A 72,089-nucleotide genomic window follows, 5' to 3' on the forward strand; every position below is an offset into this window, starting at 1 on the left:
ATTTCACAAACATAATGTTACACTAGGGAAGCCAAACACTAGAGAATATATAGTTGCATTCCATTTGAGTAATGTTCAAAATTCAGCAATATTAATGATATAATACTATAAGTCAGTACAGTGATTACTTTTGGGGGTGGGAGTGGGATAATACCCAGAAGAGGGCATGAGGTGGGCTTTTGGGGAAGATGGTCATGTTCCATTTCTTGACGTAGGTACTGGTTACACAGACATGGTAAATTTGCAAAAATATACCAAGCTACCCACTTACGTCCTATGCAGTTTTGTCCATGTTTTTAAAATTCAATTAAAGTAAAATAAAAATAGAAAGAAAGATAAATATTTCAGGAGTGATCAGATTTGTAAAATACTGCTTCAAGAAATGATATCAATTGCATTTGAATAAAAGTCCCCCAAAATTTTTCAGTTAGATAGGATGTCATCAGGGCAAAGATAATGTTACAGGCATGACTTCATATTTAAACTAGATAGTCTTAAGGAAGCCACCATTAAACGCACAGAGAGGTTTGATGTCAATAAATCTAAGAGGGAAAAAAAAGACTTCAGAAGTTTGTCTCAGGAAAAAATTTGGTTACAGTTACTGACACATGGAACTCAATGCAGACAAGTCGATTAGAAGTCTATTAAGTTATCGAGAAAAAAATATATTGAAAAACAAAACCATAAACCTCCTTAGAAGGAGCTACCTCAAGCCCAGCTCCTGGTTTCTGAATACCATCATCCACGGAAAGGAACTGAGTTTTTTGGAAAAATGATTCAGTTCAAGGTTGGGGGAGGAAAAATACCAGATGTGCATAAAACATTATCTGCCATGAACTCCTCCAGATTTAGCCAAAATGAATAGTAGCAAAGGAAGAACTCAGAGACTAGAGGCAGGTACTACTAAAATGGAAGGAAACAAAAGGGCCTCAAGGGACAAGAAACAGGACTCACTCTTGCATGTTTCTCATACTTCCTTTCCCAAATGGGAGGGGTTATCAGCCTGCTCCACCAGTATATATTAGTTGCATGTATTGAGCGTGAGAAGAGACATAGATCATGTTCTACTTTCTGTTCATAAATCACTGGATTAAGAGGAGGAACAAATTTTCACAGGCTTATTAGACTGATGGAAAGGACTATAAATCACCCACACAGTCTTGATATTAGATTAGACACAGTGACTATATAGAAAGTAGAAAATGGTCTGTAACAGAAACTGCTAGTTCAGATATTTGAGTGTTCCTTGATATTGTCCAGTCTCCCATTCACTTAGATAGAGATCATGGCCAATGGAATGAGGGTAAAATGATACAAGCCACTTCCAGATGTGCCCCATATTAGGCCACATCATCTCTTAGCTCTCTCCTACCTCACTGTGATTACACACAGGTCATGTCCTCTGGATAGACTAACTGTAAGATTGAAGCCGTCCACATATCTGGGTCATTGCTTGGAGGACAGCAATGAAGAGAAGTTCCAAACCAGCACTGGATTAAATGTAAATGAAAAATTAACGCTGTGATGTTAAACCAGTGTTGTGGGAACTAATGTGAATTACTGTGCTAACATTCATCTTGAAGTAAAACAAAGATGAATCATACAGACCCTGCACTCAAAGGTACTGTGTCCACTGGGAAACACAAGATACACACTATGGTAGTTTAAGGATGGCTAACAGCTCTTTGGTGTTTTTGCCATTGAGAGACAAAGAATCACTGCTGTGCCCTAAGTTTGTCTTTCACAAAATTGTGAGACATAAAATGACTGATTTTTTGAGACTTTATTTTTTTTGGAGCAAATAAACTTTCCCAGCACAATTAAGGGAACAGTATAAAGATTTCCCATATACTACCCCCTACCACACACATGCACAGTCTCCCCCATTATCAATACCCTCAACAGAGTGGTGCATTTGTCACAACTGTTGAACCAACATTGGCACATCATAATTAGCTAAAGTCCATAGTTTACCATAGGGTTCACACTTAGTGTTGTCATTCTGTAGAGATGGATAAATGTATAATAGCACGTATCCATCACTTTGATATTACCGTGTTTCCTCGAAAATAAGACCTGGCCGAACAATCAGCTCTAATGCATCTTTTGGAGCAAAAATTAATATAAGACTCAGTCTTATATTATGTCATGTTATATAAGACCAGGTCTTATATTATAGCAAAATAAGACCAGCTCTTATATTGAGTTTTGCTCCAAAAGATGCATTAAAGCTGATTGTCCAGCTAGGTCTTATTTTGGGGGAAACATGGTATACAGAGAATTTTTACTGCCCTGAAAATCTGTGCTCTGCCTGTTCACACTATGTTCCCACATCCGGGCAACCACTGATTGTGTGTAGTCTCCATGGTCTCACCCTTTATATATTATATAAAGAGAATCATAAAGTATGTAACCTTTTAAGATCAGCTCCTTTCACTTAGTAAAATTAATTTAAGTTTCCTCCATATCTTTCATGTTTTTTTGCTTTTTTTTTAGCACTGGAAAATATTCCATTGTCTGGATGTACCGCAGTTCATTTATGCATTGACCTACTGAAGGATCTTTGTTGCTTCCAACCTTCTCTCTAAAAAACTTATTTAAACACTTCTTGCATGGCAGGTCTACTGGCAACAAATTCCCTCATTTTTTGTTTGTCTGAGAAAGTCTATTCCTCCTTCAATTTTTCAGGGTGCAGAATTGTAGGTTGCTGGGGCTTTTCCCTCAACACTTGAAATATTTCACTCTACCCTCTTCTAATTTGCATAGATCCTTAGAAGTCAAATATAATTCTTATCTTTGTTCCTCTATAGATAATGTGTTGTTTTTGTGTGTGTTTTTTGTTTGTTTGTTTGTTTGTTTGTTTGCTTTTTTCTAATTCTGGCTTCTTTCAGTATATTTTTTATATTTGACTTTTTGTAATTTGAAAACTGTATGTCTTCTGTTTAGCTTTTTCCTTGTTGAAGTTTTAAGACATTAAACTCACCCTAAATTTGGGCTAACCTTCTTGACTTGCCTCAACAATAGAATGTGGAATGAGTGAGTTTAGATGCTGGTCTCTAGAAACCTTCTATTTCTCCTTAAGTCTTTTGGAAGCTTCATCTTTGAAGCCCTGGACAGCTATATATGAACTCCAACTTCCCGGAGGCCACCATGATATGAGGAAGCTCAAGCTGCCTTTCTCATGGAGAGACTATGTGGAGAAAGAGAAAGATGCTTGGCTAGTTCCTGGATTTTCTATGTCTAGCTCCTTGGCATTTGAGCCATCTCAGCTGAGTCATCAGGCACCATAGAAAAGAGAGAAGCCATCACTACTATGCCCTGACTAAATTCCTATTTCACAGAAAATGACCGAAGTTTTAAGAGAAAGCTTTGGGGTAGTCTTTTAGATAGCAACATATAATTGGAAAAGATGCATTAAATATTAATATTAATATAAATGTAGTATAAATATGTGTATGTGTATGTGTTACATATGCACATATGAGACAGAAAGCAAAATGCACTATAGATAGAAAGGGTCGTAAAAGTATAAATGCAGTGCTAGACAAATACAAAGAAAGAAGAAATTGCTGTTAGGGGAAGAAATATTCCTAGATTGTAAGTACCAAGGGAACAAGGGCTGAGTCCATCTGATTCATCACTGTAACTATCATATCTGCCACATGATAGATGCTTATGAATGCTGGTTAAATTAATAGAATAAACTAATTCCATGGCACTTTGGAAAAATCTTGAAGAGAAGGTTGGATTTGTTCACATAAAGAGCAATGGGAGCAGACAGCAGTTGAAAATTCTAGGCTAGCAAAACAGCATAATTGTCAGTACTGTATTTAGTAGGCATTGAAAAAGCATACAACTTCTTTTTTGATAAAATGTAGTATTATAAGAACTTTTGTTAGGAAGATGAATATAGCAGATGAATCTAGGACAGACTGGCAAATCACTTGCAAATATGACAAGTCAAGAAATAACTTTTTAAGCAGCAACATGAGAAACTTCCGTTATGAACACGAAGGGTGCTCAGCAACTGGTACCGGTGACGGAGGCCACATTCACAACCCCCTTCATTCAATACTGTAGAAATAGAAGAGCTCTGATAATATGTCACGTCCTTCCCAAACGCTCCACTCTAGAGTGCTGTGATAATTCCTAAGGACATACTTCACATGGCTACATTTTGACTGTCATTATGCAAACACTTCAAACATCACCGGAATGGGTAGGCATTCCCTCTGTGGACCACATGTGAGTAAAACTGGCAATCCAGTGTCTGAGTGGGACTTTCAGTAGCAACAACAATAAATCGAGCGCTTTCTTTGTGAGTGTGAGTATGCTGTAGATTTCAACAGGAGGAAGATGATGCTGCTGTCATCTCTGCTGTTCCGTATGCTATATTCAGCCACAGAAGTAATGAGGAGTGGAGCAATAATTAGAATCACTGGAGCGTCACCTTTCTCTTTCTGTAGCTTTGCCTCTGTGGCCAGACTAGCAAGAAAAGTCTGTTCTAAGGCTTCAGGCAGCCTATTTCCTCCCCACCCCCCCACCCAAGGTCATTATTTGCAACATCTATGTTTATCATTTAAACCACTTCATTTTTTTTTTAATAAATGAAATATATCAAGGAATTTTAATGTGTAAAACTAGGGTATACAATTTGAACCAGCCATAGTTTTCTAATTGTTAAAATGGTGCCAGAGACAGGCAGCCCAATTTGCATCAATGGAGATACCGTCACTGTGGGTTGATGACAGAAAAAGAGGTTGGCAATATCAGATTAAATATGGAAATCATATTTCATTTTCAGTCTATCAATATGAGTATGTGTTTTTCAAAAGCTAGATTCTGTAAAGCAGATACAAAATCTCTACTGACAATTTCAGGATATCCTTCAAAAATGAAGAAAAGCCTATGTAGAAGAGAAACCCACCCATTCCAGTGATTATGTATATTAAAATGAATATAACAATCATCAGACTAAGTCATTTTCACATAGAATCTTCCAGAATAATATATAGAATCAGTCACCCTCAATTTTAAAACTAGCCCCCCCACACACATACACAAACACTGAGACAAAAAGAAAAACAACCATATACGCCAAGGAAAAATATAAATAATGGATCATTGGTGTGGAGTACTTAGAAAGGATCACATTTTGTTTCTTTTCTCCAAATCAATTACTTGGTTACTGTTTTATTTTTGCAGTCTTGCTTTGGAATTTGTATTTTAGAGAGCCTATACTTCCGTACTTGACAGTCTGCAGCACGTAAATGACTTGGAGTTTATAAACTTCTGTGTGCATAATCTATTTTTATATCCAGAGCTGTTTTCTACACAGATACATAATATCCACATGGCCCCAGTCACAAATACCTGCACATATATAATACATGAAAAAATAAACTAAATTTTCTTCTCCTTTCATTCTTTCTTTTCTAAAAAACACAACTCCAGGAGCTTGACCTGTTATTTTATTTATCTCTTTCTCCCATCCTCTTTTGCGTCTCTGTTTTGTCATGGCTTTCCTTTTTAGTAGGACAAAAAAAAAAAAAAGAGAGAAGAGGAAGAAGAATATTGCACAACTGTCATAGAGGCACTTTTCATTGTTGTTTTGAAAAATCTTTTTTCCTGCAATGACAGCAGCACTTATTAATGTGTTCCTCCTCTTGGTCTCAATGGTTCTATTTCTTTTCCCTACGTCCCAATGGAAAACTGTAGGTGGTAAAAATTATGTCTTTCTTCCAGGTGTCTGTGCTCTTTTGGAAATTAACAAAAGTGTTGGGTTTTACCGTGTTTCCCCGAAAATGAGACCTAACCGGAAAATAAGCCCTAGCATGATTTTTTAGGATGACATCCCCTGAACATGAGCCCTAATGAGTCTTTTGGAGCAAAAATTAATATAAGACCTGGTCTTATTTTGGGGGAAACACTATATGCTGATCTGCCCTGTGCAAAAGGGGAAAGACATATCAGTTGAACCGAGTTTGCGCTGAAGAGCCAATAGATGTTGAAGCATCTTTCAAATTCTAGATCAGCAGTGAACCGCAGAAAAAGCTTTCTTTATAAAGAAGTCTCCTGTTTGGCCTAATTAGTCTGTGTTTCAAGAAGGAGCTGCGTCAAACCACTTGGTGAAAGTCATTAAGTTTAATGAGTTTCAATCCTGCGGTTGTGTCTGGGTTTCTAAAGTTTTCCAAGCCTCTACCAATTGTCTAGGAAGTGGTCTCTTTTGAATAATGCCCACTTAGTAAAGCTGGGCACAGAGCAATTCCTACCCCAGCTGTGAGCACTGCTCTACTCTGATTCTGATTGAAAAGTCACCATCCCCAAGGTCACGTTAATGGTGGACTTACTTTATTTTATATTTTTTGCTAAGTTTTGAAACAGTGAGCTTTGTTTCCTTGATGCCTATAACAAGGGTCTGTGTGGCAGATGGTATTTGTGAGGAGTGGCTATAGACTAGAGGGAGAAGAACAAAGAATTTGTATAAGCAGAAATTGGTTTAAGCCCAGTTCTGGCACTTACTAACTGTAAATATCTGTTAAATTATTAGTGGTTTTCAACTTTACTTCCTTTATCTATAAAGAAAACTAGCAATTTTTATATCCTGAGATTTTTGTGCAGATTAAATACTACAGTACGTGTAAAACACTGACTATAATACTGGCACATAGTAAACAGTATGTATTAGTTGCTATTATTATTTCCTCATAAATGTGACTGCCATGTACAGAATCCCTTAGAATATTAGAACATTAAAAAAAAACTACGATTGTATTGTCATAGGTTGGTATTTAATTATTGATAAAACTGAGAATGTGTAAAACTAAAGGACTAGAACAAGATCACACAGGTGGTGGATAAGTTAGACCCAAATCTCAGAGTTTCTGTTTTCTTCTTGTCTGTTGATCTGTGTGGAGAATTTAAACAAAACAATGCTATCTCATTGTTTTAAGTGTTATGCACAATGTTAAACCTAAGTCAGTCAATCAGTAAATATTCAGTATTAGATTGATTTATTGATGCAGTCACCATGGCAAAATGACTATTTACTAATCACTTTGTTACAATATTCAAATCCGTTAATTATTCGGAAGGTTAACGATAGTCCAAAGTCACAGAGCAAAGTAATGAAGGAGCCAATTCAGTAGTGTTTGATTATGAGCTCTGCCCTCCAATTTTGTCTCCACACAAATATCAGCAAGGTAAATAATGGAGATTGACTTTTAAGGATTTATTTGGGAGATAACTACTTAAACTAAACCAAACAACTGAATTGTCAATCAGTAACGCACTGATTCCTAAATAACATAATTGGTTAAACCACCTCATTAATTTTCTTCTCTTAATCTGTTGTGTGTGAATTAATATGGTCATACATGAGTGTGTGTATATCTGATGAAGTACACATGCCTTTTATCTCATTGACAGGGTTACATCAATATGAAATATTTTCTAATGTCTTCTAAGAATAAGAGAAATGATTTTACCTGACATGTCGGGAAATGGCATTGCTGATTGATGAACAATTATATGTAATCATAGTGTATTTTCGCTATGACTTTGCCCTTTCAATCTTTCCTATGAGCTCAAGAAACAGATATTAAGGAAAAAATGCCAAATTCTAGTATACTCTAAATTTCTCTTTCTTAACTGCCATATAAATACATCAATAGATAGCCAAACAAACTCTGGCTTTCTATGTTGTGATTGTATGTGTATTGAAAACAAGAAAATCTCTCATGTACTTTAAAAACTTGCTTCCCATATCAGTATGAAAATAAAAAATGTGCTGTCTCCACATGTGTAACTCTAGCGCTTATATGCTTTGTGCTATGCCACACTGCCTCTCATGATCTCGGGCAGAGCTGGGACAGAAAAATAGACCATGGGGCACTGGGTAAGTGAAAATACAGCTATGGGACTTCAAGTATCTGCATGCAATTTATAAACAGTATGGTAATCAGGTAACTGAAATACTGACCAGGTTCCCAGAGTAAGCCACTTCTATTCTCATTATTCAAAACCAAACTAACTGAACATCCCTTTCTGCACTTCTAAACATATGTTCTGGATGTTTCCAGAAAGGTTACAATTTTTAGTATAATTCAAAAATATCACAGAAAGAAAAAAGGGCCCAAGATCCCTATTTACCCTCATAATGGTCTAAACTGGGGACAGAGAATCTTCCAACTTATCAAAATCAACCTCTCAGCCTTCCACCTCCGACCCAACACCCACCACCTGCAAAAAAAAAAAAAAAAAAAAAAAAAAAGTCACAGTCTGGAAGTACATTTGAGAACTTTGTTGGAGAAAATGAAGACATTGTACATACATGGAGAATGGAAGCTTGCATTTCCATAGAATTACACTTATTCCATTTTTCTTGTTTCAGTAGAGGCAAAGTACTATATGCTCCTAATAAATACCTGCAAGTAATTTTTCCTTAAAACTTAACCATAATTCCTATTAACTGTGGAGTTATTAGTGTGGTGATGAACACCATGGATTTTGGAGTGAGCTGACACTCTTTCCAGATTCTTGCTCCATCACTGTGCTTGGTTTCCTCCTCTGTGTAGTACTGATAACAATGCCTCCTCCACTGGCATGTTTATTTCAATAACTCACTTACCAAATTACTTTTTATTATGTGCCAGGAAAAAAAATGAACAGACAAATGATCAGTTTCTGTCCATATAGAACTAGTCTAGTAATTTAGTACAAGGATTAAATTAATTTATATTCAGCATTTAATGTAATACCTGTCCCCTAGCAGGCTCTGATTAGTAATTACTAAAGTCATTTATTATGCTGCATGCCAATTTAGGTACCATACGCTCGACTTAGCTCTTCCTTTGCTATCTTTGTAATCCTCAAATTGAGCCTATATAACTGTTTCTATGGCTGTTTTACAGATTGGAAAACTGAAGTTCAGAGAAATTACTTCCCTAAAAGAGTCAGGTTTTGTTTAACACCATACAAGTATATAATGGAATTCATTTGACCTAAAAAGAAAGTACTAGCAACATGGGAAAACTAGATGAAATCCATATTTAGTTTCTCTTCAATAAATAAAATCTATTGCATTTATTTTCCTTATCTTCTCAATATTTAAGTGGACTTGTTTAACCTGTGATGGCTACCATTGTTTTACTCATAAATATATAATAATGATAATAATAAACACTAGCTGGTAATTTGATTAATCCTCATGAATACCTTATTATAAGACACAGTGAATAATCTGTATATTTTATGTGAATACTATGTATATGATTCACGAGGTCACTAGTGTCTTACCTGATGTACATGATTTAAAATGCAACAAAATGTGTAAACGTAAAACTGAAAATATTTGTATGCAATTTAAATATAACCATTAAACGAAATAGGATTTCCAAAGGAAAGCAGGCAATTCACAGGAAGATGAAAAAGAACAAACATGTGGTAAACAAATTCCTGTGGGGCCACCCAGAAACAATGGAACGCAGAGGGGAGTCCAACAAACAGGCTTTGCTAAAATTCTCATCCGCCAGACTTATTTCATATGTGCTAAGGTGAATATGCTAAGGTTCCCTTCCTAAAGCAAGTTTTCCTATATGAATTTCTTTAAGCAGGAAATGGGGACGGTCAAAGGTTCATATTGAGTCTTTGTTTCTTAAAAATAACCTGCTCAAAATCAATATCCCAAAAAGCATATTTTGGGGTTGCAAACTTTAGTCCCCCTCAATAAACATCCCAAGTGACATGAATCCTTAAATATAGCAAGACTTTTAAAGAGTGTGATTTTCAAGATGTAGTATGTTTTAGTGCCACTGTACTGGCAGGCTGTACCTAGCCAGTTAGCCAGAAAACCACTATCTTATAATAATATCAATCAAAATCACATATACATTTATTTTAATATGTTTCAATAATATAAACTAACAGAACACACTGTTGATTTCATGGATGTTATTGCTTAGACAATGTTAATTATTAGTCATATTTCAATTAAAAATAACACATTTAAATAGACACTTCATCTTCCTACCACCCAAACATGTCTTACTGCATCTGGTCCTGCATTTGGTTTTTCTTTGGGTTACTTCATGAAAAATGTCCCATTTGTTTTCAATGCCAACTCACTTCTTGTGCTCTGGGTCTCATTGAATTTAATTATATTTAATTATCTAAAAGATCAAACTTCTGAAATTATATCTACTGTTTCATCATTTGTCTCTCTACTTTTACCATCTAATCACAATACACACTTTATGGTTTCATAATCTGAAAAAACCAAAATCATCTTTTACTTAATTTAAGATTGCCAGATTTAGCAAATAACAATAGAGCAGTAAGTATGAGATATGCTAAATAAATAAAAGAAGTCCCATACTTATTCCCCAAAAAAGTGTTTATTGTTTATTTGAAATTCTAATATTACTTGGCATGCTCTATCTCCTAATATACCAACTCATATTAATAATGTGCAGTCTAAGCCCTGACAGATGAGTTTTCTCTTTTTTGTGATACTAGTGCTTTCCTTAAGCTTTGGTGGAGGAGGCATCCCTGTCAAGGACAGCCACCTCCAATAAACACAGTGCCAGCCATAGGACTCGATGAAGGGCCTGGCCGCCTACCCTCAAAGCCCCAGGCCCCATTGTTTTAGACATCTTGGATGATTTCTATAACTGACCACTGGGGCCACTTGTTTTTATTTCCTATTCCTGAGCTTTAAATTTCCGTTATGTTTTAAATTCACCAATAAAATGTGAGCCCAAGAAATCGTAGACCCCACCCTCAACCTCAATGAAAGTAGAACCCCAGGCCCACATGAACACTTGTTCTCCCTATCCCCCACTTCACTTGGTTCTTCCTTTCTGTGGCATGTAATTTCCAGGATTTGTAAGTAATGAACCTTTTTTTTTTTTTCCCCCAAAGTGTCCTAATGGTTATTGCTGAAAACCATCATACCGAAAACCACAAGGATTAGTCCACCCACAGCACTGGTTATCTATAGGCTGAGGCTGGCACACAACTTCTTGTAAAACCAAACAAGCAAACAAAAAAACAGGTATTTTATTGTTATCTCCATTCTTTCACCTCACCTTTTCTCTGCAAACCTCTCCAAACAGACCTCATTCTCAAACATTCCAATTAAACAACTTTTCTCAAGACCACCAATGATATGAATGTGGTCAAATTCAGTTGCCACCTTTCTGTTCACATTTTATTGATATGACATTTGTGCAGCATTCAAAACATGAGGTCACATTCTTCTCCATGACCCACTTTCTTGCCTAATTTTTATGAAGCCATACTCTTCAGTTTTTCATTTGTTTTACCCATTGTGGAGGAAGAAGGGGCCATATACTGAACCTGACAAGCTCAGGGGAAGCCAGCGTGGCCGGCCCTGTAAACTCAAAGACTAAAATTAACCACATAAGGTAGTCTGAACATAAACATTCCTAAGTGAAAGTGGGTCATGGTAGGTAGTTATATCCTGGGCCTGTAGCTTTCTTTTTTTTTTAAATTTATTTTTAATTTATTGGGGTGACAATTGTTAGTAAAATTACATAGATTTCAGGTGTGCAATTCTGTATCACATCATCCATAAATCACACTGTGTGTTCACCACCCAGAGTCAGCTCCCCTTCCATCACCATACATTTGATCCCCCTCACCCTCATCCCCCACCCCCCAACCCCTTTACCTTCTGGTAACCACCAAATTACGTTCCCCAGATTAATTTTCAAGCCCGTGGCCATCCTATGGTCACCGATTGCCCTCCAATCCCCTCACCCTCCCCCCCACCCCCCATCCCTCCCGCCCATCTAGCAACCCTCAGTTTTTCCTCATTGTCTCCCAAACTGTTTCTGATTAGTTCATTCACTTATTCTTTTCTTTAGAATCCGCAAATAAGTGAGATCATATGGTACTTATCTTTCTCTGTCTGACTTATTTCACTTAACATAATGTTCTCTAGATCCATCCATGTTGTTGCAAATGGTAAGATTTCTTTCTTCTTTATGGCTGCATAATACTCCATTGTATAAATGTACCACAGTTTCTTAATCCAGTCATCTACCGATGGGCATTTTGGTTGTTTCCATGTCTTAGCTATTGTGTATAGTGCTGCAATAAACATAGGAGTGCATAAAGATTTTTGAATTGAAGTTTTGGATTTCTCCGGATAGATACCTAGGAGTGGAATTACTGGATCATAAGGTAGTTCCATTTTCAGATTTTTGAGATACCTCCATACTGTTTTCCATAGCGGCTGCAATCAAAAGTCGATCTTTACCTTAAGCAAGTCTGTCTATTATCTTTTTGCATCTAAGATAACATACCCTTTGAATGTCAAAGTAATTCCCTTTTTCCAAGACTCCTCAGGGCACAACCCACCACATCAGAGCAAGAGAACACAGAAGCCCTCATTTTGTCTTGTTCCCCAAATACCATCTCTATGTGCTGTAAATGTTAATTATTAACTATCCTGCACCCACCAATGTAAAAAGAAAAAAAAAAAGTGTTACGTTTTGCTTTTTATCCAATCCCAGAGATTTCCCTGTTTTGCTTTCCCCTGGCACCTTAATCTACCACCAATGGATTTCATGTAACCCTCCTTACATCTCTTCCTTTGATTCTAATGTACAAAATAAGCTGCAAAACTGCCATTCTCTGAAGCATTTTCTTAATCTGTTGAGATTTTGCTTCTGGCAATTGTTGTCAGTTTGGCTCAAACAAACTCATTAAAATTCTCTACCTGTTCAGATGTTTCTTATGTCGACAATCATGTTATTAACTATGATTTTCTAGCTTCATTGCAGTTATCTTCTTGCTGTTCAGCCTCTGTTTTTTGGAAAGCACTCACATAGAACTTTGTTCTTGGGCTCCTTATATTTTCAATGAATAACAGTAACTTTTTAAGTGATTTTAACTGATTATTCAAACCTGTGGCACTTAATGTTATCTAGATGCCAGTGATTCCAAATGCTGAATTTCAAGCCCTAACTTTGCTTGGAATTTCAGACTCCAACACACTCATTTGTTTACTTGAATTATCCATGTAGGTGTTCATTAGGCAATACAAAATTAACAATATCAAAAAGAACTCCTGATACACCCCACCCCAAAAATACTTCTTTTCTAATCTTTCCCATCTTGTAAAAGGAACAACTAACTGCCCATCAAGTCACTCAATTCATATCTTTAAATACCTTTAAAAATATCTTCAAAAATCCTGTATTCCCTCTTTTCCTTACTTTATATCAAATTTATCTGGAAAAAAAAAAAACATAAGGACTTGAGCTCCAAACCTTTTTCTGAATTGTTCCACTTCAGTCCATTTTCATTCCTAAAATCCTACTTTCAGCCATATCATATCTCACTACTGTTCCATTCTCACATCTCTCCCTATTACAGTGAAATAGTGCAGGCTCAAATTAAGTGTAATCAATAACTCAAGTACTTTTTGTATTTGACAGGCTGAAAATCAGAAAATGTAAAGTTACGCAAAATATCTTTATAGGTATGTTCAATGTGGAAATTATTTACAAAGTTTAGATGTTTGTACCATTATTCGGAAAAGTACTTAACATTTACATTTGTTAGTCACCTTTGAGGTTATGAATAAATGCCCAAGTATAAAACGGCATTATTCTTGGATTCACAGCATTTGTAAGTTAATTGAAAGGTATACACTTTAATTTAAATTAAATATAAGTATAGGCAATAACCTAGCAAGAACAAACAAACATAGGGAAGTAAAAACAATTATTCATAAAGTGATAAAAGTGCTTAGAGCTGAGAGTACCACTTGGAATGGGTGTGACGAGGCGGTTGGGCCAAATCCCCGTATAGCCTCAAACAGGGCCAGAGAAGGGGTGTCACTTGTTTTCTACGTCTTTTCTTATTGTAAGTGCCTAAACATTCAAAATATATAAAACTTAAAACGAAACGTCAAGTTCCGACTTCATGGACAAAAAACAGAGTTAATTAGGAGTGACTAAATTCACAATAGTTATAAGGTGGAACGTACTGAATGCTTACTATATGCTACGTAACATGTTAAACTGTTTTTCTTGGATTACCTTGCCGCATCCTACCAATATTTTGAGATAGGAACTATTCGTGTGCCATTTTTACAGATGAGGAAAATGAAATTCAAAAGAGCTAAGCAGTTGGCTAAAGCACATCCAAACGCTAGATGGTGAAGTCAAGATTTGAGACCAGGTAGCCTTACTCCTAGGACTATCCTCACCCTTTAAACACTTTAAAGAGCTTGCCTTTCAATACCTTATGCATAGATACATTACAGAAAACTGGAAATGACACGCAAAAAAAAAAAAAAAAAAATCCTCACGTCAACTCTAGTGTGGCTTTAGGCAATGTTCCCAAACTGCGTTTCCTTGAGATTTTAATAAGCATACTAGGCCGAAGGTCTTGTGGTCAAATACATTTGTTAAGTAGCTGATCATTCCCTGCTCTTGGGTACTCAGATGGTATATGCCACATTTTGAAGAGCTCTTTTTTAAAAGCATTAAATAAATACAAGTGATTAAGTTTCTCAAGCCAGTAATATTAATCAGGAGAATTTTTTGTCTTTTAAACTGTGAATACAGAATTAGAAACAGACTCAAAAAAATGGGAATGGCATTCCAAAACAAATCAACAGAGCAAAACTGATAATAGTTTAGATAATAATAACAATACTGCCACAGACCTTTCTGTCCCAGGCCGAGCACTCTCCCTACCATAATCACTGGATCCCACTGATTTGACTTTCTAACTCTCACTCAAATCCATTTTCTTCTTTCCATGTCTACAACCGTTATTTTAGCTTAGATCCCAAGCATCTCTCCACTGGAAAACTTCAAAAGCCTTCTAAACGTTCCCCTTAACTCCAGTCTCATCACCTTTGAATTCACTCTCCCTAAAATAGCCAGAGCTTGACCTAAATTTTCAAATTCAGCTCACTTTTCTCACATGAAATCACTTGCATCTCAACATTGTCCTTGAGTTAAAGCTGAAACTTCCAAATGGGGCTCACCCACTTTACAAACTGGCATTAGCAAACCTTTTTACCACTCAAGGCTCCCATTTTAGCACCAGTAGCTCCAAGCATCTTGTTTCTGTTTTTTGTTTTTTTCATACCTAAGCTTATTTGTCTTTTAGTCAGCGTCTCTGCTCATATATTTTTCAAGCTGAAAACCCCACCATTATACATTTGCCTATTGTTTTTTCTTTAATAGTCATATTTAAATATCAACTCCTTCACAAATCTTTCCTGACTTGGTTTTGAAACCCTGACCTTTGACCTTCCAAACCAAAATTACTGACAAAGCCAGTTACCCTGGAGATTGTATCAACGTTTTACCACTCACTAGCTATACAACATAGCAATTTAATTAACCATGCTTGTTGTGCAACCTTTAACAATTTAGCTAATTATATCTGTGCCTTAGTTTTCCTTTTGTAGAATGTGAATATATCTGTATCTCTAGCATAGATTTACTATGAAAAATCAGGGTTACAATGAAAGTAAAGTGCAGTTATGTCTTTTCCTGGCCCTAAGTACACAATAAATACAAACTGCTATTATCATATATTATCATTATCATTTTATTGACATAATCTGCTTGGGTCCTCTATCACCAGATGTCTTTTCACTAAGAAACCTTTCTCTCTCTCGTCCTCTCTCCCTGTCCGTCTCTCCCTTTTTTCTCTTCCCATATTAGTTCAGCTTTTACTTAAACTAACAAAGTACTCAATAAATGTCTGTTTAACCAAATTGAATGAGAATATGCCCAAGCCTAAAAAAGCCAAAACCAACAGTGCTAGAAGTTAGAAGATTTCAGGAGATTAACTATGGACTTTTAAGTAAAATTTAATCCTATTGACGATTCAATGAAAACAGCTAAACTGCACTGATATCCATATGATTGCAGTACATTCAAAATTCATTTTTCGTGGCTGTATAGGTAGCAATCGTATGATACATTTCAGTTAAAATACACACCGACTTATTTGATATTCATATTAACCCAATAAGGTAGAAAGTTATTTCCTTTGGACACAGGACAAATGGAGCTCCTACTGGTTAAGGGACCTCTCAAGATTTAAAAAAAAAAAAAAAAAAAAAGCTAATAAATAACAGAGCTATAAATTTAACTTGATCTCTAAATCTCAGGTTCTTGTACCTTTGCAGACCACAACCACTACCCTAACCCCAATTGCTAATCAATCATATCCACATTTTTTCTCAGAATTTCAGTATGATAGATATATAATTTGAGAAATTCATGGTGGATAATACCCATACATTGCTAATTCTGTTATAATCAAGTTGATTCCATGATTACATTTCACAGTATTTGTCAGTGTGCATTTTCATACCTCAAATAAAAACACAATATGAAAAAATTGCCAATTTGTGCCTTACACACCCCAAAGAAAACCTGTACTTTGAATATTTATTGCCAATGCTGTGACTCATGCCAGCTCTAATGAGTATCTTCACAATTCCCAGATTACTAGTTATATCCTGAACACAAAAATAACTTCAAAATTATATTATTTCCTCACCCACCCTAGAACTACAAACATTCCTTACACGCAAAAATCAGACAGAAGAACAACAACAAAATATTAATCTTCATGTTTGTGAAGGGTTTAAAATTCATTCAGACTTTCCAGTTTTCCACCAGCTATTAAGTTACAAAGTATTCAAGACAGGAAATCCCTTAAAATATAAAGCAGATTCTCTACCAGATCAACCATGATTTATTGGATCCTAAACATGTGCTGCTTGATCTCCAGGCCAGTTGCTTCCAGAAGCCAAGGATCATGAAACCTGGAAGATAATCGTATGCGAAGATACGCGGTATTACTGCTCCAGGGAAACATGGCACAACCTCATTAAACAGTATAGGAATAGAGAACTTCACCAGGGGAATCCCCTGGGAACATATTAAAGTCTCCTTATCTCACAGATGTACGAGTTCATAGAAAGCTTAGAACATAATCCCCAAATCATTACAATATGTACAAAGTAAGGATTAGAGGCAGGTACTAGGCTAGGCTCTCCCTCTCACGGAGGAAGTCATGGTCTGCAGTTAGGTGTGGGCAAAAATGTGTTACCCAAACTTACTCCATGACATAGAGGGACCATTTTCAGTTCAAACATCTCTATACAATCATCAGTTATGTTTATTCATAAAGTCATTCAATGTATGATGGAGGAAGAGACTTGCTTGATGTTATATGTGTAGTAAATCAAATTTAGGGCCAGTGATACTTTCAGGATTTTGAGTCTTTTCATGTCAAGTTGTTCTTCGACGGAAGGACTTGAATTCCATCTGGTCTCTAACATAATACAAAGTAGCATTTTCAGATTTGGATGTTTCTACTTACTTACAAAATTTTAAACCTTTAAATTTTGAATAATTTTAGAATTCTTTTTCTCAAACGAGTTTTGCATACTTAGATAGTTGTAGTTTCCACTGACTAGGCACTTGTAGGACCTGGTCACTTTGATACAATGAGGCTTAGAAGATAAATTCTCAGCTATGTGTGCTTCATCACAAGACATCACTGGTAATAATGTCTTGAGTTTATGTCTTTGTTTTTGTTGTTTTGTGAGTTTATCTTTAACCTCCAAACTTTGAACCTACATGTTATGCACTGTATTATTCTGTGGTATATACTATATATCAGATGCATCATTGTGTTATCACTTAACATTCAAATAAAGCAGCTTCTACACTCCCAAAAATATGTTCGCATTTTCAACCAGATTTTCCAATAATTCTCTGTCATACTGATTTTTTATAAAATTAAGACATTGCCAATATTTTCTTACTAACAAATGAAATGTATCATTTTACCAGGTTGTTAAAAAAAATCAGTAGAGATGTTTTAATGTGTTAGTAAAAATGCAGTCATCTGCTGGCATAATGTCAAATATTAAACAAGGATTGTTAATATAATATGGATTTCATTATATCACTGTCTTTCTGTCACTTTAATGATTCATTAAGCAAAGAAAAAGTCACTAATTATTTGTTTCTTAATTTAGAATAATATTTAGGTGACAGCTTTCAGTTCTTGAAAATTTTTTACAGAGAAAAACTTTTAAAAGTTTTGTGGCCTATGAAAATAAGTACATTATTATTCCTTTATTTCTTGTTTCTTTTCTGCAACGTAATATTATAAGGTATGGTTAAAAGGAGAAAATTCAGCCATTTATTTTGCGTATCATCTATGACTTCCTGCTGCTACTACAGACATCTACATATTAGGGCTCCTCCAGAGAAACAGAAGCTTTAGATTCTATTGCTTTTCTTTCTCTGGAGGACCCCACTTACACATGTATATATATACACACAAACAGAGGGTGCCAAAAAATGTATACACATTTTAAGAAAGGAAAAAAAAATGTTTAAAATTGTAATACTCAATATAGACCAATGACCAAAGATGAATACCAGTCACGTTTGATTTCTGCAATTACAAAAGTTGCTCAAAGTGGTTACCATCAGCATAATTTTAATACAGTTTTTCCCTTTCTTAAAATGTGTATACTTTTTTTATACCCACACATATATAGCACTTATTATAAAATATTGGCTCAAATAATTATAAAGGCTGAGAAGTCACATGATCTGCTGTCTGTAAGCTGGAGACTCAGGAAGGCCAGTGGTTAGTTTGAAGGTCTGAGAGCCGCAGACCCAATGGTATAGACTCCAGATCGAGTCTGAAGGCCTGAAACCAACAGTGCTGAGGACAGAAGATCAATGTCTCAGCTGAACAGTCAGGCAAAGAGAAGGCAAACTTTCTCTTCTCCTTTTTGTCCTATTCAGGCCTGCAATGGATTGAAGGATTGGAAGTGATAATCCTCTTTGCTCAGCCTACTGATTCAAACGCTAATCTCTTCCTGAAGTACCCTCACAGACACATTCAGAAATAATGTTTAGCTAGAAATCTGGGCATCTTGTGATCCAGTCAAGTTGAGACACAAAATTATCACAATCTATACATTTATTTATTGAAATATAGTACAACTTTTATTGCAGAATTTGTAAATTAAACTGATATTTTTGGAGTCTGTGATTTAAAAAAATTATTCATTTAATATCAGCTTCTGTTTTATTATACTAATATATATTTAGGAGATAGATTTACTTATCATGGTATCATTGCAATAGTCATAATAGGTTGATTAAATACAGAGAAAAACTTTGACCCAGAATAGAACTAAACATGTGTCTTTGTATGTGAAAGTTTTTAGGATGGGTTTCAATCTAAGAATCTGAAAAGTGACTACCAAGAAACTTATAGTAATGGGTCTGCCTTTTGTTTCACAACAGTGCTGATGAATTTCCGTCTAGACACAGATCAAACACCTGATGGAGAAAAAAAAAGAGTTCAGTCTAATACGCAATTTCTATTGACTTCTTCGCTGAGGCTTTCTATAGGATGAACAGTATCTTCTCATACGTGTGTGTGTGTGTGTGTGTGTGTGTGTGTCTTTGTGTGTATACAGATCCCATTGCCACAGAGATCCACTCTGCTTTGCAATTGGTTATACAGACATATTTATAATAAACAATGTATAGAGGATTTGAAAATGATGGCCTAAAAACTAAGATTTCTTACTAGTAACAAATGGAACAAAATGAAACCCAGAAATTTATATTCTGCTTTTTTAATAGTGAAAAGAATTTTGGACATGGGACTTCAAATGAAACTAAAAATGTGAACTTCCTTCAGCTACAAATAACATTCAGCTTAACGATAGGTTATGGTTTTTGTGTGTATTGAACATATTTTAAATATCAACTTATGGTTGCTTGAATCTATCACTCCAATTTCCATAAACTTTTGCTGATTTTGCCAAAAAGTTTACTTTTAATCTACAGGTAAAATAACTATAAAATGATGATGTCTTTATTTTAGTAAGATTGCTATTATCTTGTGGTAGCATGCACCCAAACGTTATGTTTATATATCTCATTTACTCTTTATGACTTTTAAGATTTTTTAATATCTCTGTTAGAAAAAGGCAAGGATTATTATCCCTATTTTACAGATAAGAAAAATGAAGTAATACAGAGGTCCTATTAATTGTCTAAATTTTTTAACACTGTGGTTCTAGACGAAAAAACAAGTCTCTTCACTGAAAGATCTCTGTACACCCACTAAAGTAACAGTTCATATACAAATATATTTTAATGTAATCTTATCATTCTTTTCTCTGCACCTTGGACTGCTACGGAAAAATCATGTGGTGAAAACTTGGATAATGAGGCACTTTTGGCTAGAACTCTGAATTGTGAGTGAGGCAAAGACCTCCGTGTTGACGGAATTCTAAGTTTGTTCATCGTGGCTGAATCTAGCAGGACCCAGGAGGCCACTGTAGGAGGCTCCAGCGATGAGCCCTAAGCAGACAGATGAGTCCTGCAGATAATACTGTTGGAACGCCCGGCTCCCTTCTTAGATCCTAAGCGTTCTCTGAGCCTTGTTCTCCAGACTTCCAGTAAGCTTATGAGCCAGAATATTAAAATTCTAATAAACTGTGTATCAGCTTAAGAGAGGTTCATTTCTAAATTAGGCAACAAGATCTCGACACATGTACCAGGAGAGCACAAAACTGTCTACTTCAGTAGATTTTTAAGAAGCGTGCACTGAGGTCCAAGGTATCTCGGTTCCCGTTTGGGAATTTCCACTTAATATCGGTATAAAATCTTGCCAATTCATACACATTTCTCTGGCATCCCTTCTACCACAAAATTGAAAGCACTGGGTCAATGATCCCTCAGGTTCTTCCCGTATATAACATCCTATAATTTTATGATTTCTTTGGTTTGGAGACAGTGAGCCAGAGACAATGTGGTATAGAGGCAACAGGAATGGATTGAGTCTTATGAACAATTTAGCCCAACTCACAAGTCAGCTCTGTCTTACAAGATTAAAAGATTACGGTGTTCAACAACTACTCAACCTGCCTATTAAAGGACAGAATAAACTCCCTCTTGAGAGGTATTATACAGGCAGAAAATAGTTTTTTATACACAATGTTAGACATTCAAATAAAATTTATTATTCATATCACACACACACACAAAAACAAAAAACCCAGAAATTTGAAAATAAAAGCAGACCCAAGGTGACTCAGGATTAGGTTTAGAAAACATAGTTCTTTAAAATAACAGTAATAAATACAAGTATGTTCAAGAGAATAAATGAGGGCCGGCCCGGTCGCTCAGGCAGTTGGAGCTCAGTGCTCCTAACTCCAAAGGCTACCAGTCCGATTCCCACATGGGCCAGTGGGCTCTCAACCATAAGGTTGCCGGTTCAACTCCTCGACTCCCACAAGGGATGGTGGGCTGTGTCCCCTGCAACTAGCAACAGCAACTGGACCTGGAGCTGAGCTGCGCCCTCCACAACTAAGACTGAAAGGACAACAACTTGAAGCTGAACGGCACCCTGCACAACTAAGATTGAAAGGACAACAACTTGACTTGGAAAAAAAATCCTGGAAGTACACACTGTTCCCCAATAAAGTGCTGGTCCCCTTCCCCAATAAAATATAACCAAAAGAAAGAGAGAGAGAATAAATGACAAGATGGAAATTTCATTAATTGGATTTCTTTATTAAGTATATGCATTAAATGAAATATCTAAAAGGAAAATAAGTCTATAATTGAAAATAACTCAATGGGTTTAGCTGCAGGTCTGACACAACAGAAGAAAATGTGGCAAACAGGTCAGTAGAAAATATATAGGCTAAATATTAAAGGGGTGGATAGTGTAACAAACATTTGGGACAAAGTAAAAAGGCCTAAACCATATTCAAATTGATTCTCAGAAAAGAATGCTGAGAGAGACTAGGGAAGAAGCGATAGATGAGAAGAATTTCTGAAAACACACACACACACACACACACACACACACACACAACCTTTACAAAAAGAATCTTGCTACTTGGTATTTACCTAAATTATTTAAAAACTTATGTCTACACAAAAATCTGCACTCACATGCTAATAGCAGCTTTACTCATAGCCGCCTAAACTTGGAAGCAACCAAGATATCTTCCAGTGAATAAAGAATAAATAAACTGTGATATATCCGGACAATAGAATATTATTTAGAATGAAAAGTAAATAAGGTATCAAGATATGAAAAGGCATACAGGACTCTTAAATTCATATTGTTAAGTGAAAGAAGCCAATCTTAAAAGGCTGCTTAATGTATGATTTCTATTATATCACATTCTGAAAAAGGTAAAACTAGTGAAAAGGTAGTGGTGGCAGCAGCTAGGGTGCCAGGAGAGAGGCTGGGAAGAACAGGTGGAGCACAAATGATTTGTAGGGCAGTGAAACTATTCTGTGTATCACTATAATGGTTGATATATGTCACTATACAGTATTTTTTTTAAAAAGAGGAAATGACTTCTCAGTAGAAACAACGAAATCCAGAAGACAATTGCATGATATTTATAATATGCTCAGAAAAAACATTTCCAAGCTAGAATTTTTTCTAGGGAAAATATTACATAGAATGATGACAAAACAAAGGTAATTCTAAATGAATTTAAAAAAACAAAAATCAAAACAAAAAAAATGTAATTTGTCACCAGCAGATCTGCTCTAACAGAAGTATTTAAAGATCACTTCAGGCAGAAGTAAAATGACTTTAGGTAGAAACATGAAAATGTAGGAAAGAATAAAGTAAAAAATAAAAACCATGGTCTTATATTAAGTCTTGCTCCAAAAGACGCATTAGGGCTTATGTTCAGGGGATGTCATCCCCTAGAAAAATCATGCTAGGGCTTATTTTCCAGCTAGGTCTTATTTTGAGGGAAACATGGTAGTAGCATTTCTGACATTCTTTCTCCTAGTTTCTTCATATCTTTTTGCATTATTGAGATTACCAACATTCAGTGATTCTTTAGACTCTTTCTCCCTAATTACAGTTGCTCTTTCTTTTTAATATCAAAGCTTTTTAATTTTTTTTAATTTTATTAAATTTGTTGGGGTGATACTGGTTAATAAAATTATATAGGTTTCAAGTGAACAATTCTATAATACATCACCTGTATATTGAATTATGCATTCACCACCCAAATAAAATCTCCTTCCATCACCATATATTTGATCCCTTTTACCCTTTTCCACCACCCTCCTCCTCCCTTACCCTCTGGTAACCACCATACTGTTGTCTATGTCTATGAGTTTCTGTTTATCTCTTTATCTTGTTCACTTGTTGTTTTCAGTTTTATATACCACATATGGGTGAAATCATATGGTTCTCCACTTTTTCCATTTGACTTATTTCACTTAGCATGATATTCTCAAAATCCATCCATGTTGTTACAAATGGCATTATTTCATGTTTTTTTATGGCTGAGTAACATTCCATTGTATATATGTACCTCACCTTATTTATACAATCATCTATCAAAGAACACTGCAGTTGTTTGCATAACGTGGCCACCATGAATAATGCTGAAATGATCATAAGGGTACATATATCTTTATGAATAAATGTTTTCAAATTTTTCAGATAGATACTCAGAAGAGGGATTGCTCAATCATATTAGATTGCTGACACCCGTTAGAATGGTTAGTATCAACATGACAAGTAATAACAACTGTTGGAGAAGTTGTGGAGAAAAAGTAAACCTCATATACTGTTGGTGGGAATGTAAATTGGTATAGCTACTATGAAGAACAGTATGAAGGTTCCTCAAAAAATAAAATATAGAATCACCATATGACGGCTTTTGAAAACTTCTATTACTTCTTATTAAATCACTCACATTTAATAATGTATACAGAATCACCTTAATACTTTTACTTTTTGGTACCTCAGACTTAATGATATACAATCGTTTGATAGTCCCTTTGGCAGAGATGTTACTATTCTGATTTAGAACTATTTTGAACTAGCTTTCTTCGTTTAGCATTTACGTGATCTAAGTCCTTATGTAGCTTATTGTATTTTTCTTCATTATTTATTCTTCCTTCCACATTAATGTCATCAGTTGAAATTTCTGCTTTTACAAACTCCTGTTCTTTGTTTTAAAAATTCCAATTCAACCTTAGACTTATTTATAACTCCTACACCCTAAGCATTGTTTTACAACTATCTGAAAAACTTTATTTAAGAATAATTTTACACCCTGCTTGGAAACTAAAAATTATAGTACTAAATTTTAGACAATATGAGATGATTGGAACTTAGAAAAAAATCTGTTTTGACTACACATTTCCAACACCCTTAATTTATGAGTAAGAAAACTGAACCCCAGAGAAATGAAGCTATTTGCCTGCCCCGAGTCCTACATATTTTAGTGTCAAAGTCATAATCAGAATTTGGGTCTTATGGAACCAGGCTGGCGCTATTTTTATAACACGTTATTGCTCACAATAGCCCATTGGTTGAACCCTTCTAAAAACATTGATAGTTTCTCATCAACTGATCATAATCAAAGTAAAATTTATAACTTGATGAAGCAGAATACTCTAGAATGCAGTATTATAGCTGGAATAAGTTAATTATGTGTGAGTGTAAATACATGAGTGTGTACAAAAATATATACTACATACTATATATATAGCACATATGTATATATGTATATAGTATAGTATTATATATGGTATATTTATTATATAGGAATTCACTAAAAACATCTTGTTTTGCCATCATTATCTAGTTTCTTCCTTATCAAACATAATTAAACAAAAACAATCCAAGTCTGTTATTTTTTTTATGAATAAGGATCTTGTAGGTAATGAAGATATAAATAAACACAAATTATCAAGACAGGAGTCCTTTAGTAGAAGAATCAGGCTGAATTTTTACTAATTCTAGGAATGTGAACAGAATGTTTGATAGTTACCCCATTGTGCCCCTCCGCCCAAAAAAGATTTATTGTTCGAGCTATAAAGCACAGGACAAATCCAGGTAATGGACTTGTTCATATTTGAGTCAATGTTATTTTTATGTCTGATCTGGTGGATGATGAAGGGGCAGCAATCTACTCTAACACTGGTTCTATTTTTAAACCAAATGTTAGAAAACATACCTAAGCTAAAATTCAGTATGGCTTGAACATAATCTATGAGGCAAAAGATGGTGGAAGGTGAAGATGTATAGATAGACAGGAATATGAAGTAATTATAAGGATGCTGAATTGTATCCCGAATAAAAATGTTAGGTATTGAAGGATTTTATGCCAGGAAGCAACATCATCCTTTTACTATCCTATGAAAATGGAAATCTTTGCAGTCAGTCTTTCTAACACAGTTCTGATCACACCAGTGTTTTATTTAAAGTCTTCAGTGGATCCTCATCATCTCCAACAGCAATTTAATTTTTTTATTCATTTATTATCTCCTAGCCCTTTGATTTAGATATTGTATCTGGACAGTTTGGAATTCCACAAACAGAATACCTATTTCCAGATCCATCACTATGACCCTATGATCTTTTTCGTAGAATGTGCCATTGCCCCATTCTCCATTCCTACTTCCTCTTACCTCTAGTCCACATCCCCAAATTCTCACAAACCTTAAATTGGTAAATTTCCTCTAATCATACTGAGTCAAGAACAATTGCACACATTTCCAGTGTCAATTCTAAATATGTCTGCCCCTCTTTCCTTTAGGACCCCTCGGACTTTGCAATTAAATCTCATAGTTACTTCCTTGACTATAGCATGTGTTCAAATATTTTTCCTTCACTGAATTGGAACAGCTGTGACTTACACATCTTTGTAACCTTGGCATATCCCATATAGTTGGTATTCAATAAATGTTTGTTGTATAAATGAAGGAATAAATTAATTCATTGTGAGGTAGAGAAAGATTAATGAAGACTAGAGAGACCTCATGGGTCTATCAGTAGAAATTCTTTGTGAAAACTGAAGGCACAGAGAATCTGAATAATATGAGAGATGTCAGGATAGGTTACGTCAATAGTAACTCAGATGAAATTCTCTATTCCTATGTACTGATTTTATACTGAAATTTAATCTTGCTCCACCGGAGTTGGAAATTTGGGTGGGGGCAGGCAGGCAGAGATTTTAACAGAGGTTTCTGGTTTACATCCATTTAACTATGAATATTGCCTGGTTAGCAACATAAAAATACACTTAAAACATGGTAGCAATTGCAAAATATTTCATAATACTACTACCAGTCACTTGATTTAAGGCAGCTTGAGTTAAGTGGAGATAAATTACATAATAAGATCTTTTAACTCGATAGAGAATTTAAATTATTATCATGTTTCTATTATATATGCACTTACTCTTTCTGAGCTCGTGAGGTAATGAGTACCTTATGTTGGACAGACTTTGTAATAGTATTGGCTTGGGATTTTTAAACAATTCTGTCATATTCATTTCATAGCATATTAGACCAAGATGCCAGTAAATTTTATAAAATAATGAGGTGCCTATACTTCTTTCTTGCAAAACCTTTGTGCAATAATGAATGTAACCTTGACCAAAAAGAGATCTGGTATTTGCCCTCTAATTCTGGGAGGTAATTTAGAATGTCATGCCCAATAGTAGTGTCTTTGTTGAGGGTTGGGGCTGGTTATGCTAGACAGACCAACAATATGATTTACGGTGGGGGCCTTGGGGTCATGCAGTACCATCAGCTGACCTGGAAACTGAGATCAACTAAATAGCCAATCAATCAAACAAACATGTACACACAATGGAGCCCCAATAAAAACTCTTATGACTCAATTGAATTTCTCTCTTTGGCTATACTACATGCCTATGGTCACACACTGATGTGACAAGAATACTGCATTCAGGGCTCCATGGAGAAAAATGGTAGCTCCACACTTGTTTACCTGCCCTCTGCTCTATGTACTTCTACCCTGACTAACTTTAATCCATATCCTTTCCTGTAATAAACCATACTGATAAATATAACAGCTTTCATGAATTCTGTGAGTCTTTCTAGTGAATTACTGAAACTAACAGTGGTTTTGGTAATCCCCCACAAAACTGCAATTGGTGACATAAGAGCAATCTTGCATGGACTGTTCCCGCAAACCACATAATTGTCTAAATCTTTTGTAACTTCCAAATACTTCCTTCCCCACTGTTTATTCTGGGTCTCCATCTATTACTTCTTGCTTTAGTCTTTAATATATCCTACAGTGCTAAATGTAAATCAACCAATTTTATTTAGCAGAAATGAAAAAGAAAACTTATTATTTCTTTATGTAGCTTTGTTCGAATATGCTATAATACAACTCATATGTTTTAGTGACCAGTTGTATGGTTTACCAATATTTGGTTATATATAATTTTCTTGCTGATCTGAGTTATTTAAGCCTTGAATATTTAAGTGAACATCACTAACAGTGGTGAAATTTTTTTGTTTGTTTATTTAACTCTTAGATTCTAAAATACCTCATGTATAACATTTCTGTGGCCAGAATTATAATATAAACCAAACAAGTCCTCCTTCTGTGCAGAAGACACATGAATAATAATTTCAAGATACCAATTGCACAAGTTCAGAACTCTTGCCATGTTCCTTATTTACAGTACACAAATTATAATTAAATACAGGCAAATTTACTTTCTCAGTATCTTTTAGTTCAGCCCAAGTTTTCCATCTCTACCAAAGCCATCCAAATCCAAGCATCTATCATCTCACTTTGCCATAGCTTTAAAGAATTTCCTGATGAGCACTTTCTAAGACAGAAATGTTGAACTAACTGTGCAGTGAATAGCCTAAAATCCATCTCTCAGTCTCTACATTTAAGACTTTAGTATATTTACTTTACACTTGTCATATTTCAATGTATTCTCAAGAAAATATTGACACAGATATTATTAGCCACATTTTAGAAAAGAGTAAAGTAGTATCTCAAAGAGGTTAACCAACTGCCTCCAGTTCACTGAAAAAAAGTAAATCCAAAAGGAGGCAAAAATTGCTTATTTGACCTGCAGTATTTTTTGTTCAATGCATGTGTGTCTACCACAAAAAGAAGTAATCTTCAGGTTTGCATCCTAAGACGTCAGGTACCCAAGAATGCTGTCAAAATTTTGACTCTATAGTCATGTATGAATTTGATAAAGATTTCCTCAAAATAGATTTCAGTGTATTCTCTATAAGCTGAAGATAAGCTCTAAATGGGAAGCACTATGATCAAATTATGAAAAAGCCAAAAGACAGTCACTATCATTAACAAGCCACCTTAATAGATTCTGAAAAACTGAGTTGCAGGTGCGTAAGCACTTGCCTACGATTTCCCAATAGGTCGGGTGCAGAGTCTGGACCTTATTATATAGGGCAGTTTGACATCTAAACATTTTGCACCTAATCACATCTTTATGTAGTTTCTAAAAGGAATGGAGTCAACAGGATAAAAATTTAAATTAAAACATTGTTGTCCAAGACACTCATTTTTATTCATGTGGTCTTATAACTCACTTGTTAGTAAGAAGTGAATATATAATTGAAACCTAAGATAGCCCTCACTTTAAATGTTATAGTCAATTAATAAATCTCTCACTGCAAGCTCTTTTATGGAACATAGGTCATCCCTTTTAGCTACAAAAATGAAGCACAAAGACCATCCTGATATAAACAGAGGGAATCCATAGAGTGGTAAACAGTTGAGTTTCCTGGAATGTATCCCTCATGTACATAAGGTTGTAAATGTCAAATAAATTAGAGAAATAGTTTAAAGAAAGTTACATCAATTACAAATTTGAAAGTATTCACACATTTGTGAGAATTGCAGTGATTCTAAAAGTAGTAAAAAGACTTCTCCATAATAATATAATTTAATTTTCCACACAGAATTTGAGAACTTGATGGAAACAATGAAATTGTGCGATTAAATGCACATATTCTAACAATGAAGAAACTAAGAGTTAGGGAGATTACTTAGGTGATTTTTAGCAAGACTCAAATACAGACCTAAGATGAGACTCTACAAAAAAACTGTCAGACTTTTTTTTTCACCATATCAAACGATTTCCCTTCATTTTACAATAAAATATTTCCCCTCAAATTAATCAGATAGAAATGTCTTTCAAAGTCTAGTCTAAAGGCCATGTAAATAAGAAGGACCTCAGCCAGCTTATTGAAAATAAAGAAATGCAGTCTTTGTCTGTGACATACTAAATCAGAAAGTCTGAAATTACTACCATAATAAGCATTTCTGTAAACTTTTCTTGGTTAAAATTTGAGAACTACTGCTTTTTGAAATATAGATCATTTCCTTGTTTATTCATTTTGACGCAATAAAAAGATCCATGTTTGAGTTCACTTTATTTCCTCAGTGATTCTGCAACTATACCAAATTTCCTTTCACAATTTCAAATGGAAATCAGTTTGAGTATTCATTGATTTTTTTAAAGATTTTTTAAAGACAACTATTCTGAAATTCTTAGTAAATCTGTCGTATTTGAATGTATACTAAATGCACTTAATTAGGGCATCCTATGAGTTATAACCACATTTTTCAAACAATGTAAAAACGATTTTAACATTTGTGCTTTCTTATTGTTAAACATAATATTGAAAATCATAATTGCTTTTTTTTCCCTAAAGTTACAATTTCTTTAAGGGTAATTTGGTATAAGAGGAATCTGATTCCTGGTTAAAAACCTACATGTGATTTTTGAGTCCTGACCATAAGCAATTACAAAGTCCTTAACCTCACAGTAGGCTTGGGGCACAGTGAAAGCGCTACAGTCTCTAAAGGAAACAGGCCCCCCTGGCCTGTCGCACATATTTGCATTTCTAGCCCAGGTGCCTTCATTTCTAGGTCTCTTTACCTGAAGCTATAGGCAAATGTCTTGGCAACTCCTAAGGTCTCCTTATGAGGAGAAAGGAGAAACCGTAGACTTTCTCCCATTCTGACCCAGTACCCAGTACTTTTCTACTCCTACCTCTTCCTCCTGTCCACTCCCCATTGTCCATAAAACTGAAGCAGCCTTTTGTGCAAGGCTCCCTTAAATATAAGATGATCCCCACATTTGCATCGATCTACCTAACGTTTTACCTATGTGCTATTCATTAAGGAAAAATGGAGTCAGTGTTTCTTCTGTTGTTTTTCGTAACTTGCTCATACCATCGAAGTAAGTGATGAAAGGCCCGATCCTTTCATTTATGGCTTGTTGTTTTCACTGGCCATCCTGACACCTGGCAACTCAGCTCTCTCTCCCTGTTCAGCTGAGCTCCTGACAATATAGAGTCATATTCTTCTCCTGTTAAAGAGATGATCCTTTTTGGTTTTGGTCATAACAAGTACCAATTATTTGGTTTTGATTCTGGAACATTGATTTTTCTACTGCCCTCAGCACTCCTGGTTCTCAGACCTTCAAACCCAGACTGGATTCCACAGCATTGTCTCTTTGCTCTCAGGCCTTTAAACTCTATCATAGTCCTCAGTTTGCAGTGGGCAGATGGTGGGACTTCTGAGTGAGTGAGCCAATACCTTATAATAAAGGTCTCTAGATAGATAGATAGATGATAGATAGAGAGAGAGAGAGAAAGAGAGCTAGAAAATGTCTCCTATTAGTTCTGTTTCTCTGGAAACCCTAACATACACCCTTTAGAGACAATTTGCCATGGACCTTTTCCTAATACTATTTAGCACATCTAAGAACTACACATAAAACACTGACATTAGACATTTGCTTTCTGACACTTACTGGTTTCAGCTCCAACATATAAAGAGCTTAAAAACTGTTATCATTATCTATTATGAGCTGAATTATGTGTGCTCAAAATTCATATGTTGAAATTCTAACTCCCAGTACCTCAAAATGTAACTACATTTGGAGATGATGTAACTAAGTTAAAATATTAGGGTGGGCTCTAATCCAGTATGACTGGCTAGCGTCCTTATAAGAAGAGGAGGTTACAGACACATGCAGAGGGACGACCATGTGAAGACACAGGGAAAAGACAGAAGATGGCCATGTATTATCTAAGGAGAGGTCTCCAAAGAAACTAACCCCACTGACACCTGGATTTCAGATTTCTAGACTCCAGAACTGTGAGAAAACAAATTTCTGTTGTTTAAGCCACCCAGTCTGTGGTACTTTGTTATGGCAGCCCTAGTAAATAAATACACCATCCTTACAATACGAGAAAGCTGAATTCCAGCCACGGCTGGAGAACGTGGGTTGGTGGAGTCTGAGCACCATCAATGTGGACAAGGTGGCAGGAGCGTGGACATGCTCATGCTGCAGGAGAACATCACGAACGTCACCTTGTGCCAGGTGGAGGATGAGAAGTGCCCGCACTGCCAGTCGGGGGTGGGCCTAGCGCTTCTGACGCTCGTCTGCTTGGCAACAGCTCACCGTCCACTACCAGCTGTGCTCACTGGAGGCCCTCACCTCGCAGCCGCACAACCTGGAGGAGGAGCGGCTGTGGCTGAGCCAGGCGAACTATGAGCAGAGGCAGAAGCTATTGACTTAGCAGGCTGGGACAGCAAGTTACTCAAGGAAGAGTGTAAATGCAGGAAAAAGATGACCTCCACCCCGCAGATGGATGATAGTGGGGGAAATCAGCTATTACCAAGGCCATTTTTGTGACAAGGCCTTTAGGAACCAAGCTTTTCTACAGAGTCATATTCAGTGCCACTGCCCTGAAGATTCTCACCTTGAGTATAAGAAAAAGGCACAGACTGATAAGCTTCAGAAGGAGATGACATGTTGTAGGAGCCACTGCAGCTTCCCAAGCATCAGTTAGAGGCTGCACTGCACGCCCATGCAAGCAGAGTCTCTGAGGAATGTGAAATGCAGATAACAAAAGAGGAAAATTTCTGAAGTTAGTTGATAAATGGAAGGAACAAGAAAAGGAGAAACTACTTGATAAAATGGGAAAAGTCAGGGAAATGTTTATGAAGGAGTTTAAAGAATTACATAACTTCCAAGAATTCAGCATTAGACTATCAATTGTCAGAAATCCAGAAGGCAGATCAAATGTAACACAGGCACATTAAAAATTGCACAGGAGTTTAAAGAACAATATCCTCAGTATCCCCAGGATTTCCAAAAGGGTGATACAATTCCTGACAATGAGGAAAGCAAGTGGACAGCTTGAGTTCCACCTCTATCGAGAACACAAAAAAGAGAAGGGTAGGCTCTTATCACATATAGAGAAACTTTGAACCTCAATGATAGATGGTCTAAATGCAAGTCATGTTTTCTATAAGAAAAGGATAGAAGAGCTAAGGCAGAGACTATAGGAACAGAATGAACTGATTATCACTCAGAGACAACAGACTACAGAGTTTACCAGTAAGCCATTAAACAGTGTCATTGAACCGAAACGGAATCCTTTAACTTGGCCAACTTTTCGATCTAAGATACCTGCCCTGGCTGTACTGTGAATGCCCCAGCCCCACAGGCTTTGGGTGCTAAGTCAAGTCTAACAATGGAAAGGAAGGGAAAATGAACACGGAAGGGAAAATGAACAGAATTTAGTAACAACAAGATCCATTAAAGGAAAGCTTTGAAGAATAACCCTTCTCTCACTAAGGAAATAAGAACAGTCCTGGAGCAGAGTTGGGTGGAAAAATTGGAAATCTTGGGGATTAATGCAGTATTCAAAGTGATCAACTGAATTCAGTGCTGAGAACCAAGGAATCCACAAGACATGATCAAGAAAGAGAAATAAATACCCAACATTCAGCAAATTCAAGAATTCCTTGAACATCACCACAACCACAAAATTGAGGGGAGAACATTACTGTCTTCAGGTAGGTACAGTGCTTCTCAAGTGGATACCCTTTCAACTGGAGAAATACCCAAGGCAGTACAACTTCTCCCAAAGCAGACACTGATTTTACTGACAGCACATCTGTTGAACAAATTAAGAAAAAATATCATAGAAGATCATTTTCCCAGAAAGCCTTCAACTATTACGACCTATCTCTTTAGTTCAGAGGAAGTGTCAGACAATGAGGATCTCATCCAGGCATGTGCATCCCCAGACTTACTTCCTGTGGAGTCATCTAAAGGCAAGGGTAGCTTTGGCAGGAACACCGTCAAAAGTGACACTGACTGGACTGAGGGAAGTAAAACTGAAGAATCCGGTATTTCTCCCAAGCCCACAGGAATTGCCATTAAAACATTAACTGAAAAAATTGGAAAGACAGTTTCCAATTACAGAAAAGTGAACAAGCCGGTGAATGGGATAAATGTTGCTGAGGCATTCCTCAAAAGAGAATTAAAAGAAGAACTAAAGTGACGATGAGTGGACCATATAATCATTAGAGGAAGAAAATTATTTGGGGGAAAAAAAACTGGGAAAGAACAGAAAGAATATCCACCTGTGGAAAAAAATGAATCTAATTCTACTCAAGTGCCAAGTGCCTGGGGTACATCAAATCTTCAAGGGCCAAAAGGAAGACATCAAGATGCATCAAGCACACTGAAAAGCAGCTTAGTAACTGTGACTAATGGGAATGACTCTTTTGATGTATAACTGTAGTCCCACGTGTCAGAACATCCAGATGCCAACAGTATTTCAGTATCACAGTACTTCAGTAATCTGCCAACACGATTCTAATGCTCCTGCCTATAGTATTTCCCACAATAACAAAGAAGCTGATTCACAGAACAGGGTCTCTTTAATGGAACCTAATACAGTATTAAAAAACAAAATCTGTCAGCAGTATTTTGAAGCCTATAAAGGTGATTAGACTTCTTTTGCTTAAATATAACAAGTCACTGAAGTCATAAAAAGTTTTTTTTTTCTTCAGAACCGTTAGAGACAGAGAGAGAGAGAGAGCTGGACAAACCAAAAACTCAATGACTTTTCTCAGACCTATTAATAAACTGAGGTTGTAGGAAACCACCACCTGAAATCGAGAAAGTTAGAGGACTCCAGAGAGTCATAGCTGAGCTCAGCTTACATGGAGCAGAAACTGTTAGAGCCACAAGCTAGCAGAGAAACTAAAATGGCAATTTTGAGAAATTGCTGGAAGCTTAATGTGAGCTACAGTGACAATTAGAAACTCCTGGGAGCCACAGTCTTAGCCCTTTTGCCCCCACACACTTCTGGGCCTTACCTCTAGGAACTCCCTAGGTTTTCAAGTGAGGGCTGGATATACCAGCTTCCTTATGAAGGCCACACTATGGAAAGGGGTGAAAAAGAGTAACTTTACAGTAGAGAAATGTGACAAAACCATCTCAGCAAGGTGATTAATATCTACAGTGATGCCGTGTTAATACTACGCACCTTTGACATGTTGTGCTGAGAATAGCACTTTACCCTCCGGCTTTCTCCTCCAAATCCATAACCTGGGTCTAATCATGAGAAAAACATCAGACAAATGCCAACTGAGGGATAGTCTATAAATTATCTGACCAGTAATCTTCAAAACTATCAAGTCACAAACAAACAAGGTAAAACCTGAGAAAAGGTCACAGCCAAGAAGAGCCTAAGAAGACATGATGACTAAACGTAATTGATATCCTGAATGGTATTCTGGAACAGAAAAAGAACATTAGGGAAATGAGATTAAAATCCGGACTTCAATTAATTTTTAAAAAAATGATGCTTGATACTCATGGTATATATATATATATATATATATATATATATATATATATATATATATAATTACACATTATACAGTGATATATAGTACTCATATAAATATGATATTACATGATATATTATAATTATATTATTTATAACAGATACATACATGTGAGGCATACACATACACAAACACACATATCAAAAATACATCCAAACATTACAAAAAAAATACAAAGTGTATAAAATGAAAAGTAATACTTTCCTTTCCTCCCTCTCTGACTCTATTCCCACTATTTACAGTGTTTCGTATATCTATTCAGCATTTTCCTATAAGGATTCATATCTCCATCTTTTTAAACAAATTTGTAACAAATTTTGTTATACCAATCAATCATAATGTACTATACATATTGTTCTGAAACTTGCTTTAATTTGCTTAAAAATTTTTAAAAAGTAAATTTCTTTACTTATCTTTCAACTAGTTATTGAGTGTATACAGGATGAAAAACATGCTTTCTTCATTTTGGTAATCTTAACTTTTACAACAATGTTTGGCATGGAGTAGGCAGTCAGTAAATATTTGTTGGATGAGTAAGTGAGTAATTTGCACGTCTCAAAGCATAACTCACCCACTGCTCATTTAAGTGAATGATGTGAGAGATACAAACTTATTTTGAATTGGGGAAAAAAAATTGGGTAAAAAAAGGAATTTGCAAAATAGAGAGCAAGCAATCCTGTATTTGTTATGCTTTATTTTTTTTTTCATATTTAAATTCTTAGAGTTCAACATCTGGAAACATAAATAAGATAAATTAACTGCAGAGTAAATGGCAATTTTGAACCAGTTGGCTCATTTATCCCAGCTTTGCATTATTTTCTGGGTACCACGTTTTTATCTACATGTACAGAAGGAAAATACGGATTTTTAAAAAATAGTATTACATATAATCATTACATTTTTTAAAAATCTAGGTGGAATGCCATGGAATATGAAAACGGCATTCTCATAACATTTCTACAATTTCCCTATGCACTCGTATTCATATGGTTTTCTCTAATTTCTTGATATGAATATGTTCTGCCTGTTACACAGAATATCGCCAGATGTAAAATTTAGCACCTACTTAATATTCCATAAAACATCAGTGCCAACACTACATAGGAACACATGGCAAAACTTAAAGACCACCTTAAGTAGCACAGGGAGGCAGGTTTTACTGGTATCTGAAAATATCTTGAAACGTGAACTGGAGTCACTGAGATTCTTAAAATGTCTCTTGGTTTTTATTCAATGCATTGAGTGGGAAGGAGAGTGATAGTTCTCTGGTGTTTATGGCGCCTTGTTGCAGCTTCCCTCAATCTTGCTGGCTCCCTCTTCCACCCATCAAAGCTTCATTCTTTGGGTAAAACACATTTCTCTCCTGTTGTACGCAGAGCAGCTGCAAACATTTCTCTTTCAACTGGCCTCCATTCAACATAACCCTTGAGGTCCTACCTCTTAAAGTAATAATTTCTCAAGGTGCTATTTCTTTTTCCAAATAAAGAGAGTTCCCTAATTGAGAGGAAATGTGCCTGGTGCTAAAATATTTATACAATAATAAAACTGTCACTGCATCATTGTACACAAAACAGGACAGGCATCAGATAATGTTAATTAAGAAAAACTTAAGAAGTAAATAAAGGCATTAGAACTATAATCAAATAATGTAAAAGTGTGCAGTTGCATCTCATTCCATTTGGTAAAAGTATAGTCAAAAATGGAAATTTTATAAGAAAACCAGTAAAAGGAAGAATGTTCTAACAAGGATGTTAAACCAAAAATGGAACAGGTTACCTTGAGAAGTATTAAAATCACTATAATATTTACCCTTCAAGAAGAGGTGGCTTTGTGAGGTAATTAAGGATTTCAACTTGGAAAGATAATAGATTAGATGAGTTACAATGTCTTTTCAAACTATGGGAGGATATGATTCAAAGACAGAGTTATTTTGTTGCTGTTGTTTCAATCTGGAAATTCTTCTTCTTGTTAATCTGTAAGATGTTAAACACCAGTGCTGAGTCCAAGAATGACGGATAAAAGATGAATTTATGTGATGGAAAATACAAATGGTGCCAAAACAAATGTATACACACTTTAAGAAAGGAAAAATACTGTATTAAAATTACTCTGATGGTAACCACTTTGAGCACCTCTTGTAATTGCAGAAGACAATCATGACTTGTATTCATCTTTTGTTATTGGTATATATTGAGTATTATGATTTTAATACAGTTTTTTCCTTTCTTAAAATGTGCATAGAGATGACATCATAAAAATGACAGCATGAGGTGAGCTTCTTGAAATCTCCCCTGAAATTTACAACAAATTGAAAAACTGTAACTCCACAAAGGACTCCCTGCACAGCAGACAGGCAAGACTAAGAGAAGCATTACTGAAATCATCTAAGGTGGGCAAATTGTGCGAGCAGGGGAGGAGGGAAGAGAGAAGTAAGACTGGGCTGCACGGGTACAAGACACACACCTAGCTCAGTGCTCCGAGCTCATGCATTCTGGAACTACCACAGCTGCGGGAGAGGGAAGAACTCAGATTTCTAGGGCTCCACTTATGGCCCACACAGGGCTGAGGGGACAGCATATAACACGGCTGAACCCAACACTCACAGGAGCAAAGACTGAGGGAAGAAGGCTGAAAACAGGGATTTAAGTCCTCACTGCTAAGCAGAGAACAGAAGCCTTAGGCACTGAGCCAAGTCGGCTCCTCCCCTCCCTCCCAGAGCTTGCCCCGCCCCCAACTGTCCAATGCTAGAAGTAAAACAGTAGCAGTGTCAAATCAAAAGAACAGAATAGTTGCAGTTCTGAGAACTGTGGCCTGCAGACACGGTCTCACAGCCCAACTAGTTCCAGCAAAGGGGAGGGAGACATGGAAGCAGGACTGGCTGTGGTGGTGGTCACCGCCATTGCTCTGGGCCACCTCTCACAACCCACCCTGCCCCTGTCCCCACCTATCTGGGCAGATCCATTCAGGAGGAAACAGAGATGCTGAAACACACAGGCTATGAATCTGGTGCAGGAAGAGCTTTGGAACTTAACCTCTCCACATCCCCTCATGGAGGTGGCGCCCTATGACCTAGACGAACTGTACACAGAGGAGAAGCCACCTTCCAGGGAATCCCCCCATTGTGTGAGAAGCTGGAAGAGTGCAGAGAAAATATAACACTACAGTGTGAGAGAGAATAAAAGGCTGTAGTCGAAGAGAAAATAAAACATTCTACCAACATCTACTGAAAAACAAAAGAAAGAACTCTTTCCATCAACCTGTTGCAGAAACCACTCCTGTAGATGTTTAGGAAGAGAAATAATACATCATTAATTGCCACGAATAACCAAGGTAACAAGACAGCAAAGGAAGAAAATGAAAAGTGTCCAGAAAATAAACTTAAAGACATGAAAATGTGTGACTTAAATGACAGAGAATTCAAGATTGCTGTTCTTGAAAAACTCAGCGAGGTGCAAGAAAACACAGATAGGCAGTTTAACGAACTCAGAAACACAATCAAAAAACAAAATGAACAAAGAGATTAAAATTTTTAAACAGAACTAAATAGAATTTCTGGACATTAAGAACTCAATAAAAGAAATGAACAATGAAATAGCCAGCTTAGGTAGTAGAGTTGGCCAGATGGAGGAAAAAATCAGTGACATCCAATATAGAAACCTGGAAATGACACAGATGGAAGAAGAAGGAGACTTGAGACTTAAAAGAAATGAAAGACTCTACAAGAACTTTCTGACTCCATCAGAAAGAACAATATAAGAATAATGGGCATACCAGAAGGAGAAGAAAGACAGAAGGCAACAGAGAGTATATTCAAACAAATAGTCAATGAGAACTTCCCAAACTTGTGGAAAGAAGCGGATTCTCCAATCCAAGAAGCAAATAGAACACCTAATTACCTCAACCCCCAACAGGCTTTCTCCAAGGCACATTGGATAGAAGCTGTCAAAAATTAACAACAAAGAAAGAAGCCTCAAGGCAGCCAGGGAAAAGAAGACGGTAACCTACAAAGGAAAGTCCATTAGTTTATCGTCAGATTTTTCAGCAGAAACTCTACAAGCCAGGAGGGAGTGGAACCAAATATTCAAACTATTGAAAGACAGAAATTATGAGCCAAGTATAATATATCCAGCAAAGATATCCTTTAGATATGAAGGAGGAATAAAGACCTTTCCAGACATACAGAAGCTGAGGGAATTTTTTAACACATGACTTGCACTACAAGAAATATGGAAGGAGGCTATTCGACAAGCATCAATAGGGATATTTTGTGGTAACCAAAATATAAAAGGGGGGAGAGTAAAGACCTGAATATAGGAATGGAGAAAGTAAGCATGCTGAAGAAAATGGAATACTCTAAATATGAAACTTTTTTTTACATGCACTAATGGTAACCACTCAAAAAAAAAAAAATCCAGAACTGAAATATGTGATGTAATAAAAGAAGAAACCGAGGGAAAAATCATAGAATACCACCACACAGAAATAATAGACAACAACAAAAGGACAAAATAACAATGGAGACACAGTCTTACCAGAAAACCAAAGATAGAATGATAGGAAATCCTCACATATCAATAATCACCATAAATGTAAACTGACTGAGCTCCCCGATAAAGAGGCACAGAGTAGCAGATTGGATCAAAAAACTATGTGCTTCCTCCAAGAAACACATCTCAGCTACAAGGACAAACAAAGATTCAAAGTGAAAGGGTGGAAATTGACACTCCAAGCAAATGGTATGCAGAGAAAATCAGATGTAGCCATACTGATATCAGATGAAACAGACTTCAGGATAAAAAAAAAAAAAAGCAACAAGAGACAAAGATGGACTTTTCATAATGATAAAGGGGACTATACAACAAGAAGACACAACAGTCATCAATATTTATGCCCCAATCAGGGAGCACTGAGATGTACCAAGCAACTACTAACAGAACTAAAGGGAGAAATTGACCAATCACAATTATACTAGGGGACCTAAATACATCATCATTGACAGCTATGGATAGATCATCCAAACAGAAAATAAATAAAGAAACAGCAGTCCTAAATGACACATTAGATGAAATGGACATAATTGACATCTATAGAGCATTTCATCCTAAAACATCAGACTATACATTTTTTTCTAGTGTACATGGAACATTCTCAAGGATAGACCATATACTGGGACATAAAAATAGCCTCAGCAAATTTAAGAAGACTGAAATCATACCAAGCGTATTCTCTGATCACAAGGCTTTGAAATTGGAAATCAACTGCAAAAAGAAAGTAGGAAAAACCACAAATATGTGGAGACTAAACAATATACTTTTAAAGAACGACTGGGTCAAAGAAGAAATAAGAGGAGAGATCAAAAGATACATAGAAATAAATGACAATGAAAATACATACTACCAAAATTTGGGGGATACAGCGAAAGCAGTTTTAAGAGGGAAATTTACATCATTACAGGCCTATCTCAAGAAACAAGAAAAATCCCAGATAAATAACCTCACATTATACCTTAAAGAACTAAAAAAAGAATGAATGAAACCCAAGGTCAGCAGAAGAAAGGAAATAATAAAAATCAGAGCAGAACTAAATGAAATAGAGAACAAAAAGACAATAAAAAAAATCAATATGACAAAGAGCTGGTTCTTTGAAAAGATTAATAAAATTGACAAACCCTTGGCTAGAATCACTAAGACAAAAAGAGAAAAGACACTAATAAACAAAATCAGAAATGAAAGAAGGGAAGTTATCACGGATGCTACAGAAATACAAAGGGTCATCCAAGAATACTATGAAGAACTATATGCCACCAAATTCAATAACCTAGAAGGAATGGACAAGCTCTTAGAAACATATAGCCTTCATAGGCTGAATCACAAAGAACTGAAAAATCTAAATAGACCAATCACCAATAAGGAAATTACCTTACCAAAAGCAAAAGTCTGAGACCAGATGGCTTCACTAGTGAATTTTACCAAACCTTCAAAGAGGATCTAATACCTGTCCTACTCAAACTCTTCCAAAAATTGAAGAAGAGACAATACTCCCTAACTCATTTTATGAGGCCAACGTTACCCTGATACCAAAACCTGGTAAGGGTAACACAAAAAAAGAAAACTACAGACCAATATCTCTGATGAACACAGATGCAAAAATCCTAAACAAAATTCTAGCAAATCGAATACAACAATGCATTAAAAAGATTATTCACCATGACCAAGTGTGGTTCATCCCGGGGCACAAGGATGGTACAACATATGCAAATCGATCAACGTGATACATCACATAAACAAAATAAAGGACAAAAATTATATGATTATATCAATTGATGCAGAAAAAGCATTTGACACGATACAACTTCCATTTATGAATAAAACACTTAATAAAATAGGCATAGAAGGAAAATACCTTAACATAATAAAGGCCGTATAAGACAAACCCTCAGCTAATATCATAATTAACAGTGAAAAACTGAAACCATTTGCTCTACATTCAGAAACACAACAGGACTGTCCCCAATCACTTCTGCTTTTCAACATGGTGTTGGAAGTCTTCGCCAAATCAATCAGGCAAGAGAAAGAAATAAAAGTCATCCAAATTGGGAATGAAGAAGTTAAATTGTCACGCTTTGCAGATGACATGATGCTATATATAGAAAACCCTAAAGACTCCACCAAAAAGCTATTAGAAACAATAAACGAATACAGTAAAGTTGCCGACTACAAAATCAGTGTACAAAATTCTTTGCATTCCTATATACTAAAATGAAATCTCAGAAAAAGAAATAAAAGAAAACTATCCTGTTGCAATTGCAACAAAAAGAATAAAATACCTAGGAATAAACTTAACCAAGGATGTGAAAGACCTATATGCTGAAACTATAAGACATTTTTAAAAGAAATTGAAGAAGACACAAAGAAATGGAAAGACATTCCATGCTCATGGATTGGAAGAATCAACATAGTTAAAATGGCCGTATTACCCAAAGCAATATACAGATTTAATGCAATCCCCATCAAAATCCCAATGGCATTTTTTTAAAGAAATAGAACAAAAAAATCATCAGATTTGTATGGAACCACAAAAGACCCTGAATAGGCAAAGCAATCCTAAAAAGAGAACAATGCTGGAGGTATCACACTCCTTGACTTTAGTTTGTACCATAGGGCAGCAATAATCAAAACAGCATGATATTGGCAGAAAAACAGACCAATGGAATAGAATTGACAACCCAGAAATAAACCCACATAAATATGGACAGATACTTTTTGAAAAAGAAGCCAAAAACATACAATGGAGAAAAGACAGCCTCTTCAATAAATGGTGCTGGGAGAACTGGAAAGCCACGTGCAAAGAATGAAACTGGCCTGCTGTCTGTCACCATGTACCAAAATTAATTCAAAATGCATCAAAGACCTAAGCATAAGACCCGACACAATAAACTGCATAGAAGAAAACATAGGTACTAAACTTATGGACCTTGGGTTCAAAGAGCATTTTATGAATTTGACTCCAAAGGCAAGGGAAGTAAAAGCTAAAATAAATGAATGGGCCTGTATCAAACTTAAAAGCTTCTGCGCAGCAAAAGAAACCATCTACAAAATAGAGGTAAGCAACTGAGTAGGAGAAGATTTTTGCAAACAGTGCCTCCGATAAGGGGCTAATATCCAAAATATAAAAGGAACTCATGCAACTCAACAACAAAAAATAAACAACCTAATTGAACAATGGACAGAGGACCTGAAGAGACATTTCTCCAAAGAGGACATACAAATGGCAAATAGACATTTGGAAAAATGCTCAACATCACTAATCATCAGAGAAATGCAAATAAAAAACATAAGATATCACCTCACCCCAGTTAGAATGGCTATCATCAACAAGACGAATAGTAACAAATGTTGGAAAGGCTATGGAGAAAAAGGAACCTTCATACACTGTTGGTGGGAATGCAGATTGGTGCAGCCGTTATGGAAGGCAGTATGGAGGTTCCTCAAAAAATTAAGAATAGAATTACCGTATGACCCAGCAATTACTCTCCTGGGTATCTACCCAAAAAAATCTGAAAACATTTATCCATAAAGACAAGTGTGCTCCAATGTTAATTGCAGCTTTATTTATGGTGGCCAAGACATGGAAATAACCAAAATGTCCTTCGATCGATGAATGGATAAAGAAGTAGTATATATACACAATGGAATACTATTTGGCAGTAAGAAAAGATGAAATAGGACCATTTGTGACAACATGGATGGATCTTGAGAGTATCATGCTAAGCAAAATAAGTCAAACAGAAAAAACAGAGAACCATATGATTTCACTGATATGTGGTATATAAAACTGAAAACAACAAAAGAACAAGACAAACAAATGAGAAACAAAAACTCATAGACACAGACAATAGTTTCGTGGTTACCAGAGGGTAAGGGGGAAGGGGAGCTCTAGAAGACGGTAAACGGGGTCTTGTATATGGTGTTGGAAAGAGAAATGACTCTAGGCGGTGAACACACAATGTGAGATATAGATAGTAAAAATACTACAGACAGTTTAACATAGTGCTCATTCATTTGTGTTTCCCTGCAAACTTACAGGGTTTAGGGGACAAGTATGATGTATTTTAACTTACATTAATTCACTCCGTTACATATCCAGGAATCTGGTATTAAAGCACTGCATAAGGACGATGGAAGGAGAGGATCAATTCAAATATTAGACTGTCTCAGAAGGAAGCTATGAGGATACAGCAGATAAATATAGTGTAATGGGCACGTTTAAAATGGAAAATAAGGGTAAAGTGAGTAGAAGTAAGAAATTGTAAAATGGAATGGAAAGAGGAGCACTGAAATCAATGCATGTTGAGAGTCTCACATAATAAAACACCTTTCACAGCATTCTTGAATTGGTCCAAAAAACATTTGCATTCGGAGGGAAAGCAATTAAATTAATACTTTTCTATAGCTGTCTTGATCAATTTTGTATTTCACTTTTTTATTGAGGTATAATTGACATATAAATTGTATTAGTTTCAGGTGTATATCATAAGGAGTCAATATTTGTATATATTGCAAAAGGAGCACCAGAATAAGTCTAGTTGATAACTTTTTCAAGTTTAATAAATGGCATAATTAAATAAAGACCTGTCCAGAATGACAGTCCTAAGTGACATCCACCAAAGTGACACTGCATTGATAATGGCTCTACTGAGCCTTTTCATTCAAGATCCTGCTCTAAAACCCTAGATGCAAGATCTTGCCTTTGTCCTTTCAGGCTCTCTTCACAAGTAGAAATGCAGCGCCCCCATCTTTAAATCTTCAGTTGGCTTTCTGATGACAGTTCTGCCTTTTCTGAGCATTGCTTGGTAGGCATAATACTGCAGTTGATTAAGTAAAGGAGAATGCCTTTCTGCATTTAATGTAATAGCAAAAGTTACATTTCAAAGTCTACCAAAATATTCAATGTTAAGAAATGTACTTTTTAACATTTTTTAGTTATTTAATGGTCATCACAAGTGTCAAAATTTTGTTTCAAATATTGCATTTCATGCTTCTTTTACTGCATTTTTGATTTATGAATTTTTAAAATATTTTCTATTTTGCTAAAGAATGGTACCTCTAGGTAATTTAAAACACCTATAGACAAGCATTTATAAACATACTGGGGGTCCAAGAAAAGAATATAAAAGTGAACACTTTGGTCATTGTTGCTCAAGCAGTAGTTTGCCGTAATCAAAAGTGTCTGGACACTGATGGTAACCACTCTGAGCACCTCTTGTAATTGCAGAAGTCAAATGTGAATTGTATTCATCTTTGGTTATTGGTATATATTGAGTATCACAATTTTAATAGTTTTATCCTTTCTTAAGATATGTATACATTTTTTGGCATATATATACATATATATATGTATGTGTATATATGTAACTTAACCTTTCAAAACCTGTCAACTATTGGTGAATGTGTGTCTTTTATTCAACCAACCTCATTGCTTTCTTGTTTTATGCCCAAGGCTTAAGCAATTGGAATTTCAAAGCATCAAGCTTTAATGTTTTTGACTAACATGGAATTGTGCTTACTTTAAAGATTTTCTTGTTAACTGCCTTTTTTCATATTTGTCCCTGTTCATAATCACAAAGCTATGTAAGTCTTTGTGAATTAATAAATATCGTTGTTTATTTAAACCCCAATATAGAGTGGGGTATTTTTCAAAGCATGGGGGGGATAAAGCTCTGCTTAATGTATATAGACTTCTTTAACAATCATTTTGTTTCGCTTAATACATTTAAATGTGAAAAGATAATACATGCAAATGAAGAACTGAATGCAAGGAACTACTAGTGTATCTATAATTAAGTTTAGGAAGAGCCTCTCTTATTATGGCTTTATGATTGTTATTCAAGTCAATGAAAGCTTCATATTAAAAACAAAGAATATAATTTTCTTTCACTTCGACACTTTATTTTAAGAAAGTTAAAGGGAAAGAAGAATAAATTTTAAAATCTAGTCCCTATTGTCAGATACCCACAGCATGAAGAATGGTCATGAAATGTGATTATGTTAATACATGCTGGCTTTGTTGGATATCACATAATCCTGATGAAGACCACTAGACTTTGAATCAGGAGATCTATGTTCTAATCCATGTGGTGCAATTAATTAGACGTATAACCTTGAACAATTCTTCTAAACGCTCTGAGTCTCAGTGTTTCTGTCTACTAAGTCATGCTGACCACGTGGCTTTCAGAGTCTCTTCTAATGACAGTTCATGATGCTGTAACAATCAAAGTCAAATTATTACTCTTCAATGCTAAAATAATAATAATAAAAAAGATGGAAAAGTCATTGCATTTTCTGAAGTAGGTAATTAACACCCAGTTCCTTAATTCTACAACAATGCAGATTCACCTGGGAACAGACACTGATAATGTGAAATGCTGCTCCGATTGACATAAAAGGAATAATTTTTCTTTGTATAGCCAATGATCTATCCTGGACATCCCAGGAAGAGGTTATCTGATTAACTTCTAGGATGCAGAGAGAAAAAATAAATCTGGACCTTTAGGCCTACATCATATTCAAGGAGATTAAAACAATCCAGGGTATGAATATTAGCTGTGGTAGAAATTGCCTATAAAAGCATCCAGCTAAATTCACAAGAAATAGTTATAGCTAAATAGGTTTCTCCTGACATTCATCAGCCCATCAAAGTGGAGCTCCAAAGGATTCCTGAGAATTGTTATGGAAAGATTGTTTATGTCCTTTACTAGACATTTGATGTCAGATGCTGTATATAGTGTGTGTCATATTGAAGTTTATATCTTTGCATAATTTTAGGAGATTTGGGAGAGAAGGCAAGGTGTAAAGACTTTAGTCTCAGGAACTAGACTACCTGACCTATAAGCCTGGCTTTGCTCCTTACAACCTGTGGAACCATGGGCGTTGCATACCATATGCAATTCCTCTGCGCACAAGTTTCCCTGTCTGTAAACTTGGAATAATACTAGTACCACAGTGATATTGACATATAGCACTAAGGTACAATGATGAAGAAAGTGAGTAATATATATGTGGTTCATATCATCTTTGCCTTCATCATCATTATTAACCACCCAGCACAGTATGAGTGCTCAGTAAGTGGCATTCCCAGTGTATGGACAGATCATTTCTGTGTAATATAGGAACTGTGGGGACCAGTATGGGAACTAGAGCCGGGATAATATAGCAATAGGATTAAATTTAGACTTCTGTCTTTTATCATTGTTTAAGATTCTTGGTGAGCAGAGCTATTGCTTCAGATGCTTTTTTTGTGTTCAGAGGTTTTAACAGCAAGAGCATTTACTTATTGTCGTCCTTTTCTTTGTCACAGTAATACAGATATCAGAAAAGTATTTTGAAGCTAGTGAAAAGAATACTCTCTCATAAGGAGAGTGAGATTGGACATTGCGGACTCTGGGACCTTTAGCTTCATCTGCAGGTAGACTACCTCCACAGGAGGGTGGAGCTGAGCTTCCTAGGCACAGAGTAACGTTTTTCAAGAAGATCAGAAAATAACCCTATTATCAGAGAAGGAGCAGCCAGTAAAGTTGTTTGTATTCTGAAGGTTAATGGGTACTTGTGATCCATAACCAACAGTGTCAATTCACTCTATGCTCAGGGATGATGTAGTTCTGAGCCTGTGAGGTCGTGGATAACCAACCATCAGAGTACACCCTGCATACTTCCTTCTCCTTGAGTATAGGCTCAATCTATGAATATGATGAGATTCACGACCTTCATTAAGTCATGTTATATGGCACAAATGGCTTTAAGAAAGGGAGATTATCTTTGGTGAAACTGACCTAATCAGGACAACCTACACAAAGGAAGTGGTTTCTTTCTAGAGACAGATATTTGACAAAAAGGAGATTCTCCATTACTGGCTTGAAAGATGGCGGGCAAGGGGGACATGGTGAGGACTTGAGAGTGGCCTCAAGGAACTAACAGTGACCTCTAGAAAACAGCCAATAAGAAAGTGGGGAATTTCAGTCTTACAACCACGAATTCTGCCAACAAGCACATGAGCCTAAGAAAGGACTTCAAGTTCCAGAAAGAAATGCAGCCTGGTTGACACCTTAATTTCAGCCTTATGAGATGAAGCTCTCAGCTGTGCCACACCCAGACTTCTGCCCTACAGACCTGTAAGTTCATAAATGATTATTATTTTAAGCCACTAAGTTTGTGATAATTTGTTATACAGAAATAGGAAACTAGTACACATACTGGAAAGCTGTCATGCTCACAGTGGTTGATTCAAGTTTCCAAAGTTCTAAGTTTCACTTGAAAGTTCAACTTGTATCAACAACTACTGCCAGTTGAAAAACTCACTTCATTCATTTGGAGAAAATGTATACCAAAACCTCAAGTTCGAGTAACAGCAAGTAAAATACACCAGCTTTTTACTCACCATTACTTTTGTACAAGCAGTGCAAATGTCAACATAATAAAAAGGCAAATAATGTTTTTATATCATTATGGGAAAAAATCTGAACTTCAAAACCACCTGAAATTATCCCAGGGACCCCTCGAGTATTCATAAATTACACTTAAAAACTATTGGCTTAAAACAGAGAAGTACTCGTGTAAAGCAAGAGCAACAGAAGATTGATCAGAGTTCAGAGTCTCCCTTCTCAATCCTAGAAGTCAAATAATCTCAGGCTTTTGTCCTAATACAAATAATTATGGCCAAATTAGGGATCACATAACTTCAAGTGGAGACTACGATCAAGCAGAATCAGAACAGGTAAGCATTTTCCTCATAGTGTTTACAATGCCATGAGATTGGCTACGTTGTGGGTCCGTCATGACTCCCAAATACTTTCACTAGGATTCTAAGACCTCTAGAATCAGTTTTTCTCAATCAGCCCTGGAATGTTCTAGGAACATAGCTTGCCCCGATATTTATTTTTTGTCTTGAAATGTCTTTATTGTATTGAGTACTTGTGAACGTTTAGCAAGTTTTATGATCCATAGAATTTACTTACAAATGTCGATAAAGTGATCATCACCAGACATCACTGTGCCCCAGGCAATAATCTGAAAATTGATATTAGAAATCATGGCGATATTATACATAGACCTCAAATAGGGGAGATGAGATATTTTATAACTTTGCAAGCTCGTCATTCTCACACAGGAATCTATGTGGGTATAAGTTCTAGACACATGTTTAAAAGTAAGATGTATAATAATTCTATACAAATATACATATCCATGATGCAAATTATTAGCATTGTAAGTTATTCTAACACAAAAGATCCTAAGCAATGATATAAAAAGATTAAATGAAAGTTGTTTTTTTTAACCTTTTTCCTTTTTAGTTCACTGTTATATCTATTATAATATTAGGCTTCTATATTATAAATACTAAATAAAAAATTGACATTAGATACTCCCAGGGATTAGAAAGCTCTAAAATGGATTAAATTGGGATTCTGAAATTCCCTCAAGGAGAGAAATATGGAACTTGAGGATTAATAGGAAACGTAAAAACAAGAGCTGTAGCCACACCACAGAATTAGATTTGTATTTCGAGCCAGCATGGACTATATTACATACTAGCAGGTATTTAGTAAGTGTTTACTGAGCTTTTAGTAAAACTGATATTGTTCTATTTGCCTTTTTTCCCCTGTTCATCTCATATCTAACAAAGACATCATGTTCATATTCTACACTTCAGGGATTTAGCGCGTCATCCTGGTACTTGACAGCCCAGGAATTCTACTGAGCAACCAACCCATTCAAGTCTACTTTTCATGTGCAGAACCCCAAGTTGTTCATCTTCCTGCCTACTGCTCTTTCAATTTCTCCATTCCTCCTTATGCATCTTAAACTTTTTTCAAACTCACTGGTTTTGTGAATTATCTCAGATGATGTTTACCAAATTGTTTTGGCTGATACTAACTATATTTCTTTGGCAATATTTAAGTCACTGTTTAAGGCTCGTTATTTGTATCTTGTGAACCCAAAGACACATAGGATGAAGGGACCGTGACTTAGTTGAATAATACAAAGTTTATTTGATTTGAAATCCCAACAGCAGGGTTCAAACGCAATACCACTATTTAAAACATGTGACCTTGAATAAGATGTTTCCCAAAATTATTTACCTCACTAATGTCACGAAGATAATATTTTTTCTTATATACCATTTTTTTTAAGGATTAAATTAAATTGCATGTTTAAATGCCTGGCTATTTAAAAGTGACAAATGGCAGTGAGTAGACTCTGATTCTTTCCTTTTCATTATCCTTTGATGGTTACTCTTTTCCTCCTGACTCTCTCAAATGTGCTCTACCCTTGGACCTCTTCAGATTCTTCCTCCTCGCACTTGAAAATTTATACTCACTAACTTGAAAACTTTATCCAATATGTCTTTGATACTGAACATATGATGATGATGATGATGATGATAGTGACCCCAAACTTTACACCTTCAGTTTAGATTTCCACTGAAATTTCAGACTTGTACATCCAACTGCTTGTCTCCCATATTTATCTCATCTTTAGCACTCAAAAGTAACATGTCCAACAGTCAAATACTGACCTTTCTTTCTAAACCTGATATTGTATAGTCTTTCCCCTTTCCTTACTGGGAACTCGATCCTTCCAACAGCTCAGGGAAAAAAAGAGGAAAAAAACAAAAACTTTAAATCACCATGGCTTTTATTCACATCCTACCAATCAACATAATCTGCTGCCTCCATCTTCATAAGATATTTAGAATGTGACTATTTTTCATTGCTCCCACACAAACACACTGAAACAGGCCATTACCATGACTCATTAACTGGCTAAATGGTCTCTGCTTTTGCTCTTGGTTGCCAGTAGACTGCTTCATAAAGCTACCAAAGTGATCCCACTGAAACAGTCATAGCACTTTATCCTTATATGCAGACCTTTTAAAACCTTCCTATACCAGTCAGACTAAATTCCAAAATCCTTATAACAGCTTACTTGCTTTTAATCAAGCAGATCACACATGCTTCTAAGCCCAAATCATTTTGTTGTTGTTGCTTTTTCCATTTTCCATTGCCTTTACATTCTTCTTTAAAATATATGAGTGGTTTGTTCCCACACCTCCATCAGGATGTTGCTAAAATTCTACCTTCTCAGTTGATCCTTCAGTGACAAATAAAATGGCCCCTCATAACACATACACTCCCTATCTTCCTTTATTTCTTTATTTTGTTCCCATTACACAATCACCAACTATGTTGTATACTTTGGGCATCCAACTAGAATGAGACGTTCATGAAGCCAGGCATTTAGTAAGTTTTGTTTATGAGCATAACTCCAGTGCCTAGCCTAGTTTCTGGTGCTTAATTGTCTCAAATGAAGGAATGAAGGAATGAATTGAATTTATGAAGGTAAAACTTCCACATGTCAAGTGAACCAGATGATTTCCTTTCTATTTATTTTTGTAACAAGTTATGCTGTTCTCTATTGAAAGTTGTTAACAATAGTAACATGATGAAAGGGGTAAAAAGTTGGGGGTGATTATGAAAAAAACAGTAATGAGTGAACTTCGTCCATAAATCTTTGAGAAACTTTTTCTCTGAGTTTGCCTTGACATAAGACTGCCTATTCTTTCAATGCTAGAAAGCATCAAGGGTTATGTTGGTACCTATAATATAATCAAAATATACCGAGCTGTAGATCTGACGGACGTGTGAAAATTCATTGAAGATCTCAAAATATAAGAAAAGCAGCACATTTTATTATCTGATTAAATTACTGCTCAGCATTTCTCTTAACCAACACACACACACACACACACACACACACACACACACATACACACACACACACACAAACACACAAGCTCAAAAATAATTATATGGCTCAATGTGAAATTTAAAAAAAAATCCTTGCTTTCGCCTTTGTTAATTTTTTTTGTGTGTGAATAATAAATTTACTTTTTTTCTATATACAAACTCTGCAAACCCTTCAAAGACATGTTTAAAGATTTCATATTAATTATTTATTGGGTATATTTGGACACAACACTGCTCCTAATAAATACTCAGGCAGATGTAGCTCCTACACAAGATGCACAGCACATATTTTATTTTCCTGATTCATATTTGCAGAAGGAATATATTTCCAAAGAAATTCTGTACGCCAAAAATACTGCTTGCAAACCTCTCCCCAGATTTCTATGAAGTAGGGAAGGGTTTGCTGAGATATCAGCACAGATTATGTCTCAATGTGGCCCATTTAGCAATTATTATGCACAAGCTCTACAGGCCACTTTGAAACGTTTAACACTCTGTCTGCAATAGAGTTTGTCTCCTATTTTCCCAGTATTACCTCATTATTTCTTTAGAGTTGGTCTCTTTACCTACCCACCCTTTCCCTTGTCATCGGTTTGATGATTCTTGCTTTCTACTAGACTTTATTCATCCCCTTTCTGCAGCCTGAAATGACGTCTCTACGTATCTCTCCAAAAGCAATATATTTTGACCTTACCATATGTCCATATTAAACACCTTTTGCCCTGTTTAAAGAGTTTGCTGCTCTTTGTTCCAACAATGAAAACATAAGCTTCTAGCCAATGCCTAATAAATATTACTGTAAAATACATAAGAGAAAAATTATAATAGATAGCTAAAATTCATACACTAAAATACTCATATACTAGAGATATAACCATAAGTATACCCTAACCATCTACTACAATTAAAATCTACAAAAACTATCCCAGAAAAATTAAGCAAAGTAGAAATCATCAACATAGAATGATATCGATTATACCTAATACAGAGTACAAAATAAAATTATTATTGCCCAGAAAATTAAAGAATAATTTAACATTCTTTACAAAAACCTAGATTTAAAAGTTTTGACCTGGAAATATCAAACTTTGTAAAAGTAACATCCATAATAAATCCTCACAGTGGTAAAAGTTTGAAAATTGTAAATGAATCGATTTTTGTAGAATTTATATGGGACAATGACCACGAAAATTTTATCAGTAAAAAATTAAAAACTGTAAAAACATAGGAACAAACAGTTTAATTGTTATGTATATTGAAAATTTATGAAGGAATTAATCTGATTTAATTAATATGCTCTAGAAAATACAAGTAAATTAGGTAGAATTATCAAAATACTAGTTTTACTTTATAACTGAAGTAAAATAAAGGTATAAAAGTTATAAAAAGGCAAAATAATATAATAGAACCATGTATAAAAACAGTAAAATCTCATAGTAATTTTTTCAAACCCACCAGAGAGCTGAGGTTGCACTAACGAAATAGGCTAAAATCCAAGGTATAACGAGGTTTACCCAGAAGAAATGGTACATGAGTACTGGCTCATCTAGGCACCATTGGGAGAAAGATGGCACCTCCATTCAAGTAGGTAAGAAAAATTCACTAAACTTTTTAACAGATTATTAAAGGTTGAGTGTGGGGTCCTGAGACAGTAAAGAAACTCTGTGTGCTATAGATTCAAGAGGAAATTGCAACTTCTTACAGGTTCTTCTTCATGGACTTCTATTGGATGCTGATAAGAATGAATGGTGACGGGAAGGAAACTGGAGAAACCCTCCTTTAATGGTGCAGGTCTAGAGGAGTGAAATAGCCAGCAATACAGAAAAGAATGAAGTCCCACAAAGGCCCTAAGGAACAAAGGTTTAAGCCACTAAGGAAAAGGTATTAAACCCTGGCATCCCCAGAGCAGCTGGAGGATTTGTAAGAGGATGTCCTTAGCAGGGCTTATTACAATAGCCGCACATTGGAAACTTTCCAAAAGCTCATCAACAGTGGAAGGAATAAACACAATGAAATACAGTCGTCCTTCAGTAACCATGGGTTCTGCATCTGTGGATTCATCCAATCACAAATCAAAAATACTTGAAAAGAAAATGTTACATTGTTGCTGATGTGTATTATATAATTAGGTCTACAAGGGTTACGTCTGTATTGCACGCACACAGACTTTTTTTTTCTTTTCATGATCCCTGAAACAATACAGTACCACAACTGTTTACATAGCATTTACATTGTACATTACTTATAACTAAGTAATCTAGAGATGGTTTAAAGTATACACGGGAGGATGTGCATAGATTGTATGCAAATACTGGGCCATTTTATATGAGGGACTTGAGCATCCAAGGTTTTTGGCATCCACAGGCTGTTCTGGAACCAATCCCCTGTGGATACTGAGAGATAATGAACTATATTGCCACAAAAATGAACAATTTCTAATTGCCCACATCAATTTGGATGACTCTCCTCAAGGTGATGGTTAAGTGAAGGAAGACAGACGCAAAGGAGTATGTGATGATTCCATTTGTATAAACAGAGAAACAGGCAACACTAACTTCTGCTTCAGAAGTCAGGGCCGTGGTTACCCTTGGTGGTGGTAGTGACAGTAAAGGAGTCTCTGGGAGGCTGGTGGGGTGCAGGCAAAGTTCTTTTTATTTAACCATGTACTGGTTACACAACTGTATTCCGTTTTTTGAATTTCGTCAAGTTATATACATTTGTACCAATGTGATCTGTGCATATTTTCTTGTATGTTATTCTTTAAAAAAAAGTTTGCTTTAAAAAAAAATAAAACATCCAATCCTAGAGGAGGTGCAGAAAATTTCCTGGGCCCAGACAGTTAGAGATTGCCCACTGCTGGGGAAGGAGCTGAGTCACAGAGAAATTACCATCCAATGGGCCTAGGAACAAAGATCCTGCCTAAGAATTAGGTTATATGAGGATAACAAAGAAACACTCTGACTACTCACCATCAAGTTAGCAACTAGCAAATAACAAGCAAATGGGACAACTGTTACAAAAGTACAATAGAGTAGAGAGAGAGCTAATCTGCAATGTTTAGACACACAAGGAAGGCTAAAGCCAGAGCTGGAGCAGGAAAATCGGGGTGGCGGGGGGAATGTAACAAACCATCCTCATCCCAGGAATGAAACAGAACAGAGTAATTTGAAGTTACTGTGAATTGAAGATTAAAGTAATACCAACAAAATGCAGAGCCAGCTCAACTTCTATGTAGATAGACTCAATCCCCGTGCTAAGAACATAGCAGAAGGATAATTGTGCTCATTTTCAGGAATAAATACTACTCAAATACTACTTTAGTCTCTACTGCTTCATACACTATGTCTGTCAATCAGTGGCAAATTTCATATGACACACACACACACACTCACACACACACACACACTCCAAGAGAAAAAAAGAACTCAATATACTCTCAAGAGACAATATATTAAACAAAATGAGACTCAGAGATGACACAGATAGATGCTGGAATTAGTAGAAAGGGTATTTAAATTAATACAATTAATATGTTAATTCTCTCATAAAAAAGTCAGAAAATATAAACAAATGAGAAATTTCAGTAGAGAGAAACTATAAGAAGAGTAGAATGGAAATACCAAATTCAGCTTTATTTCGATTAGTGTTTACATGACATATCTCAAAACTGTTACTATGTCCCTCTGGTTACTTTTATCTATCTTTGTTTTTATATTTCAAGTGGATTTCTTCTAGGCACATTTTGCTGAACCTTGACTTTTTTTACCCAATCTGACAATTTCAATCCTTTAATTGTTATGTTTATACCAGTTCTATTTTACATAACCGTTTTTCCCCAAAAATAAGACCTAGCCAGACAATCAGCTTAAATGCGTCTTTTGGAGTAAAAATTAATATAAGATCCGGTCTTATTTTACTATAATATAAGACTGGGTCATAATATGATATGATATGATATGATATGATATGATATGATATGATATGATATGATATGATACAATATAATATAAATAATATAATAAATATAATACTGGGTTTTATATTAATGTTTGCTCCAAAAGACGCATTAGAGCTGATTGTCCGGCTAGGTCTTATTTTCGGGGAAACACAGAATTACTGAGATGGTTGACTTGAAGTCTATCAACTTAATAGTTGTTTTGGCTATATTCCATCTGTCCTTTATTTGTTCTTCTTTGTCAACCTACTAGTGTATAAAACACTTTTTATAGTTCCATTTTATCTTCACTGTTGCGTTATTATTTATAGCCTCTCAAAAATATTTAGTGTTTACAATATTCAACTTAATTCATCAAGTGAAATTGCTAGCTATGTCAATATCAGAAAAGTACACATCGAATAACAAATACTACCAGTGATAGAGAAGGACTTTACATAATAATAAAAGGGGCTAATTGATAAGAAGACATGACAACTAAAAACAGAAACACAAAACACATAAAACAAAATTAATATAACTGCAAGAAGAAATGGAAAAAATTCATATCTATATTGGGAGAGTTCAACAATCCTAAGTGATTATAGAACAAGTAGACATAAAACTAGTAAATATATACAAGATCTAAATAACATTATCAAAGCAATCTAAGTAGTATTTATAAACTAGTCCACTCAACAACAGCAGAATACATTCTTTTCAAGTACACATAAAACATTCACCAAGATTTACCACATCTCAAACCAAAAGCAAGTACCAAAAAATTTCAAGAACTAAAATCATATGAAATATACTGACTGATCATAACAAAATTAAAATAGAAAATCAATAAAACAGAAATATACCTGGAAAATGGCAAATGTTTGAAAATAAACAACATTTCTAAATAATCAGGAATAAAACAAGGAACTTGCAATGGAAAATAGAAATATTCTTAATTAAATGGACACAAAACACAACAGGCAAAATTTGTTCAATGCGGGTAAAGCAGTGCTTAGGGGATATCTTATACCAATAAGTGTTTTTATTAGAAAATAAGAACATTCTTATATTAGAAATCTCAATTTATCGCTTACTAAATTAGGAAAAGGAAAGCATATCAATCCCACACCACATGGAAAGAAGGCTATAATAAAGACAAAAGAATGACATTAAAATTTTTTTAAAAATTAGAAAAAGAAATTAGTGAGACTGTAATTTGGTTCTTTGAAAACATCAATGCAATAACCAGGTTGATCAAATAAATTAGAATAGCATAAAATAAAATGGGAAGACATAAATTCCTAGTTTAAGAAATAAAATATACAGGACATCACTACAGATTCCATGGACATTAACTATAAAAAGATGATACTATAAACAATCTTATGCCTCTAAATTTGACAACATAAATGCAGTCACCAAATTCCTTGAGCAACACAAACTAAGAAAGCTCATAAAGTTCATCAATGGAATAGATAGATAGATAAATAGATAGATAGATAGATAGATAGATAGATAGATAGATAGATAGATAGATAGATAGATAGATAGATAGATAGATATACACACACATATATATGTATATATATAGATAAATGCATTATATTCTATTGCATTATATTATGTTATTACGTGTGTGTATGTGTGTGCGCGTGTGTGTATATTTCACATTCCTCATTGGGGACTTTCTATTAATAGTACCTAATAAAAATAAAAACATTGGTTCAAACAAAAATCTATGCAGAAATATTTATAATATCAATATTAATAACTTCTGAAAAGTACAAACTGAATAGATTAAGCTATAGAAGACCCAGACAGAAGAATACGACATAGAAATAAAAAGAAATGAACTACTGATACACCCTCAGATTAGGTAAATCTCTAATGATTAAAGTTACATGAAAAAGTTAGGCTCAACACACACACAAATAAATATGCTACGTACATACATATATACATATATAATCCTGAAATAGAATCTGTTTGGCCTAACTTTAGTCACATACTTGCCCTTTGTCATGGTCAATTCTTCTGGTGCCAAATGGAATATAAAGGAACAAATGATCAAGGAAACATGAAAATGGTCTTACTAAAACAAGGGGGAAAGAATGTATATATTAAAATTATATATACATACACACACACACACAACACACACAAATGTATGTATACATACATGTAGAGAAAAATCAACAAATGTATGTATATATACATATAGAGAAAAATCAGTGATACTGAAATTTGGCTTTTTGAAAAGATCGATGAAATTGATACGTCTAAACAGACTGATCAAATAAATTAGATAAAATAAAAAGAGAAGACATAAATATGTATATATGTGCTTTTTTATGCTTATTAAAAACTCACATCAAATCAGAAAGTACACAAAAAATATTCAAAGTCTCCTTGGAAACTGGCATAATATCTCAAATACATGTTTAATGAACGTTTCCTTACAGTCAACCTCACTTGAACCTATTTCTCCGATATTTGATCCTTATTAACCACTTAGTCTGTTACAGTACTTATAGAGTGAAAAAGTGCTTTATTGAAAAGTGGAGTTTAATTAAATGATGAGTTTAATATTACAACCTGCTCATAGGTTCATAAAGACATTAAATAGATTTACATATTAACTTTCATTCGGGTATTTTCACTCTTTCAGCTTTCGTATGTTCCTGTAAGAAACTGAGATAAAAAGGAGGTAGGTGGCATGCGTGAAACATCTGAGTGATATATAAAATATAACTCTAATATATGCATGAAGTGCTTTCTGAAACACATGGTAAATAAAACAATTAAGTTAAAGAAAATTGATACTACATGTAGAAAGGCGTTTTATAAATTCTGGAATCAGTCTGGTCTGATACCTTTGAGAACAGATCACTACAAGCAAAGTTCTAGGGTGAGTGGGATCCCAGCCCAGCTGGACCTGATAGGCGTTTACAGTTATTTTACACCTAATGTATGGGTGCATGGATGAAGCATGTGAAAACGCATAGACCAATTATTCCAGCAGGAAGCAGCCTTAAGAAGGCACTAAAAAGCCAAATGAAAACAAAAGTCAATTTCAAAGAATGTCACCAAATCACTAGAATTCTTTTGCAGGATTTCCAGAAAAAAGCAACCAGTGAACCCTGGTGAGGAGAACTAACTAATGTTTATTGAACAATTTACAATTAAACAAGAGATTTACACAATTATTTTAAGTTACACTCACAAGAGCTCTGGGAGTTATGTGCTAGAACCCCCATTTAATACAGAGGGTGCCAAAAAAATGTATACATATTTTAAGAGATGATATTGATGCTCAAGCAGTAGTTTGCCATAATCAGAAGTGTCTGGACGCTGATGGTAACCGCTCTGAGCACCTCTTGTAACTGCAGAAGTCAAACTTGACTATATAGTATCACAATTTTAATACAGGTTTTTCCTTTTTTCAAATGTGTATACATTTGTTTGGCACCCTAAGTGTATGGAGAAACTAAGGCTCAATGACCTTTAACCTGTCACATGACCCTAAGGCCTGTTAAGTGAACATGCTGAGCTTTACACTGGTATTTTATTGATCCCACTCCATCATGTTTCCATTTGCCATAATATCTCCCACATATTATTTCATTATATATCCTGAAATGTCCATATAGGATTACGGCTATGGCAACACAGCCTACTGTTTGTCAGAGTTCGTAGAACATCTTAAAACTCCAAAATGTATTCCCATAAAACTCTTTCAGAGTAACTATTTTAATTTGTGTGATTTTTCTAAAGAACTGAATTTTTTAAACATTAAATGTCCCTGAAGCCACCTCTATGTACCACAAACTGAAGTAGAGACACCAAATTACCTTCTGTTCTAAAAATATTTCAGCAGCCTATTCCAAAACTACAGCTCAGCATATTCACCGTGGGGTTTTGACATCTGCAAAATGACCACCAGCCTCGCTTAAATTCTATCAAAAGTCATTGTTAGCAACGTACTGGGAACATAATAAGCACTCAAGAAATTCATAAATGGTCAACAGTCAATTTATCACAATCCTCCTTAAAGTGCAATTCGCTGCTCAGACACTATTTTGCCTCAGTTGTGAAAAATACATATTTAAAGGAAACGTTAGAAATTGTTTTGCTTTACCTCAGACCCATGAGGCTGAATCAGAGCTCAGGAGAATCACCAAGGATACAGTATTCCCTAAAAACATGAATTTCAATGGAAATATAAATCTTGCAAAAAAAATATTAAAAAAAAGCAAAGCAAGACAGGGCTAAAATTCCTATCTAAGGGCCTGTACTGGAGACTCTTCTGGAATATTCTAGTGGATCTACTTTGAAGGCGTCGGTATTGGCATGGGCAGACAAGGTACGACTGCAGAACTCAAACTGATGCAAGAGAGGCAAAACCAACTTGAAGACAAAATATACTAGATTGGTGCAAAAGTAACTGCAGTTTTTGCAATTCATTTTAACCTTTTTAAACTGCAATTTCTTTTGCACCAACCTAATAAGTCTTGCCTTTGTGATATGTCTAATAATATTTATGCATGCGATGTAGCAAGGGGAAAATAATAAATATGAGCTCTTTCACCAAGCTAAAGAGAAGTGAAGGCTGTAATAACAAGCATTAGTGATGATGCCCATATAGTTCTCTAAGGCATTTCATACAGGTCGAGAGGAGCCGCATAATAGAATCAGAGTAAATAAAAGCTCTGCTGTTGCTTTTTGGCTGTGAGGTGGGGCACTTATGATAGGGAGAAAGCAGCATCCCCCAAAAGATCCCATGTAAGTAATTGAGGACACCTGGTGTAAGGGAACTAAGGCCAATTTTGCTGATTTTTCTTTCATTTTTTTTTGTTTGTTTGTTTCTCAATTTTTAGTGAACCAAGAAAATTATATGTGATTATACCTGACAGTTGCATCCTTCAAGAAGGTAAAACTGTTTTTATTTTGAAAAAACATTATAAAATACTTGGTTTACTTATCACTTAAGTCATTATAGGTAATTTGTATCTAGGATAATATTACTGACTTTTTCTTTTAATTTTACTTAGAAAATGAATTTCTCCATACTTTTCCACCAGGAGAGATTAAAGAATTAAACTATGGAGTTCTTGAATATCAAACATTTACCCAGCACATCACATTTTCAGTGAGTAATTTATTTTAGAAATTATTAAACAGATTTGGAAAGCATTTGTAGTTCCTCTAAAATGTAGTTCTTTTCTGTGTATTACAGCTCTGCTTCTAATTTCAAGTCTTCTAAACATTTAACTGGTCCTATATAACTATTTAAACCAAAACCTGGTCTTAATGATTATTTATTCTAAGCACCTGAACACATGCAAAATAAATATATATGAATACATATGTATATATATGAATATATACAATCTATATAAGAATATACATAATATATAAAACTTCTCTATGGACACAGCTGCTTCTGTCCTCGGGAAACCTACTATTAAAAAGTGAGATGTGTATTTCAAAAGGAATTAACTTGGAATTAACATGGGCTATCCATGTTCCTCATTGGAACCTACAAAATGCTCAGAGGTATATGGCAGGGTGCTCTAACCTAGTCATACAGGGGAAGGAAGGTCCTGGATGAAGGTTATTTTTAAGTTGAGGACCTAAAGAAGTGGAGGCAGACAGTGAGTGACAGACAGTTCCAGGCTGAATAAATGGCATATTCAAGGGCAGAGAGGTGCAAGTTAAATGGCATAGTTGAAGAATGAATAGCATTTCAGAATGATTGGAAAGGAGAGACCAGTCCAAAGTTTGGTGAAAGCTAAGGCTGGGAGGTTGAGGAGGAAGCAAAATATAGGCCATATGTTATGTATTTCAACTTTATTTAAGAGGCAGCTTTGGAGGCAGTAAAACAAGGAAGCATTGTGATCAAAAAGTAGCTTTGGAAAATTGGCTACAATGAGGAGATTGGGGTGTCCAGAGCAGTGATAAAAAGAGGACAGACAGCAGCATATAGAAAGCTGTCGCAATAGCAAACAATAGTGATATTATGTATTACAGACTGAGAATCAATGCAGAATGTGTGATACATTTGGGAAATAGAAAAGGCATGATGGAGGTAAGTATCAAGGGTGACTGGCAGATGTCATGCTTGTGAGCACGTGAGCATGCATGTGCACGTGTGTGTGTGTGTGTGTGTGTGTGTGTGAGTGTTTGTGTTTTAATCAGCCTAATGCGGGCCACTGTTTAAATTTTTAAATGATAATGATTTGTAGAGATAATAATGATTGTTCAACTGTTTCTTGATATAAATCAGTTTGCAACTTCAAGCACCAATCATATTCATTTCTTTTATCTATTTTGTAGTTTTTCTCAATTACCTTCATATCTTCATACCATATTCATAGGACAGCTTGACATCCGTTTTAGCACCGTGAGTTGGAGAGCAACTTCTCACTTCTCCTTCCACACAAAGTGCCTGGCCAGGTTGAGAGGATTTTTTCCTTCTCCACTGTGTTCCAGTGTGTGAGGCTACCGAGCAGCCGCCATCTGTTTTTGGCTTCCAGCAAAACATACCAAGCTGACCCAGGTGTAAACCATGCTCTGGCATGTTTCTCCCCTTAACAGCTGATCCTCAGAGATTCTCCACCTGGACATAGGTATAAGCTGAGGGGCGTATACTTGTGCGTTGGGAGTGGGGATCGTAGCTACTTACTCCCACAGCTTTTGTGTGTTTTGTTCTGATCATTTTCTCAGTTCTGATGCACCTCTTCCACCACATGCTGGCTTGCTCCTGGGTGCACCTGAACTTTGTGGATCTGACAGAACCCAAGTCATAATGGGAAGTTCCAGATGTGTGGTCCTTTGGTTTTGCATGGTCAAGCACTCTGCCATGGCGAGGGCCCAGAAGCATTCTAGGAGCTGTTTTACAAAAGACATACCATTTTCTGCTGCAGATGGTGCAGCCCTGTTCCAGAACTTGAGCATGGCAGTTCTCCCACTGGAATTTCCTACAAGCTCTACATGACATCCATCCCCACCACCACCACCAACAGTTCTAAAACCATAGAGTTTTCCAGATTGGATGGCCCAAGCATCATGGCTACTTGCCCAACAGCCCAGACGTGGTCCATAACCTTGTCCTACTCTGTGCCCGATTCAAACATGGCTGATTTCCACATGTCCTGTATATGGATCAGATCAATGTCCTAGCTGCAAAATACCACCTCCAGGATGTCGTTAAACACCAATTGTTCAGAACCTGCAAGATGCAATATTTCGTCTTTCACTTTGAAGATAATGTCCTGGTGTACCTCTTATTAACAAAACCCTAAAATGTTTACTTGCTTGTCAAGGTCCTGAAGTTTTGTATACCTCCCACAGGAGCACGTGTGCCTTCTCAAGGCTTCCATCTTACGAACTACTCCCTCTCGATTTAGCCTGCTATCATGGATCAGTATGACTCTGTTGGATGTCTACTTTGTCCAGACTAGACAGAGGATAGGAGAGTTAATATATCCCTGGAGCAAATTTGGAATTATATACTGTCATCTTGTCTGTATGAATACTAACTGTCTGATCTTCCTTTCTCATGAGAATAGAAAAGCATGTATTTACAACATTGCTGCCAAATTACCCACCAGATACCATATTAATTGTCAGGCACAGCAGCTGCAATCGGGGCTTCCCTGGGTTGTATTACAGTAGTGGTGCCATCATCCTGCAGTACCCTGACTTTCAGGACTAAGGCAGAGACCAGAGTGGTGAACTAAAGGAGACAGGCTAAGGAATTCTATGCTTACCTTTGAATCTTTTAGACCCTGTAAGATGGTGCTGGTCTCTGCCTCCCTCCTCCACAGACACACACGAGATACAGTTTCTGATGAACATCTTGGCCAGAAAGAGGAGACAGTAGCTTCCACTTGGCCCTCTCCACCATATTTCTTACCACACGAGCCAAGGATGCAGTGTGGAGATAACTATTCCGCATGGTAATTCCAAGTATACATTCAGGGAGCTGGGAAATGAGCACCGAGTGGGACCACAGATCCAGTAGACCCAGAGAATGTGTCTCAACACTAACACAGTGATACCATGATGACATTTCAGGCCTGTCACTATCACTGGGAATTCACACACTGTGTCCAGTAGTCCTTAAAATGCTTAGATATTTCTGGTTTCCTAATGCACACTTATCTGAGTAAATATCTGAAGGCAGAGCTTTTATAATTTGTTGGGCTGAGGGCAAAATGAAAACGCAGCACCATTGATCCAAAAGCAGGAAAGGCAGCTTTTTTTCCTTTCTTCAGCAGTCTCTCAACCTGTCATGGTGTATTTTATTTGCTACTTAATGTGCCTTCCCCCCAGCACAAGGGTATTTCTCAGGTGACACTAGACCCTGACCCCCTACTGCCTGCACCCTCCCAGGCATTGGGGCTCAGATCCCCACCTGGAGCCCATGGCAGCAGCAGGTGATGGGAGGAGGTGGCGAGGGGGCTGCAGAGACCCTGTCCCAGGGAGGCAGGGAGCTGATGGGAGGCAGGCAGCGTCCAAGCCTTTGCAGATGCTCCAGCGTTCCATTGGGGGAAAAAAGGAAAAAGGAAAAAAAAAAAACCCGACCGACTAAAGGATAAAATCTTTTTAAGAATTTCAAGAAGGCGACTTCAGAGTATTAAATACAAGTGCCTGTGCCCTTTCTGAGCACAGGGCCCTGCTCTCACCTTCACTGGTCCTACTGGCATGAAGTCATCCTGGGCCGTAGGTCCCTTTGGGGGAGGACTGGAGAAATCATTTTCACAAATATTTGCCACGGTGTCGTAGAGTTCTTTTTCCTGGAGATCTAGGTTCCCCTTTAATCAGTGAGTCTGGCTTGCAAACTGGCTGAGTTCTGTGTTAGGTACAACTGCCCCCAGTTTCCTGGTTATCTATTTGTGCTTGTATCTTGTTGGGTGAATAAATACCTCCAGCTGGCCTCTATTATTTCAGGAATCTATTATCCATGAATAGGTTGATAATAATATTGATTACAAAGTATATTCTTATTATCAGGTAGTTTACTTCTACAATGGCTTCACCTGGTTTATAGCCCTTTCTTAGTCACTGCTTTTGGAGATTTCGATTGTTGTTCCCAGAGAACAATTATTCTTTAGTTTTAGATATCAAAGTAGATCAATTTCCTTGGACTAACATTAAGTTATGGAACTCTTGTGGTAAATCTTTAGGTTTTTTGTTTTTCTTTTAAGCCCTCCTCACTTCTCTTTTAGCGCACCATCCCCCACCCCAATTACAAATTAGACCTTAAACTTTGTAGCGATTCTGATGTGACTCTTGCCTATGAGTTTGTTATCACTGTGATAAATGGTGCATCCTCGTGGAACACAATCACTGGTGGGTGTCTGGCCTTTATGTCTCCACTCCAGCATTTACACATCTCTTTTACATGCTCTTTCTCCACCTAACAAATTCTGGCATTTAACTTTACTTACAAAGGGCTATCGCTTCCATGCTTCCAGGAGCCATCCTAATAATAAGTTCATCATATTCCCTTGTGTCCTAGAAGTATTCAGCATAAAAATCAACACACTCTTCCCTATCTAATCCCATAGTCCAGCCCCTCTGATCAATCACCCTGAGAATCCTACCCCACATCCTACCCACACATCCCAGGATCCCCCTAGAACATCATGGTTAGATCTGTCACCTCCTTAGGGTTTAGTCCCTTCTTCTCACCCTTGTTAGGCCCAACATGTGCCCAGCTGGATTAACCAACAATTTAACCAGAAGAACATGGGGGCATATCCTGAGGGGAACAATATTGTCTGGCAAGGGAAAGACTTTTTTTTTTTTTTTTTAACAGGACTTTATTGGGGAACAAGACTTTTGAATTGTCTTCAAGGCAAGGAAGTAGTGCTAATGAGAAGGGGTAGGCGACTTCTGCAGTCTCAGAAGTTTCAGCGCTAACAGGTGATTCAAAACATTTGGGAACATCACCTAAATGGCCCTATTCCTATTCATTTTCCAATTAGTTCTCTGACTTTGCCATTACAGACATCTTTTGGGGGGCATTTACATACTCTAGAATACAGTCATTCTAACTGTTAAGTTCTGGGCCAGGTCCTCCTGTTTCTTTGCTCCCCCCTTAAGAGGTGAGAACTTCTATAAGATTCCAGGGAAGCCCTGTGGCTTTCACATCCAATTTTCACTTGCTCATTAACCCCTGGGGACTTTTGTCATCTTATCTCGGTGTCAATGGCACTTAGCAATAGTCTTCCGATCCCAATATCTGTATAGTTACTCTTGTACTTTTCAAAAATGTGACAAATTGCAACAGCTAGTGCCTTTCCTGCCTCATGCACACCATTCAAAAGCACCATCCAAAAGGGAGTTTTAACAACTGAACTGCTGCCTGGTGCCAGGGGATGCCATCTGAGTTCCACCTACTGTGAGTGACTGGGGTGTAAGGTAATTCAGCTCCAACACACGATTTTATCACTCCTTTTCTTGAACCACTTCTGCCATTAGCTAGTGTATGTTACATTCTCCAGAAGCAGAAGCTGAGATGGAGTGTGGCATGCAAGACATTTAGAAGGGATCAGCTCTTGTGGAAAGGAAGGAGAGAAAGCAAGACTGTGCAGAGGAAAAAGTCTAATTACGTTACTGGGTTACAGAAACCACAGCTAATTCCACAGGAAGCTCTGGAGTAAGAATGGCCCTCAGAGGTGTTGGGCCCAAATGGCTGGGTCTTTAAACCCCTACCTGCATCAATCATTGAATATGGGCCACATTGGGTAGGACATGCCCTTGGGCAAGGTGGCTCTCAGGCTGAGGCAAAGAACTGGCATCTGAAGACTGTCTGCTGACCTGGCACGACACATTCTTCCTTGAAGGGGGATGGACAGTGCCCATCTGTGCCCAGCACATTCCTCTCTTGCTCCTCTGTAAGAAAGCATCTGAATGCATTTGGGGGTGCATAACTCTCCGTGACCAGAATGCAATGGGGTGTCACGGGAAGTTACGAGATTTTTACATTCACCTGAGAGGCACACAGAGCTCTTCTAACTTCATCGGCTCTGGATACCTTGTGGGACTTAGATGGTGAGATTGGTTTTTGATGAAACTCATGATCTGCTACCATTTGGCTTGACCCAGTATCGGCAATCTCCATCTGGCAGCTAATGCAGTGTCACGTTGGCTCTCTCTATTACAGTCTTCCTCCGAATATCCACGTGCCCCTGTGCCTGCTGGTTTACCACAAGCCCCCAGGTTCCACTTGGTTCCCCATTTGGTTTACTGCATCTATTATCTATAAAGTCCCTGGAACTCTTGCTGCCTCTCAAATTCACTGCTTTTGAAACTCAACTTCACAGAATATCTGTGGTGGAAGGCACTACTCTTTGTTCACTAAATATTCCCATTGATCCACTATAATTCCCAACTTTGCAGTTAGGTTGGGCTATGTGACTAGTTTTGTCTAACAAAATATAAGCAAAAGAGATATGAGCGATAAGGCATTGAGAAGACCATACAGAATTCTCCAGAATCTCTCGTTTCCTTCCAAAGTAACTAAAGAATCTGTATGTTCCCAATGGTGGAGTATCCACCCATCATTTCTGAGTGACTGTATGACTTAGACACTATTGCAGTAAATGAAACATCAGTGAGAAATAAATTTTTGCCATGCTAACCCACTGATCCATGGTGATTGCTTCTGACTGTAGCTCAGTCTGTCCTTATTTAATACACAATGCCACAAGGAAATGAGACTGGACGGAAAGAATTAAACTGCCTCCTTTTGTCAACCATGCCGTATGGCCATGCCTTCGATTGGTTGAGGTGAGGGGTGTTTGGGGGATATGGTAGTTCACAATCCATTTCCTTCTGGACGGGAAACGGGGAGAGCTCCTGCCTTCAGGATTATGTTCAATATATTTTGTACTCATCACTTAATCCTGGCTCTGTCCTAGAGAATGGAAAGTCAGTACCAAACAAGTTGGCATGTGTAAAGTGCTTTGAATAATGCTTGTGAATAGTAAGAGTGGTGTCCACTCACTAGACTCTAAAACTTAACTCCCTGAGGGGAGAAATTTCTGTCCATTTTATTTGGTGCTTAGACCTCAGCACCTGGAACCCTGCCTAAAACACAATATGCAATCAATCAGTGTGTGCTAAATGAATGACGAATGAAGAAATGTAAATATTTTATTTCCCTCCTTCCTCTCTGGGTCTCTATCTTTGCTTCATCCAACATATTAACTCTCCATGACCAGAGTGAATTAGATACTTTCCTTTGACTTTCTCTTGTCACATATGCTTTCTTGCCAATGCTAGCTTCCTTGCTACATATAATACTACTGCCCACTGTCTATACTTTATGGAAATACTGTTCGTTCTAGTTTGTCAAGCCTGCTGTCCTACTTGAAGAAAACTTCCTACCTTTGAGTTTAAACCTCACACAGAGATGAAAGGCACCAAGAAGACATTGATGCAAGGTGAAATCCAATATTGGTGAAAACTGTTCGCCATCACATGACCCACTTTTACAGCAACAAACTAGTAATGCTGATCTGTTCTGTGCTTTATACTGGAAATGTGGTAAATAATGTCTACAGTATTCGGATTTTATGAAGACATTTACTACAGAACCAAGTGTCTGTGTCCTACGATGGCATTTATTTACCTGCATGGCTGTTTTTCTTTCATTGCTAAATTTCCTGGCATTTTCTACCTTTATCATTGTTAAGGACACTATCAAAACTGTAGATTCTCCTTTGTGTTACATACACTTGTCTCAAAAAAGTTCTTGCCTCCCTGCTTTCATCTTTTATCTGCACTGATCACCAGTAAAGCAATTAATGCATTGCTTGGCACCGAATAGATGTTGAAAGGGTTTGTCTTTCACATTACTGGCCCTTCCTTCTACTTCCTTAGAATGATGCCTGCTATAAAACACAAATATTGGCTAATTGGACTCTTGGAAAAGTCCGCTGCAAGAAACTAATTCTGTCTACTCTTCCAGCCTTGGTTTTCTTCCCTCTTATCAAGACTTACCCTCTTGGAGTGGACTCTGGTACCTAACTCAGCAAGTGCTATTAAAGGGGCGGAGGTCAGAAGCTGAGTCTCTATGTTAGGTACTCTGTCAATAATTTTATTTCCTTAAATGAGTCACACTTTTTGTTGATGCATTGCTTTAGCTATCAAAAATCAATTCACATATTAAATACCATTTATGATAATTCAGATGACCTTTAGGTTTCGGAAAGCACATTTAACAATTATTCACCTATCAACTTGCTAATATCTACTGATTTCACCCTTTTGCATTATGCATACATTTTGAAGGTGTTACACAAAAGCATATTATCCCTCATGCATTGGAAGGGATTTTCAAACATAGCTGGGAGCTCTATTCAACCATCACACTCCTTCCCTCATCATAATCTCTGAGATCCTTGCAAAAGCCTGCCTTTGACATTTCTCATATTTATACCAACAATCTGGATGTGATTTCTCACCCTTCCTAGGGACTTACATGTAGATAATCAAAGCTTCATCATGTCTGGGGCTGAGGCATTCACTGAGATAACAATAGGAAAACAAGTGTACTCTCCAGGAAATTGTCATCATTGATTGTTATGAAGGTTATTCTGAGCTAGCGTTTCCTATCAAGATGTTTATATCTGTAGAGAAAATAGGTAGGTATATGGAGTCTTATTTCTTCTTCAATTTAATTCAAAACTATTATTATGAGCATCTCCCATGTTTAAAACACACTGTTAAGGATAAACGTAGTTAATAAAAGATAACTTGGATGTTGTCTCACACTCAAAATATGCAAGATACGTAAGATACAATTATATGTAAGATATGTAAGATACAATTATAATGTGTTATAAAAGTGTTTTAAATAACATGGGCATAGACAGTGTCTGTGCATGGCAGGTTAGTGTGGGCTTTAGGTAAGAGATGTGTTTTCAGTGATGAGTAGGATTCTGAATACGGAGAGGTAAACATTCCAGCACATGGATGTGGGTTTGTATATGCATGGATGTGCATGGGTTTGCACTTTATACTAGTCCTTGCACTTTTGGTTACATCGATATCAAGACTGATAATGAGCTTGCTTGAAAAACAAACAGAACATTTTGAACATACAATTACAGCATGCAAAATTTCAGGAATACACTGGAATCAGGTACCCAAATACTGTGAAGCTTCTTGTTCTGCCTCATATTTCTGTTTCTTTCTGTAGGTCTGCTTCATTGTATGTTTTGTTAAAGACTAGCTTCCCCTGTTTCCCTTGTCTACGTGGCTTTCCAGAGCTCTGGGATTTATTTCTCCTTCATTAAAAGACTGACTAAACTGGGACTGGACTGTAAGCCTCAATTCGAAATTCCTCGGGAAAAAATATTAATTGGTCCATTTTATTTAAGGTTTCATGCACCGTTAAGCAATTTTAGATTGACACAGCTTAGAGTGATTAAGAAAATGAAAATGTCTATCATCTTCTTTCATTGTTAAGGGCCACGCACTCAGACTTTTCACTGTGCACTGAATGAAGGCCAGTAGAGTAGCATGTGACTCGTCATTCCCACAGAACGAAACATATTGCATGAGTGCTCCACAGGGGAAAGCTGCACTACATTATGTATTGTCATCTACGATCGATAGGTATTAAATGAAAAAGGGACCATATAGACAAATTAATTTGGGAAATGCTGAGTTAAACAATTTTTGAGAAGTTTCTTATTCCCAAGGCAACTCCAGACCTTTAAAATATTAATGTTTTGTGTGAATCTTTAAAAGCAGCACTACGGTATGCAGACTCTCCTATATTACCATGGAACCATTTTTTTTCAAGGGAAATCTCTATGGACTAATAGTGCTTGAAATACAGTGTGAAATTCTGCTAAATGTAGAGATTTCTTAGGATCAAAAACACTCTATCTCCATGGTGAATATCACTTAGGCTATTTTACCTTCGAGTAAAATGATTGAACTTGAAGCTGAAGATACACATTGCACTGTATTAAAGTGACGAGCAATGATTAAAACAGTGAAAACGGCTCTCATCTTCTCTCAGATTTATGTCTCAAATTCTCATCCTTTTAAGTGTGTGCTGAGTGAAGATCAGGAGAATGGGTTTGTGACCTTTGCCTTCCTAGTAGAACTAAACACATGTCATGATTTCTCCAGAGGAGAAAATTATACTACTTATTGGATTATCAAAGAATTGCTTGGCCTGTACGTTCATAGAGAAAAGTGCTACCTATGCTGACACTGAAGTCATGGAAATAAAAGTTCAGAGTAACATATGATGAAAGACCTAGAGGACAGTGAGCAAAAATGTTTCAGAGCTGCTGTATCTTAACACCATACCATAATACACGGCAGAACAGTTTCAGGAAAATTACTTTAAAAGTGAAAGTTAATATTGTTGCTCTGTGGACATGTAACTTTGGTTAACTCCTCCTTTTAGAAACTATTGTAATAATAATAAAACTTTTAAAGGAAAATATCCTTATTAAATAAATATGCATTCTTTTATTCTTGTCATATAATTATAAATCCGAACATTCTGTATTGCTTTTTATTCTAAATGTGTTCTTTGAGCACCAACTTCAGAATTATTTAGGAGAGCTTCTGAATCAGAATCTCTAAAGATGGAGCCTGATAATCTGCAATTTTAAGAAACATCCAAATAAGTTAATGCACACAGCATTTTGAGAAACATTCCAGTAGGTTTTCCTTACCCTAAGAATTAATAATCGTCACTATCATTAATAAAATGTCCACAAGTACAGGCCAACCGAAAACACAATTACGCATTAGTTCAGTTGACCCCATACTACGTGCTTTCACTACGATGGCTTCGAAGATGTGTTAGGTATTGCTTCTGCTCTGGAAGATTGTACATGACTCTTCTGTTTTTTATATTAAGCCGATAAATAAAAAGAAATTCCTTGGTATACTGTGAAAGTCACAGAAATATCATTTGGCATTTCTAGAGTTCCATTTCTACAGGTAAAAGGTTTTTTTTGGAAGTTTAGTTCTCAAAAGTGGTTTACAATTAGTTTATCTACTGAGAAGGTGGATATAAATGATAAGACTTTCGCATACAACACATTTTTAATATGTAATTCCTCCCAAGCTTTCTGAAGAGATGTCTATCAAATCGAATAGTTGACGCACTTTGAACACTTAGCTCCAAAGAGAAGATGACATTTTTTCATTAGTTTAAGATTTATATGCTAAAGTATCTGTCACAATAATAATAAAATCTGACAGTGTAGATCATACGGGTGTTCGTGCAGCAGAGGTAATGTGTTCTTTGGAAGATATAAATTACAATTTGTTCAAGTCAGAGATTTAAAAAATTTAGAAAAGCACAGGAGCTCCAAAACTTTATATCTAACCATATGAGAATCATTCATTTAATGATATTTATGTCATGTCAGCCACACTGATGAATATTTTGTATATAAGAATAAATTATAAATTGTTATTATTCCATCATATATTGTTTTGGTTATTAGTATTTTCAGAAAAGGTCAGGTGCCAATCAATTCCCATGCATCTACAAAAAGAGATGTTTTTAGGTATAAATTCTAACATATTTACTCTGTTCTACAGCTGAATTCTCCACATTTTTTCTTTCCTTTGGCAGCTGCAGCACGTGGAATTCCAATCCATTCTATGCAAGACTACTGAAAATTATTCACATACCTCAACCTCTAAACAAAGAGGAAAGAATGCCTTCTCAGAAAACTATATGGAGAATTAATGCGGTACAGCTGCTGACTTTCGGCATTGCACCAAAAACCCTTGTTCATGTAATTGTGCCCCAACCTAACTGCATTCCTCAAGTAAGAGGCCACATTTTATTCACTGCTGCCATCCCATATACTGCATTACAGCAGGTGTTTAATAAATGTGAGCCAAACACAACTGAAAAATAAGGAAAATAAGTTTACTACATATCATGAAACTGCGTGTTATAAGTGAATTATACAGATATTTAGTGAAATTATAACCACAAATACTTCAGTGTCGACATTCAAAATAAATAAATAAATAAATAAATGGTGGAAAAACCACATTCTGTATTCCCTTTAAATCTACGCTCCCAATTATTCCAACTAACCATATATTTAGTTTGAAATAACTAGAGGAAAATGTGGCCTCTTAGGACACTATTTAATGCTAAGAGATAATAATTTATCTTGAAAGAATTAATATAGCTTCTAAAGTACCTTATATATTCTCAAGAAGTAGCTTATGTTGTGGGAG

General features: G+C 36.1%; 1 pseudogene; it reads left to right on the top strand.

Moving 5' to 3' along the window:
- The first annotated feature begins 7,885 nt into the window (after nt 1-7,885).
- On the top strand, nt 7,886-33,473 carry LOC117022117 (zinc finger protein DZIP1-like; annotated as a pseudogene).
- The last annotated feature ends 38,616 nt before the right edge of the window (nt 33,474-72,089 follow it).

Source organism: Rhinolophus ferrumequinum, chromosome 5 (assembly GCF_004115265.2).
Source record: "Rhinolophus ferrumequinum isolate MPI-CBG mRhiFer1 chromosome 5, mRhiFer1_v1.p, whole genome shotgun sequence".
NCBI classification, from domain to species: domain Eukaryota; kingdom Metazoa; phylum Chordata; class Mammalia; order Chiroptera; family Rhinolophidae; genus Rhinolophus; species Rhinolophus ferrumequinum.